Genomic DNA, 68730 nt, shown 5'->3' on the forward strand with positions numbered 1-68730 from the left:
ACTAAAAAGCGAATAACATGGAGAAAAACAACAAAGAAAATAAAAAAAACACGGCAGCATCGCGAGCACCGCACACGGTTCTAAGTTGGGCCGCTCAAGGGCCGCGCGAAGGAAAACCGACCGGTGCCGCTTCCGGTGTACACTTTGGGGCTTCCGAGATGTTTCGGGGAATTTGAATATGGACGCCGGGGATATTTTGAGCACAGGGCACCGGGACAGAAGCATTTTACGTGTAAGGTAGCGGCCGGTCGTTCGAAGGCCGAAGTGGCAAATCTCGGCATCAATTTTTCCGCTTCGATTCTGGCAATCGCTTTGGGCCCTTGCCGTTGGCTAAATAGGTTCCGGCATCGTTCGGCGGGCAGTAGTTGGGTTGGGTGGACCAGCTTGTTTGTAAGTTAATGTCCTCCGTCGCCTGTGGAAAACCCGTGTCCATCCAGTGAGGCTTCGCAGTGCATTGTAAAACGTTACCTTTTTGTGATCCATTCCCAGATTAAACTCTTCTGAGAGTGAAACAACCTGTCTTCAATAACCATTAGTTGATCGACCTGCGAAAAATCTAGACATTAGTTCCATAATAATGGCAAATTGGAAATCTCTTGCATCTTGTGTGTGTTACGGTTCCAGTGATCGTACCTCGAATTCCATGGATCCTTTCAAAAGCGAAGATGTCAACATTCCACAAATTCTTTTTATTCCAACTGATCAGCCGTTTTAAATGACGATACTGCTACTTCCTACTCGACTCTACTGGGCTAGTGCTTAGAGTTGTGCCGTTCAACTCTTCCCTTAGGATGTCACAACCGTGGGAATGCATTTGGAATTCAAATCATGTGCAGATACATCAAGATTTTCCGGCCGAGCAAGACTTGCAGATTCGGATCGTGTTATTAATGCAGCACCGGAAAAATCAGAATGACTTCTCGAAACTTTTTAATTTAAATCATATTTTGTACCACGGAACGGCCAAACTGTGCCAGTCCCGGAGTGTGTGGAGCGAACGAGGGCCGAATTTCCTCGCCCGAATTACCCGATTCCCCGAGAGTCATGTCGACACCAGTACGCGCGGGAAAGGTCACGTTAGGCGAAGGGCTTTCAAAAAAATTGAATAAAATAAGAAACACGACGTTCGGGCGCGGAAAGCGGGCAAAACTTTCCCCACACGTATCCGGCCCGGCCCGGCCCGACCCGGCGGAGGCGGAAGACATCAGAAAGTGAACGAACGGGTCACGGAGATCGTGAGCCGTCGGCAGTCGTCGGCAGCCGGTACAAGAAATAAGTTCAAGTTACGTAAAAGTAGGTCAGCGCCGCGCCACCAGCGTCAGCGCGGAGCGGAAGGAACGAATCGTCAACCAACGCTGTTGACTCGGTTCTTTCTCGGTTCCCCGAAGCCGACTCTCACCACTTCCGGGGCGAGTTTTTCACGTCGCACCCGGCAGCCATCGGCGCAGCACGGGGAGCGATTTTGCTGCATCTCTCGTGTTTTGGAATCGATAACGAATATGTTAGCCATTGTTCCACGCCGCTGCTGGTGCTGACTTTTCCGCTTTCGGGAGGAACGCCGGTGCCAAGGATTTCGGTGGCACCGCGAACCGAAGACCAACTCTAACCAATTGATCGATGAACATTGTACCGCGGAGGCAAACTTATAAACACACACACGGTGGAAGAGCGCAAAATTACTCTTTTTCGGCCGGGGACTCCGGCTGAGCTTAAGTTTGCTTTACTAATCAAGGCTGTTTGGCTTGGAGCCTGCAGAACAAATAAGCAGCGTCCTGTGTGCTTGGAACTTGTGTGTGTGTGTGTGTGTCTTGGGGATGGTGTTTTATTGTGGGGCTTTTCTAAGACCAACAAATTCCCGGAAACTATGCTCAGTTCCAGTTCGCCGCCAAACACCTAACGAATGTTGAGTGCAGTGGGAAAGGATTTTTGGGAATTTGCTAAAGTCCTGAGTGATGGTGACGCCGTGGCGAGAGTAATGCTCCGCGTCACAACGATTTAAATTGCTTACAACAAAACAAAACCTCCGAAGTGGTGGAAAATCGCTGCTGATTGCATTATTGTAAGACATTTTCGGGCGAAGTCAAACGACGGCGCCCAATATGGCCGTCTGCGAACGACTGCGTTCTACAAACCGACGGTGACAACTTCTTGGAAAATCCCAACACAAACACAGCATTTGATGTCTAGTGCAGGCACAAAGTGGGCCACCATAAGCACGCCAAGCGAGAGCCTGATTCCTTGAGGCGGCGTGTTTTTATCGGCCGTATTTAATACTCAGAATTTTTTTAAATATCGCAATGCCATTTAGTTGAAGATTTCAGCAAAACAAAAAGTCCCGTCCTGATCGTTCTTCATCAACAACTTTTCTAACACGATTCCATTGCTCAGCGGGGAAATGGCACGCTTTCTCATCCGTTATCAGACTGATGTATCGGGCCGAAGTTATTGAACTTTCTTTTTATTGAAATACTGATGTCAATGCAATGTCGATACATCATTTTAAAGGAGTCTCACCCAACACTGACAATATTATTCATCAGAGTGGAAACTTTCAGCAGCTTCAACCTCAAACCACCCACCCAAAATGTGGTGGAAAATTTGCCAAAAATTTAATAAAAACGAAATTTACGACACATTTCATCGGTATTCAACAGGGTGGGCGGTAGAAATCGGCCACCTTTTGCACGGAAAGGTTAACCCCAAAACGCGAAAAAACATATTTGACCCGGCCCGGTGCTTTCTTATGGAGATGTGCCCAACCCATTGTGCGGGTTACGGTTGTGGCACAACAATCAGCCACAACACACAAACATACTTTTCCGCCTTTTCCCGACCCGCACACGTGTAGCGGGGGGCCGTCCGCTCGTGGCGTCCAAATAGCGCGCGCGGCGTGCGTGATCGGTTGGTATAAATAGGGCCGATGACGGGAAAAACTGGTATAAAGAGCCTGCCTGGTAGCGCGGCAGAGCGGCGTGGTTGCGGCATCACCCGAAGAATACTTCGTTAGAGAAGGTCCTCAGCGCCACCACACACACGCACACGAATAGAAGCGTAGATTTGGGGATCAAAAAATAAACCACGCCATTGAACACCGGCTCCACAACCATGAACGCAAAACATTGACAACCGTCTCTCACGCTCTCTCTCTCTCTTTCTCTTTCTTTCTCTCTCTCTGAAGAACGCACCTAGCACACCCAGAAAGATCGCCTTGCTGCTGGGGTATTTGGGACTATATTTATCCACCATCACCATCGCCATCACCAACAGCAGCGGCTAGCCTGGCTGTGGCCAGAATACGCACCCTGTCGGTGGTAGCCCCCGGGGCGCGGCCCTAGTGTCCGCTGACACCAATTTTCACGTTTTACGGTCCCAATGCACCGAGCGAGCGGCGTCCAGCAAATGGGCCGAGACACGTTTTCGTGATCGTGCCCGTTCGTGTATGAAGTGAATGAACAACGGGCACGGACCGGCCGTCCACACTCCACGTCTAATTTTCCGAGAACTCCGGCGACGATGGGCGCGACACACCCGGGAATTAGTAGTAACGGCTGTGGCGGTGCCGGTGGCGGTGCCGGTGGCGGCGACGGCGTCGGACATTCCTCAACAACATCATCATCAACATCGTCGTCGTAGTCGCCGGCGCCGTCGTCTTCGTGAGACCGCCCGTTGCCGGGTGCGAGCGCAAACGAGACGGAGCTTGGGGAATTTGAAAAATAGCACACGCGGCGCTCACGGTCAACGCGATTCGTGTGTATATGTTTTGGTGTGGCTACGTCAAACGCTGCAACGCGGCCCACGGTCGCAGCCGCAGCAAGCCTTGGCTTCCCTGACCTTTTTAGACTTCGTTCCGCTCGGTGCACAATGCCCCGTCTCTCCCTCTCTCTCGCTATCCGTATCCCAACTTGAGCGGATCGGCCACGGTGTGCAACGTTGTCCCTGTGACGGACCAGCCCGCCAAGGACTGCCATTGCCAGCGAAAGGTGTGATCCTTGCACCGACGCCGTGCGGATCGATTGCAAAGGTCACTCGGGCGCGCTGACGGTGGCGGTGCAGTGCGCGACGGCTATGACGGCGGCAGACATTTGCCATTCGGTGGCCTCGCGTCTCAGGTTTAGCTTCGAGGAACGGGGTAGCGAAGCGAGCCACAGTTTCCTGTTTGATGATGATCACCTCGATCGTTACCGACCGTGAACCGGTGCGCTCTACTTCGCTATGCTGCCACCAACACAACCGCGCACTTTCCCAGCCCACTCACACACAGAAGCACGGGGGTACAATTTCTCTAAATTATTATTATCCATTTCGCGCTCAATTTGCCACCATTTTGTTATCGAGTTTTCCCTCGAGGGACGACCTAAGAACCGGGAAGGTTGCTGCTGCTGTCGGGCGGCTTTTATTAGCCAGCGTATGTTTTTGCTCCTTTTTCCTTTCCGTGGTTCATATTTTTATTTCGGCATTTATATTACCGCGCGGAAGGTAGCAGGAATCTCGGTCCAAATGTCTGTCCGGCACGGTTATCGGGTCCGGATCGGAGCGACACAGTGACACAGAGAGAGAGAGAGAGAGTGAGCGAGACCAAAGGCGAATAAAACATAAAAATAAAAATAATCCTAAAACCGGCGGCGAGAGTAACGGCAGCACGCCATCAAGGAGCAAAAAAAAACGGAAGATGAACGAAGGTACGGTGTAATGGGTGGGTCAATAAGTAGTTAAGATGGCTCGTAACTGGGGCTCTTCCCTCTTTTTATGGGTTTTGTATGTCTGCATATCGTCACGCTGTGGTGTTAGTTTAAATAGTTTTATTTTAGGAGAAAAGTCTACTCCTCAAAGGACGCAACTGGACTACAAAATCCGGTCTAATAGCGGTCTTCTAACACTAACACAAACAGATTAGTTTATTCGGCTTTTGGTAACTTCTAAACTTGAGGGAACTCAGAAGTTCGCGCTTTGATGGAACTACAAAATACTAGCGACCTGCCTGACTCTTTTCAAACTAGGGCTAGTTGCACGGCTCATTGACCCACCTGTTACAGTTCACACAAAGATTAAACATCCCCGTCATGGTAGTCGGCCATCGTGCCGTATGGCAATAGGACAAACCTACCCACCCTGGCACTCCGACACCCCTTGCCGATTGCCGGGGCGTAGTAAAATTAGTATTCAGCCGAATTATTAGCCGTGTGATTGTGGCCTTAACGGTAACGGTGGCCCACTACCAGAAGCCGAGCCAAGATGACGCGATGCTGGCCACCATCTCCAACTACCGGCGCACCAGACGACGGCGCGACAATTCACATTGTCAAACATGTTAACATTTTGTCTGACACTTGAGCTGGTGCGACGTCCCACGACTGCGTCCCCTACTTGCACCGATTTCGCTTCCCCACCCCCCCAGGACCTGCGCCCGAGCTGCGGGCGAAGGAACAATGGTTGCTTGCAGAAGGATAATCCACGCCGGGGATTCGGGATCAATATTAATCATCGTCCACATCGTCCGCGACCGGGGAGACCCGAGGAGCAGGAGCAGCTTTTGGACCTCGGTGATGGACTTGGCCCGGGCCCGGACTCAGCGGTACAGTGCGGGGCAAACAAAACGAGTGACAAATCTATTTGCCCAAGTCAAACAGTGCCACTGCCACCGAACCGCTGGCCGTCGAGAGAGTGTAGAGAAGCTGCAGTTCCAGAACGGCGCCGTACTCCGCCATCATCGCCGGTAATCGATTGCTTCGGCCATCGGAGCGGAATAATCGATCACGTTTAAGTATGTCCCGGCACAGGGGGGGGCGCCTAGACCGTCGGGCTGACATCCGTGTGGCTACAGTCTTGGCCAATAAATCAGTCCGATTTGTGGAATAATTTCCAACGAATGGGTTCAAATGGCGTAACCGCGACTTGGTGGATCGTTCGCTTTCCGCAGTCAGTCAGTCCACGCCAATTGGTTCGGGGACGAAACCTGTGCGCGAAGAGTGGCCGTTTGTGTGGCGTGGGAAAATTGAAGATTGGTTAACATTCGAGTGCTTCGAGCTGGTCAATTGTCAAAAGAATTCCACCTTTCGACTGTAGGAACGTGCACCAGTGCTTAGCAAATATAGAGACGGATTTATAAATTGGAACGCCACTAACAGTGAGATGAAACAAGAATGACGAAGAGATTGGTTGATAAAAAAATGGATCAAACAGGGGTGTGAAGTCCACAAGAATTTCTGAAAAGAAAGCGAATTATGTTTGCTCAACAGATACTCCTTCGGAAGCCCTGGGTTCACTCTTTCATGCACGTTTAGACCATTGTTCAAGTTAATGAGCTGATGAAAATGAAAACAACAAGTGGAATACTTATCAGAAAATGTCAGCAACTCAACTGGTTGAACTGGTTGAAAAAGCACAAAGAATATATAAATCCGTAAATTACCCAAGCACAGGTAGTTGTTGGGACAGTAAGAAACATCCATTGAAACTTTGGTAATTTGGTTCTAGAATTTACCAACGAAAAGGCCAAAGAATGCGTAAACGAAGCGTAACATTTTGTTTTCCTATTTTACCACTGGTCCAACCCAAAAAGGAACTCAATGGAGAAAAGGGGTTCCATGGCAAAAGTAAAGAAACACAGAAAACCCTTCCTAATCTTCTTAAAAAAAGCGTGGCGAAACCAAATTGGTAGCAGAATGGCTGCTAAGTACGGCGCGCGCTGAAGGGATTGCGTTGGTGGCCCTTTTGTCTATGGAGCAGGCTTTTGATACTTTTCCCCGTCACGTCAACGGCCTTTCGTCTACCTGTCGCCCGAAAGGACACGCCGATCATGCCACCCGCTGGCACGGTGGCTGGCCTAAGCAACAGTTGAAAAGAGCAAAAATGACGACGGCGATGAGTGCCAAAAATCGACAAAGAAAAAACGCAAAAAATGCTCAGCGCCATACTTTGATCCGACGGAAGCCTCTTGCCGGCCGGGGATGGGCAAGGGGGGGCTGACCGTGACCACGGGCGCTGGCGGGGGCGAGGGGGGGCGGTCTTCAACCCATCCATCTGGTGGGCGCTTAGAGCGCCTTCCCCCCCCCGGATCCATCCCGTCCAAAAAGAGGTGCGCTAATGAGCATATTACGCGCGACCGCAAATAACCGAAGCAGGTGGAAGCCACACCACACGCTGTGAAGAAATTATTTTTGTTTCCCGATCGCGCCACGCCACGAGTGACGGTGGGTGGGTGGCCAACATAGCCCCGCAGGCCACCTTCGTTCACGCGTGCCGAGCCACAGGCCACATGCTCAATATTTTGCTGCTCCACACGCAACGGTGCGTGCGTTTTGAGGTTTCACCGAACCGAAGCAGCTCGGCCAAGGAGCGGCCTTTTCTAGCCGTGCGAGTTAGGATAGGCCGCGTCCCCGGGACACACCTATCTCGATGCTAGACACACACACACAGAAACACACTCTCTCCTATTCGTTGCGTTCGATATTTGCAAGCTAATGCTACGCGAGGAAGCCTCTGCTCCGTGGTGGTTGCGTTCAACCGTCGGTCGGTCGGCTTGGCCGGCCGGCCGGCCAATTGGTCACGGTTTGCTTACTGACTGACTGGCGGTTCACCCCGCAAAGTCCACCCAGGAAGGCCTGTTGAGCGATGGAATTAGCGCAACAGCCCCGTACTCGGGGCCCAATCATCAAGACGAAGCACGTCAGCCGGTCAACCGTCGGCCAACCGTCATGGCTATGAGTTCACAGTGAGATTAAGCAGGCTCACAGGCCGGCCGTACTGCTTCGTCTTCGACGTTCGCTTTGCCCGTCCCAATCATCAATCTACTTTCGAACCATCATCTGGGCCCAGCTGGTGGCCGGCGAATGAATCCGGTGATCGGTCGGCCGGAATTTGTACTCCGAGTCCGTCTCCCACGATACCTATTAAACCCCAAACTCCTCTCCAAAGTGCCATTTGCGGGGGCCGGCGGCTAGGCCCGAACCGTAGCCGAGACCTTCGATAGGAAACCTGAACCGGTTGGCGTGCGATGGAAAAAATAAAGCTAAATTTTGAACAACTCCCATTCGGCCGCCCGCGTTGTACATCACCTGCTGCCCGATCACGGTGGCCAGTCTCAGGCCGGGCCCCCGCAGAAAGGCGTGAGGCGATGTGTGATGTGCGGCCAGCAGCATAAAGTTTAATAATAGATGGCCATAATGCGGATGATGAAAGGATATTTATTAACTTTTATTACAGCTGTTACGGCGTCGGCGACAACGACGACGATGAGGCCCACTTCATGAGGGTTTCAGGGCCCGAACTGGCGTGTGCGAGCGCTCACTCCAACGCGCGCCCGTGTGTGTGTGTGTGTGTGTAGATGGGCTTGAATGCAATGAAATTATCCCTTCAAATTTCCGGTTCCCCATCGACCCAATTCCAGCAAACGGCTCGCCCCGTCTGCGCCGTTCTGTGGACATCATCGCCGGCCTGGCGTTGATGGCTTTCCCGGCGGCTTCAGGATTCGTTTTTCGAACCCCACAGCCCTCGTTTCCGGGAGACCCGAGGTGGCCCGGAAACGGAGTGGGATAACCTTTTGCTACGCTCCGGATGATTGCGCCGGAAGCGCACACACACACACACTCGCAGCGAGGGAGCGAATGAAGGATCTGGAAGGGGCCAGCTTAACGACAAACAGCGCCTTTATATGATAATTCTGAACAACCCGGGGGGGACTTGGGCCAGTTCCGAGGGGGAGAGCACGAACAGCATCCGCGGGAAGGAACAGCTGGCCGGGGTCAGCCGGTGAAATGTGGAAAATTATTGCTTCCGTGCGGCAGTGGAGGCCGACGCGATGCGTCCCTCTTATGGTTCCAGCGAGGTAAATTAATTAAGATGTAAAGCCACCGCACCGGAATGGGTGAAGTGGTGATTATGCGAGCGAGATAAAACGGTTGACGAATGCTCCAAACTGCAAACTGACAATCGAATCATCGCCCACCGGCTGGCGGTTAAAGTGGATGTTCCGTTTGCCAGTTCACCGCCGCCACCAGATAAGAGTGAACGATGCGTGCGAAGCGCCAATGGCGACGCTGATGATGATAATGATGATGATGATGATGACGGTGGTGGTGGTGATGCAAGTGCACTTCCGCCCCGGCTATCTGGCCCGGTGGCCCGCGTTCCGGGATGCCCTTCACTTTCATTAGCCGGATTGCCTTTGTCGAGACCGGGGAGCCCAGCATAATGAATCATAGCAGGCGATGGGTGAGGCGATGGGCTTAGGGAGGGGGCCGCGGTGAAGTGAACATCTGTCAGGATAATAGCCAGAGACCGCTAGAGGTTCGCTCGCTAGCTGGGGCTTCCCCCCGGACACTCCAGTCCGGATCACGGTGGCCCGGGGGGGCCAGCACACCGAGCCGAAAGGGGTTAAGAACGTGTGTGGAGTGTGGATGATGCTAATGTTTCAGTGCCGCTGCCGGCATGTGCACGTTATAATTCATCCATTTCACGAGCAACATTCCGACCGGGTCCGCGGAGGGCTGATCCGTGACACGGACCAGGGGATAGAGCGAGCGGTTTTTTTTTCGCTCTCGCCGCCTGGTGGTTGGCGTCACGTGAACCACCAGGCGGCTCCATCGGTTAATTGAGGAACATTTTTGCGCTCCCTGGGTACGCCGCGCGTTCGCCGTACTCTCGACCCGGCGCTCTTCTTCGGCTTTCCCATGATTTATTAGCATAATTTATGGCCCCTGGCGGACACGCTTTCCTCAATTCGGCGGGTGAATGTGCCATTGGCTTCCAGTTGTGTTTTTTATGCAGCAAATTGAATCACAGGCGGGTCAACGGGGGGAAAGTTGGGGTAGCCAACAACGGTGGGATCATTGAGTTTTGCGAAAGTGCTTTTTTAATTGTTGTTGATAAATAAAATGCAACTCGTGTTCGTGAATCCCCGGCCGAGCGCGGTGGGAGTTTACGTTTGGCATCGACAGCAACGAGCGGACGAATACTTTTCCAGCGAATCTATTCACGGCCCGCTCTCGAGGTCTTAATTATTCGAAACCAGCGAAACCAACTAAAACCCAATGGTTCAACAGCGCGTAGGGCCTGTTTCAAACACATCAACTTCAACGCTCGTTCGGGGAAGGGTTTTTGACTCACAATCGCAATGGTTTTTCTGCTCGTCTCTTCACTCGTTTACGGCGCTAAATTTAGTAGGTCATTTTGCAAGGATAAAGTGCCGCAAAAGTTAGTGGAAAAATAATGACTGACTTGACGCAACCCTCTTGCTAATCTGGAATACCCAATGGAGCGTATTCTGGGCGCCGCAGTAATGTGGTAATGTTGCATCATGAATGCACTGTGGAGTAACTGAGTCGTGGTCGAGGACGATGATGCCCTAAAACGCTTGCGGTGGCCCAAATATTGATCATAACCATTTTAATTGTTCATTTAAAATTTATTAGGAACACACTTTTGCATAGATCGACGAACAAGAGTCAATTGCAATAACTGCCGATCAATCGTGAGTAATGAACAGTCTATTTACTCCTCATTAGGTCTCCAATGACCTGTACCAAAGGCACAAACACAAAGTTGGATTTTTATATGTGTTTGACGGGGACGGGTCCACTCACTGAACCAGAGGTTCCCGTGCATTCACCGATTTCTAAACAACACGCATCTGCGAGTCGCGCGCTCCGTGACGGTTTTCTTTGATCACCCGGAAACGATATGCTAACAAACACGGACCATGGAACCCGGGCAAACGGTAGAAGCTTAGCTGGGCTGATAAATAAATGCGGTGCATGATCCGTTCCCTTCCGGTTGCACGTGCAAAAAACGCCCGAAAGCGAAACTAAAGCCATTCTTTCGCTGCAACAATCGTCGCACACAAAAACGAGGTGAACTGTTATGTAAAATTGTGCGATTCAGAAAATGTAACATTGAAAAATGGGTATTGCCTTCTGCAGCGCCTCGGGGAAACGGTTGCTGGCAAAAACCGCTCGCTCGCTAAATAATACCCGGCAACCCGCTTACTTCCCGCGCGAGTGTTTTCTCATCCTTCAGCGCTCGAGAGTCGGCGAGTGGAGTTTAAGTCTGAAGGGCCACTTAAGGGTAGCGAGTTTTCTGAGCGAGCACTAGAGCTACGTACATCACTGTGTGTGTGTGTCTCTCTTTCGCTCTCGCTCTCTCTCTCGGGGTCTCTTTTCTGTTTTTCTCCATCTCCATCTGCAGCCAGCCCGGTTCGCTATTGTTTCGTCGCTAGTACCACCACCACGGCCAGCAGCCCAGCAGCCCAGCAGCCATTGTTCCACGGCAACGACTGCCAGTGGCTGGCTGTTGCCCCCGGAGCCAGAAGCCATAATGCACGGGCACGTAACTCCGTCGGGAACGGTCTTGCAAGTGCACTAAAGCGTTGCAAATGCACAGCAATCGACGCCATTCTTTGCGAAAATCTGAACCATTTTTTCCCGTCTTCGTCGCTCGTTGTTGTCGAATCGTCCCGAAACCTTCACCCCGAACCGGTTTCCCCTCTCCGGCCGGAGCAGCTAAAGCGATTATTGCACCCCGATCCCGTACAATACCGTACCACGGTACGGTTCATTAATTTTAAATCCCTTCTCTGTCTCTCTCTCTCTCTCACACTCGGAGACAGAGAGAGGCTGAGCGGTGCGGTGGTGGCGGCGGTGTTATGCTGCTTGAGCAGCCACTAAGAAACAGTAGTCACCGTGCTCGGTGTCACCACGCGTCGTGTCTTCGACGGCGAGGCATTATGCTATCAGATTAATTGAAAATAAACAGCTCCTTTCGAGTTCCCCGGCACTTAACCACATCCTGCGATCAGTGGTTCACATTTCCGGGCACACCCCAGGCCCCCGGCCAAATTTATAGTGCCGTGAGGTGGCGGGACACTACTTACGGCGCAGCGGTGACGGCTGAACGGCGCCCCCGCAATTAGAAGCGTTGATGAATTGAAGTCAAGCGGCTGATGTCAGCAGCGTCACTTGTGCCCCGACACCGACTTTGTTCTTGGAACCGATTTTCCAGTTATTGCTGCTACTGCTGCGGCGGCGACCACGCTTCCTGGGACCACTTTATTGCACCATTTACACGCACAAACACACACACACACTCTAATGTGACCGTCGCGGAGAGCGACTGTCGTGACTTTTCACCGGAAACTGGAAGCCGACTATACAACTCGAGGACTGCTTCGCAATTACATTTTCCGCAAAACAGGCAGAACGTGCCCACACACACACACACGCACACAGGGGGCGAAAATCGTAATTATTATTCTATTTCATGTGAACTTGATTGAATTTCCACTTTCGAAGGGGTAACGAACGTTGTTAACGACTTTCCATCGACGACGCCGGGTGGGGGGCCCCCTAATGGGCTGGCCCCGAATGGAGTGTGTTGTAAAATGTGTACGCACACTTTCTCAGACCGTGATTGTCGCCGTGGGCGCGTTGGGACGACCCAGAACTTCACGGCAACTTGGTGGGTTTTCTTCCCGAGCGAACGTCACACGCACACACACGCGCGCACTTGCCACGTCACTGAAATTATAAATTAGATTTTTTCACAAATTTCATTCCGTTGTTAACTGTGGAACGAAATTGTGTTGGCGGCCCAATCGCACCGTCGCGACGCGTTGCGAGCTAAAGGGCCCCCGGGCCGAGTCGGCCAACGCGGAGTCTGTGGACGATGATGGTCGGACGATGACGGATACGTACATTAGTTACATAATAATAATCCAAACATTTCAGGGACCTCTCGCACTCGCATGTTCTGGCACGTTGTGGTGGTGAGTCGAAACTATTTTAGAAATCGCACGCCGCCGCACGTCGAGCCGATGGCGGCCGACGCCAGCGTTTGGCGCGCTCGAGGACGAGATCATTTGTCAACTGTTGTTACCTGCCCTGCGCCGCGTCGCGCCACGCCGCGCGACTATCTTCCGTCGTCGGCGGCGGCGGCCGGTGGTCTCCAAAACAGATTCCGATCCGGCGAGACCGCGCCGACGTCGATGTCGATGTTTGTTTTATTTTCTAAATTGCCTCTAGCGGCCGCCTGCATCGCGGCCGTGGTCCTCGCGAGACCGGGGGAGCTTAGTTAGTTAGTTAGCTAGTTACCCGTCCGTCGTCCATCGTTTTATTTTTGTTACCCCTCTCGAGCATAGCGGGAACCGTCCGCTCCGCGCCGTACCTTCCGCTCCGGTGACCAACACAGCCATGTTTTTGTCGAGCATGAAAAATGAACTTTCTGTGGAAGTGGTCGCCATTTGCTTTGATTTTAGACGTTTCTACCCCAACATCAGTCATCTACGAGCAATAAGGCCCATGTTCCGTTGGGCCACTGTGTTTGTGTTTCTTCATTTCGTTGGGCAGTAGGAAAAGTATATTGACCGCCTGTCCGGCGAGGGGTTACTAATAACGGTCACCTTCGCCATCATCGGCAACGTTCCATCGAACCTGAGACGATCGGCAAAGAGAGAAAGCAAAAAGCACAAGGGCCGGCTGCCGCCTGTCAGCGGCCTCGACTTCAGCTGTCTCGCAGCGTTGCCCTGACCTCGCTCGGCCCGGTCGTGTGCGGGATTGTTTCATCCGGGTCCACTCACTCGGAACGGGTAAACTTCCGCTTGTCACCTTCGGTACACACTCCGGCAAACGCCTTCAAGGGCGACCCACCAAAGCGGAGAGGTGCCATCTGACGCGTTCCGTTTACTTTAAATCATGACAAGTTCATCACGTCGGACCACCGAGGCTCGGGTTGGAAAGCGAAGGGTCGATGGAAGGGTTTAAGATGCGGACGGCCAGGCAGCAGAAGGCCAAGTTCCAAGAAGTGAAGCGCGAAACCCCAAAAGGCTGCGGGCGAAATAATGAGAAACGGTCACTTCTTGGAGCCAGAAGGCCGTGGAAGCACACAAAGCCAAAACGGGCAAAGAGAAGAAGTGAAAACTATCACTTAAGGCGATTGTTTGCCAGCCGGCACCGCGGTCCCGGGGAAAAAAAAATCCCGCTGTAAAAAGTGAAAATGAAGTATGAAGTCCGGGTGCGCCAGGGAACCCAGGGAACCGGGAGAAGCCGGGCAAGTTATTTCGTGTGCTTTCTGGGGTTATGCTTGCCAACTTTTAATCTTGCCGCGCTGTGCAAAGTTCTTCCGCCCCGAACACCACCGGAAGGGTGGCCGCGGTTTCGACATGGAACGTAGTATTTTATCTTTTCCGCGTGCCGAGGCTCCCGCTCTGTCCCGGCGAGGGGCGAAAGCCGCGATACCGCAGCCGTTGTGCCGATGCAATTCCCCGAAACTGTAGCCCCCGTGAGGGTTTCCCGGCGCCCAGCGCGTCCGCACCGAGACCGAACGCAACAACAAAACGGGGAACCCCCCCCTCGGTCGGTGCGCTTTGTTGGTGGAATATTTGGAAGTGGAATTAAGAACAAAAACAAACGAAAAAAACAGATGAACCATCGAGCTGAAAACGGAGCAGCATCGACAGTGGTGCTGGCGAAAACCAGGCCGCTACATAGAGTCATTCATCCGCACTCTATGCTCGAAAATTAACGAACAGAATATCCGATTATGTTGGCCCCACCGCACCGCATCGCACCACGAGCCCACACCCCAAAAAAAGGGTCTGTTCCTGGTCGTGCTGAATTTTTCCGGTCTCACTGTGTTTGTGTTTTCAAAAACATTCTTTTCCGGGCGAAAACAGATCGACAGCCGCCGAGATGTGGTGCGATAAAAAAAGGGCCCAGTCAAAGCGGGGAGAGAAATGGAAAGAAAAGTCAGAACACCCCCGAGTCGGTGGAGGTGGCGGAAAATCACCATTATCATTAGGATTAAAGCCGGGCTCTCTTGTTGGGGCGGGTGGACCCCGATCGGACCAACCTAGGAACTGGCTGCCGCCTGGGCCATTCATTCGCTGTACCGGTCGCCCGTTATGTGGTGCGAAAAGTCGTTGGCTTTTGGCATGTTTTTCTGTTTTGTTTTTCCTTTAGCCATTCATTTCCACGGCCACCGTGCGCGCTCCCGTTCCAGTGCAGTCCACCGTTGGGCCGTTCACCCGCGGCGGGGGGTTTGATTTGAATAAACGGTCGATGTGTTTTGCTTTCGGGCTCCACCGTGGAGTATGCGTTCCCTGGTCCTGGTCATCATCAACAACAAACCGCACGTCCGACGCGAATCGTGCCGAATACCCCATTTTCTCCGCACCGGTCACTCGCACTCGCGCGCGCTCGTCTCACTCTCGCTTGCTTCATCGCCTTTTCTCACGCTGTGAGCAGCGGGCAGCATCCGAATTCCCCTCTTCACTTGCGCTTGATTGGGCCAAGGAATTTTCACTCCGTCGCTTTCCCGGACGCACAATCACGGCGACGGTGCGATGGTGCTCGGGGTGGCTGCTCTCGCCGCTGCTCGGTAATGTCCGATTTGTATTCCTCGCCGTCGGGAATCTCGACGGGACGTATATCATAATTTTTCATTCGTCCCAAACCTTCTGTAGGGCCACAGTTCGAGAGAATGGCCGAAGGAAATAATGATGGCATTCGCAGTGACGATGAGGTGTCGGGAATGTTTGGGACGTCGTCGGCCCCGAAACGGCCACCAGCGAACCAAAAAAAGCAACCCAACTATGAACGAACGGTTCAGAGTGACACTCATTTTCACACTCTCATTAATCTCATCACGCGCGCCTCTCCGAGCTTCGTTCTCGCTCGTGCACGGCTCGCTTACAAGGGGTTTAGAAAAAAGAACGCACAGAAATGGGGATACGTTTGCACGCACGAAAGCGATTTTGACACACATTCATCAGCCGCACCGTGACTGTGAGATAGAGGGAACCCTTTTTCGGTCGTTCGTCCGCGCCAGTTACTAGTGCCGTGTGCGTGTGCGGGACAGGAAAAAGGGTCCGATTTTCACTTCCTCCGTTTGAGCTCTCCCCACAAACGATTCCCCCACCAACAACACTAAGATCCAACATTACCCGAAACGGGCTAGCTTTGTCATCGCCCGAACACCTGCTCCACCGTTACCAACCAACCATGTGGTTAGAAGGGCACAATCCACGCCGAAACCGGAATTAACATTCGGTCACTAAGGTTCACCTTGCACACAGCGCGAAACGACCACGACGAGGATCGACGGATCCGACGACGACGGGACCGATCCGATAATGATGATATTGTCGCCGGCGACAGCACCGTCCGCCGTTGCCGATAGCTCGTTGAATTCTGGCGCTGGTCTTTCCACGGACGGTGGGGCTGCTAACCCGCTAATGCTAGAAAGGATGCTGCGAGAGAGTGGGCTCCACCGTGGAAATGAGCGAATCGAGAGAAACCCAAACAAAAAAAGCACCACATTTTTCATTCTTTCAACCGCAGATCTCAACCGTGAGACGCCTGATCTCACTATGACCGATATACTATACGTTATAAGCAAAATAACGCAAAATTACACTGGCAGTTTCTTAAAATACAATTTCTTAACGTAAGTATTCTGGTGCGTTAGTTCCTACGTGAGATTTTTATCTCATATTATATAGTGGAAAGAAGCGAATCAAAAGAGATTTATCTCATCCAACCGCCACTGAGAAGGTCCCAATCATTATTTATATGTGTTGTAGAGACTACGGTAAATACTTTTCTCACAGTTACCACATTTGCAATACGGAAAACAGTTTAAAATCCCCTTTTTTGAAACAGTGATCTCACTTGCCTTCTCGCTGCTCACCGATCTCATCTCACAGACGCTTGAACCGTGCACTATAAACGCCCGCGGTCTCATCGGTTTGTTTTCGTTCGAGACCGGCACGCCAGCTGTCAAACAGGAATTTTCGTGTTTTCTGTGTTGCAAATTCGGTGAAGCGCGCGAATGCTCCTCCGGGAGATCTTAAAAACGGTTTTGCGATGGGAGTTTTAGGATTGTGGAAGCTGATTGAGCAATCCGGTAAACCGGTTCCATTGGAAACGCTCGAGAACAAAGTGCTGGCCGTGGGTAAGTAAGACAGCGTGCCAGTTCCGCTTCATTCGTTCACTCGACTCTGGTCTTTGGTTTTCGTCTCCAGATGTGTCGATATGGTTGCATCAGGTGATAAAAGGATTCCAGGACTCGAAGGGCAGCGCTTTGCCGAATGCGCACGTTTTGGGCTTATTCCATCGGTTGTGCAAACTGATGTACTATCGCATTAGGCCGATATTCGTGTTCGACGGTGGCGTTCCGGTGTTGAAGAAACAAACGATTGTAGGTGTCAAACGAGCGATTATAAGGTCCCACCTTTGCTGACATGTTGTTCCATATTTCCTCCTGCAGGCAAAGCGTAATCAGAGCCGAAATAACTACCAGAATGAAGCGGATCGTATACAGCAGTTGCTGCTGGAAACGCTCGCCAAAGAGAAGGTTGTTCAGCAGGCGCTCGGATCGGCCACGAACATCCTTATCACACCGGGCAAAAAATCCGTACCAGCAAGTGGTGGTAGCGCCAGTAAACAACAGCCAATCGAGGAGCGGGATGAAATGTTTAAACTGCCCCCCATGAAGGCACCCGAAGAGCCAATCGATCTGAACAAAAGCGACAGTTCGATGGACGAAAAATCGTCACGCAACTATTACCACCTGAATCTGAACGCTATCGACGTGACGAGTGTGTACTTTAAGAATCTTCCGGCCGACGTGAGGCACGAAATTCTGAACGATATTAAGGAAACGCGCAAACAGTCGTCCTGGGGCCGTCTGCACGAACTGCCCGTCCAGAGCGATTCCTTTTCATCGTTTCAGATGAAGCGGCTTCTCAAGCGCCGCCAGGTGCAGGTAGAGCTGGAAGAGGCCGAAAAGGAAATGGGTGGAAAGTGTCTGTCGCTGGCCGAGCTGGAATCGCTACTCAACGAGGAAGGTGTCGAAACATCGTCCAGTCGAGCCGCCCAACAGATTGCATCGGATGAAAACACACGATTTCTGCTCGTCCGTGACGTACAGAAAGCGATCGAGAAAGCGAAGGCACGCGAGGAAGAAGAAAAGCTAGCGCCAAAGGTACCCAAACTTCCGAAACTGGTGCGCCAGACAAGCGGTTCGATGGACGATGACAAAGAAATGGATGAAGAGCTACAGATGGCGATAAAAATGTCTCTCATGGAAGGCGAAACCCCGAACGCGGTGATCGAACTGGATGAAGACGATGTCCGGATGTCGCGGCAGCAGAAGCAAGTATTGGGAACTGCTGCTCGAACCTTAGCCCGTGGCTTTATGCTGGAGTACGGAGGGCTTACGAATGAGGAGTTTAATGAGTTGTTGCACCAAACGCAGGATGTCGATTGTGGAGACGTAAACGATTCGATGGCACAAATGTTCATCCTTAATGGTGCCTCGATCTTGGAGCCAACAAACGACCGGGTCAATGAGCATCCAAAGGTACCAGAGCCTGAAGAAGAAAGCCCAATCGAGGTGAAAAATAGTAGCGAGTCGGAAACTGAATCCGATTCTGATTTCATCGATGTTCCGACGGACAACTTGAGTGATTCAGTGTCCGGGTCCGGCGTGTCGCTGCCCCTCAACCAAAGCAACCATCTCAAGCCGCACTACAATCCGATTGTGGACTTTACGATCGACGATCTTAAGCAACTCGGTGGAAAGCAAAACAAGAATCTGAAGAAAGGCGTAGAAATTTTCATCAAACAGGAGGAGATGGGAGTTTGCGATCAGGATGACATTTTTGCGGATGTTTTCAAGAAGGGCAACATCGACGATGAACAGAGTAAAGCAGAGACACCACTTGCGATGTGCAGTATACCGGTGGAAGCAATGAAAAACAGCATAGGCGAGCGCGGAACCTCCAAAGAAAATGCACCGTCCGCTGAGGCTGCTGTACTGCAACCGGTTGTAGGTTTAAAGATTAAAAAGGTTGATGATATCAATGCACAGCTGAAAGAGCAACTTGAGCAGCTCCGAAAAGGCCTCCCGAACATGGAGCTCGATGGCATCGGCGCTCTCGGGCAACCTGCTTTGGAAGGTATTTTGCCATTGGGAAAGATAGTGAAGCCCGTGGAGGACTTGAAGAGCATAAATGACACACTCAAAAAACAACTGGAGGACTTGAAGACGAGTTCCATCGCATTAGATTTGAATGACATAAGTGCGAATGATGTGGAGCAAGAAAAGGCCGCAGCTGAAGAGGAGGTTGATAGTGATGCCACAATCATCAACGATGCTGAATCCTTGTGCACTTCGTTGATATCTCCCTTGAAGCTAAGCATTTCTGAGTCGATAGTAAAGCAGCCGGACATCGCGAACGAGTCGCAGAATGATGTTGGCATCGTTGAGCAGACGGCGCCAGTGATCGAAATTCTCGGTAGCCCCTCGAGGAAGGGTACACTGGAACACCTGGTCGTTGCCCGCACACCGGGAAAAGACTCCAAAAAGCAAGACCAACCAGAAGAACGGTTACCGTACGTACCGAAACCTTTCTTTGTCAACAAAACACCTCCCTCGGCTTCGCCATCGCCATCGAAGAGCGGGAACGCGCCCAAGCATGCTTCACCCAGTGTTGTGAAGCAACTGTTTCCGAAGATTGTGGAACCGGAGCCACAGCCATCGACTAGCAAGCAGTCAGCACCCGCACAACCACCGGTTAGTGCCGATACGCTAATTTCTGAGATGGCTACCACCCTTAAAGATACCAGAACTCCAGGCGAACTCAAGCAGATGGCGCTCGATTTGGCCCAGAACGAGCGTGAGCTCGAACGGGAAAAGAACAAACAGAATCGGCTTGGAGTTTCAATTACCGATCAAATGCGCAACGATTGCATGGAGCTATTGCAACTCTTCGGTGTACCGTACATCGTGGCACCGATGGAAGCCGAGGCACAGTGTGCATTTCTGAACCAGATCGAACAGACCGACGGCACAATCACGGACGATAGCGACATCTGGCTGTTTGGTGGTCAGCGGGTGTATAAGAACTTTTTCAACCAGCAAAAGCTGGTGCTTGAGTTTACCATCGACGGTATCGAGCAAACGTTCCAGATGGACCGTAAGAAGCTAATTCAGCTAGCGTTGCTAGTGGGAAGCGACTACACGACAGGTATACACGGTATCGGGGCCGTAACTGCGCTCGAGATACTGGCTTCGTTCCCAGCGACTCCGGAACAGGCGGGGGAAACATCGGAAATGATGTCGCTGCTGTCGGGATTGCGAAAGTTCCGGGACTGGTGGCAACACAGTCGTGCCGGAACCGCCACAAGTGGGACGCGCATTGCACTAAAATCGAAGCTTAAGAACATCGACATCGGAGAGAGTTTCCCCAGTTCGGGTGTTGTCGAAGCGTACCTGCAGCCAACGGTGGATTGTAGTGATGAAGAGTTTACCTGGGGCTATCCGGATGCGGACCGATTACGGGATTACGCCCGACAAAAGTTTGGCTGGACGCGTTCGAAGACGGACGACATATTGATACCGGTGTTGAAGCGACTCGATGAGCGAAAATCGCAAACATCCATTAAGAACTACTTCAAGGTCCAAAGCGCTGTAGCTCAAAACCGGTTAAAGGTTAGTAAACGCGTGCAGCATGCGGTTGATACGATGGCAGGTAAGATTGAAACCAAAGCCGACGAAGCCGGGTCGGCTAAAAAGAAAAGCCCTGGGAAGAAAGGAGGTCGTAAAAAAAAGCCTGCGGCTGGAGAGGCGGTAGAATCGATTACAAGGGTCGATTTGGAGTCGAATGATGGGAATATTGGAAAGGAAGCACCCAACGCGCCCCCCATTGATGGTGGACATGATTCTGCTGAAAAAACTACCAAAAGATCGGCTGCACGCAAAAAAGTTGCTAACAGTGGTGCATTGGGAGCTTCGGATAAACCGAAACGTGGGCGCAAGAAGGCCACAACGGTAGATGCACCTGAAGGCGATACGAATCAGGCCACGCAATCTTCGCCCGCCAACCCAGCTCAATCGGGTCACTCGTTAGCGAACATAGGGGGGATCATTGCAAATATCAATCAACAGTCGGCAGGAAGTTTGGCGACGGACAAGGAGAGTGCCGTTGGACGGAAGAAACGAGCGGCCAATAAAATCCCCGACTTCAATCCAGTCATTCCGCAGCGTGTGAAAGATCAGGAGGAGATGGCCAACCGGAAGCAGAAGGCAGCGGAACTGTTCAAGAAGCTTCGAGCGGAGGGAACGATAAAGAGTAAGAAAGCAAGAGACCAATGAATAAGAGTAAAGAAAAACGCCGTTTTGTCAAATCTGAATTTAAATTGAAAATCTCGATATAATCGTGTTTTGAAAGTTGGATTTTAATACGCCCTAATAACAGAATGCAATTGAAATTGTACTTCATTATAATTTTGTATTATTTTTTTTAAATGTATTGTTCTATTAGTTTTCAGTGGTACGTTAAATGTATTTCTAAAACATCCGAACCAGGGTACAATGGTACAACATCACAAATTCAATAAAGGCTCCCTTCTGGTTATATCCAAAATGCCTTTTAATATGTTTTTGTCATATGAAACGATGGAAACTTAAGAATGGGAAAGAAAAGTCTCTTGTTGAATTTATTGTTACAATGCAAGATCAACCACAAACAAAGGTGTGCACTGCGGTCCCGGACCATGCTGTTCCTTTATCGAGCACCAAGCGTCTCCATGTGCGAAAGTAGGGGAAAGGAAGGGATCAATTTGTCTTAAACGGACAAGAAAAGGAGCCTCCACTGTTCCCACCGTGCAAATTGGTATGACTTTAAGTGGCCGCGCAACCCTTCACATCACGGTGACATTATGGTCCCCACGGATCGCCGCTTCATCGACCGAGCGACGATTTGAATTGTAGATTGCAGAAAATGAGCAACATCCCGAGGTCCGATCGAGCACAACGATGGCGCGATGATGACTTTATTTCGTGGGACTATTTCATGACCGGCGGTGAGCGATGAACGATGTGTCGAAAGCCGTAAGTCCGCCTCCAGAGCGGACGTATGCTAATCGTTCGTTGTACTCTGCGGCGTCCGGGAGGAAAATGGCAATTAAGTCATTTAGAGTCGGCAGAAAACTGCTGGTGTCTTCCATGTTTTAAACGCTGTCGGCCTGGAGTATGCTGCTCCGGTGATTAGGGCACTGCCTGTCGGACAGGTGGGCCAGCGAGAGAGATTCATTTCCTCTGACTTGTTTATTAGTCATCCGGTGGATAATGGAGATTAATGCTTTTCTGTTATGTAGCGCTTTGGAAACATTGCTCTCAGTGCCATTTCGTTCACCTTCGGAGCGGTTTAGGAACATGCTTCGAACGATGATTGTATCTAGTCTTTAACACAAGGCAGCAGATTCAATTGAAGATAATTTGTTCTTTAAGGGCACGGAACGCAACGAAAACATCAAACATGAATCGAAAACGTGATTATATGAGTCATTAATTACTAATATCGCCATGAAGGTGATAGTGAGGTTCTAATTACTGGTCACTTTTTAAATCAATAGAAACGTTGTCCGAAGAAATGTGCTATGATAACCCCTGGGTCAGAGTGTGCGTGTAGGTCAGATAAGGGGATAATGTACAAAATTTATATTGTGTTCATGGAAATTATAAATTGATTTATACTTACTTCCTATACTGATCACATTACAATAAAGCTATGGTTAATCTATCAGTGCTGGAATGCATATGTGTAAATTATATTAATTTCAGTAAGTGCGTCGTGCTTTGGTAAAAAACGGATTTCTGTTTTGCCATCGTCCGGAGTGTGAAATTTGATGTTCAGCAGTTCCAACAACTCCGGTCCGAGAAAGAACTCAGAAACAATGAAAACATCAGAATAAGAGAGAGAGAGAGAGAGAGAGAGAGAGAGAGAGAAGTGCGAGATCTGGTGAGAGTGTGATCTCCTGGTCCGCGAACCTGCGCATGGTTAGCGATGCGCTAGTGGCGGTTAGTCGCTAGTAGCTGCTAGTAGCGATAGCACGAATCAGCCAGCGGATCGCGCTGGCTTAGCGACTCTCCATCTCCCTTTACATTTTCCCATTCTCTTCCGTTCTCTCTCGTGATCGTTTCGTGTAATATGTGAAATCGCGTCCGTGTGCGCAGAATGCTGATCGTTCCGGTAACTTACGCTTAATCCAGTTTACCAAGAAACTGGATTTCTTTCTCACTAGATGCGGGGAAACCTAGAGCTTCGGTGAATTTTAGGCAGTATCTGTTTTGTTCGCACATTTCGTGCGGCTATCGGTTCGTTTCGGTCCGCCAATGCTCACGGAAGCGCTACGCTTTCAGTCTTGAGTCTTCGCTAGTACTGATAAGAGAATCTCCAGTCAAAACAGATACGGTCGTTTGACGGACGTGCGGTTGCGTCTGAGGTACACACCTGGGTATAGGTGACCATGGCTAAGGCTGGAGGCCATCTTCGACTTGCGGTATTGGTTCGAGGTTGATTACCACCATCCTTGGGTAGCCCAGCACGGAGAAGTGTGTGTGTGACGCGACTGTGCGATAAGGAATATGTGACCGACTAAGACGGTGTACGATTAGATAGGCGTGTTTTGCAGTCGCTTTGGAGTCTTCCGTTTCGCGTAGTTCGCCGGGTTCAGTCGCAGTCTTGTTGGAGGACAACGAAATCCCGGTTATTGATTTCACCAGTGCGCCACGCCGTTTCCGTGGGGAGTGTGAATAGTCGATCATGCACGCACAGGATCACCAGCGTGTGAGTATGATCGTACAGCAACAGGTAGCCCGAGGATCAGCAACCCCGGCGTGGTCCCGTGGGTTTTTTTTTAAATCCGTCAAATAACATCAACTCAACTTTCATTGTGTGGCGTGCGTTGCGTGCGATAGTGTCACGTTTGGGCCACGCCGGAGGGTTTGTCTGTTTTTGTGAATGCGTTGGACGAGACCACAGTAATTGTAGGTGAAGACACAACGAGTTTTACGGCTGACCGGTTGACGGTGTCTGCCCCCGTGGCTGTGTGGCGTGAGTGGCTGCTCACACCCATCACAGTCGGTCAGTAGACTGTCGTAATGGACAGCGGGTCGTGATGCGATCATAACAGTGGTGTCATCCGGGCAACCGGCTCGTGAGTGAGATCTAGAGTGACCCCCGACGACCTGACGATATCCGGGCCCGGCAGACGAGCTCAGCGGGTCGAGACGATTTTTATTTTGTCGAATCGTTTCGTGAAAATGAGTGGGAATTTAAATACCACCCAAAGAGAGTGAAAATGTCGCGTAAAAATAGTAAACCGAAAGTGTTGATGAAAAAGCAGATCGCAGACCAAGGGGTGAGAATTATGTTGGCGACAATACTCGCCAAGAGTGATACTAAATCTACAAATCGGAATCGAAAAGATTCGCTGTTTAAAATGTGCTGCTCCAAACCGCACCGTTTGAAGTTGAAATTCGAAAACAGAGTGTGAGGCTACTGTGTGCGAGGTCCGGGTTAAACCACCGCAGGCTGTGAACCGTGTTGCGATCTGTAAATTAATGCCAATTACGGCATTAGAATGACCGGCAAACAGTGCGTCGTCGGTAGTGCTGCAAAACCGCGGTTAGCAAGCCGCACGCCCTACGCCACGCTGAACCTTGTTAATCGATCGTGCGCGAATTAATGTTGGACTTCACCGTTGCGCGATGGAGATGTCTCATTGGACAAGATTCCCCGTCCATCCCCGCAGCAAGTCATCGGAAGCGCCGATATGCTAGTGTACGATGCGGCGTGGCCTACTAGTAGTGTGACAGTTACAGTGTAGGTAAACAGCATTGTCATGTCGTTGCTGTCGAAGCTCTAATTAACTATCTTCAATGGAGAGATTCGTCTTGTATCATGTCGTCGTGTGCGCTTGTTCGTACCTGTGTGCAAGAGTGCGATTATTGGCCAATGTCCGACAAGTTTCCGCCTATGAAATGATCAGAAGATACCGATCCAAGCTTCGTTTTGGTGTGTGACGTGCGTGACTAGTTAAAAGTGAGATTCGGGCATACTCATCGGATCTGTGATTGATAGAGAGGTCACCCTTACACGCGTTTTCGATTAGGATGATTTATGGCCTTCAAGTCTGCAGTCTGGAATCTCTGACACATCCTTCACAATATTCGAATGATTTGTTCATCCGATTGCCATCGATAACGGCCGGATTAATAACAGGAGGTTGGAGACACCACCCGGAGCAGGCATAAGCCTTGAACCAGTTATGGATACCAACCGGCCAGCTGACTTAAGTTCCCCTTTAGTCCAAGGTGGCAGATACGCTCCGCTTATCGGCTAGCAAGAAGGCTCAAACACACCCAGCACGAGAGCTGCGCTGTGACTTGCGGCAAACCTCGCAGGGTGGGTCAATATCACGGGCAAGTCGCGTAAAGTGTGAAACCCCGCCCCGAACCCGTTCGGGAAGCGAAAAACAGAGACCGTCGCTGCGTCCTAGGATTGACAGGATGAATTGTTTAGTCTGGTACGGTGGCGTAGTATTCTTACTCGGTTGACCGTGAGGGTCTTGTATTTCACTCGGGTTTTTGTTTCAAGTTGGGGATACGCGCCGTTTCGGGGTTTTTTGTTTTGCTCAAGACATTCTAAATTTAGACCCAATCTTCGGCTGCCCAGTGGTGCGTTTGCTGTTCGGCGTATCGGACTTGACACCGATCCCTGATGGATCTGACTGGCGAACGGTTCTAGAACCGAGTGAGCTTGGCCAGGGTCGCACCTTCCCTTTCCGGAAGGGTTACGTTTTCTTTGGTTTGGCACGGAAGTGAACAGTTTTGGAAACTCTTATCAGTTACGACTTAACATCACACGTGTGATAACTACGATCGGCAGACGTTCTGTCCCGATCACAATTTTACGCCACTACAATATTCCCCGTAGCGAATTCGCAAATTCTATGAATCATTTTGTTTTAACTCGTGACAAAGATAAGACTTATCAGCAGGTTTTTCAGTCGAACTTTGAATCTGGCTTTTTGTGCTTTGGCGGGAGGCACATGACGCTTGATTTGAATCATCATAGGATGACGTAATTTAGCTAAGTATCAATGCAAGGAATGCATTGTCTCAGCGCTTGATTCTTCTCTCTTTAGATGACCGTAGTCTTAATTGTTTAATGGAACCCCGGTTGACAGGGGAGTGTAATAAACAGTACTGTTTTATGACCAGTTGCACCTTAGCAAGTGTGAATAACGGACAGGCTTAGTAGAGATAGTGCATAACCTAAACAAATGATCACAAGCCGCCAAGGGTGATAAGCGGCCTACACTAGAGCCTTCCCGCTGACCATGCCCGGTTCGTAGTAGTGGGCCAACCGTCTTGGAAAAGTCGAAAAGTGGGCCAACCGTCTTGGAACTATTAAGTACGCTCGTTAAAGTTACAGCTGTCCATCAAACGACTTGACACCGCTCGCTAAACCATTACGCTGGAATGTATGATAGGGCCGCCCCGCATTCACGTGCAGAGTATTGGCCTGTCTTATCAGCGCTTCTACGACAGCGGCAGGAATCGATCAGCTTGGGTGCGAAAACCTTGCTGATGATCAAAAAACAAAAGCAGTGTGATAAGGGCAAAGAATCAGGTCCGATGCTGTAAAACAACCCATTCCGTGGTGGCTGGGGACGTAGTGTGTTGGGCGTATGTAAATATTGAACTGCGAAACACGCGACACGAGATGTCACTTCCGAGCGGAGTTCCCGGACGGGCGCGATTTGTTTGGTTTGTTGGTTCTTGATTTGTTTTCACAAACACTTCGCCGTCGTTGAGCCATCATGTTTGGCGTTTGTTCAACAGGCAACATCCAACGTCCACTTCCACCAAGTGCGTGATCAAGGAGCGACCAGTTTAACGCGCCAGATGGTGCTCAATGATCGTTAGAGTTACTCCGAATTTCCTTTATTTTCCGACCATATTGTACCTCGGCCCATTTGGTTAGGTGGACAGACACTGTGTTCGTGGACATCTGAAATATATTGGTCAATGTGTTGAGCAAAAATGTGTCTACTACAAAACCGATCTAAGAGAGAGAGAGAGAGAGGCGGTAGGGACAAAGGCATACGTATATCGTTGCAAAACACAACGTAGTGGTGCGATCTTCGACTGTGGAACGAGCGAAGTGCGAACTCGACGATCGCACGTCTGCGATCGTAAAAACGATGACATTTTATAGTCCTGTGTCACCTCCTACGCACCGACGGATCGCGTGACAATCTGTTTACATGTGGCACCCCTGGTGACCAAGAATTTGTAGAAGAGGACGATGACAAAACATGATGTGGTGAGCTCTGGAGAGAGTTTCTGTAGGCCATGGGTTAGACCGAGCTGTTAGAAAGATCACCCAGATCAATGGTTTGCGGCGCGAGAAATGCGTTAAATACGAGAAGCGATGAACACGTGATCATCGTACGATCCCTTAACTTGTTACTCCAACGCTAATTGTTGGGAAATGGGTGTCATTAACGGTGGATCTTCGGCTTATAGTAACATAGTCGGTATAGCATCACAGCGTTTTCGTGATCAACCTGGCCACCGACACCGGCGTTTCGACGCGATCTTTATCGGTTGATACAGGGGATTTGCACGCTGATTTACGATCACCACAGCGGTCGGAATTTTATGTACTAGAAAAAGTGCGTTAGCGCCAACGGGATGAACACACCCACCCGGCGACGTATGGTGTGTAGCATATGCAGACGGCTCCTTCTTTTCTTTTCGGTTTTAAAGTACAGAAAAAGGGTACCATGACGATTTATGTTGTGTTATTTTTAACACTGACGCGTACCGTGACAATAAAATTTCCGAGAACTTATTGCTTCGAACGCAAGTTAAAAATATTTGCGCTACCATCTTCCCAAATTCGTCCCTGTGAGTTGCGGTTATACTTTATTAAGGTGGCTCTCATTCATTGTTGCAAAAAGTCACCATTGTTAAGAATGTCTTGTTTACAGATTACAAGTTCTAGACGCATAAAACATAATGAATAACTTCGTTCAAACGATTCGGATCGGTCGAAAACAGGAAATAAAGACATCCGTGCGTGGTGTGAAGAAAGTACTTGAATTGTGTAAGTGAGCTTTGGTGGGTACCAGTGAGCGGTGCGTTGGTGCCGGAACCGTGGTTCCGTGTCCGGTTTACAGAAGCAACGCTTGGGAAATCGATTCCCGAGCCGAAGGCAATGTCATGGATGTACAGGAGCAAAATCAGCTGGAAATCCAATCGGTAAACCCGATCCCGAACAGGCGTCCGATAAACGATCTTCACTTCACCGCGATCAACACCAACTACCGGCAGCAGAACAAACTGAGCGGCAACAGCAATGCCAGCACATCGTCCGCTTCCGGAGGCGAGGAAACGAGAGCACTTCTGCCTATGACGGGACCGAGTGGCCGTAAATTTGTGATCATACCTTGTCAGACCAACGTAGCGATCGGTGATACCGGTGGAACACCGTCTGGAAATGGTGGTGTTGCGGCAATTGGAGCAAATCCTGGTACGAGTGGAACCTCCGCTGGAAAGGTAGAACCAGGTGAAGGTTCCACATCTAGCGGGGTCCCAAGTCCCATTACGGTACCAACGGCACCAGTGGGATCTTACATTAAGCCGAAATATTTCAACAGTCTGCGATCGGTACGATCAGGTTAGTTCAGGTCCGAAAGCGTCAATAGAAGGCGCTAGTATTGCTGGTTTAAGTTTGGTTCCTTCTTTCCACGTTCTTCAGCAAATGATCCGCACGCGTTGACGATCGCACAGCAGCACCAGGCGACGATCGCTCGAAGCGGTTCGTACATCTTCAGTGACGTTGGTGGATCACCTCGGCTGTTCTCCGATGCCACCTCCATTCGGTCGCTGGCATCCATCGGTATGGGTTCGACCGACGGTCGAAGGATGGTCATCCGGCGGGTACCGAACTCCCCGAACGAGCTGCTGACCATGATCAACCCTCCGACGTAAGTTGGCTCCATGCTACGACGTAAAATCATTCCCTTTGCAGCATAGATCTTATCGCACATGGCGTATATTATTCAATTGAAATCGTCTCGTGAATTTCGGGTAATGTCCACGGCTGCTAGGTCTTTGAGGTCGAAAAGATTCAAATGGCACCGATTAAAGGCCGGACACGCGATCGCGTGGCTACATGTACAGCCATAATGTATACATTGATCCGATTCAGAGTATGACGTGTGTCATAATAGGAAATAAACTGGATACCATTTGGCCTAGAAGGCCAGCCACATTTACTGTGTAATTAGCTTATGCAAGCGTTTCCGATAAAGAGAACTAATTGAGCTGATCAGACCACATAATGGTAACGACAGCATCCTCTTCGACTCAACTTTGAGCGGAGTTATAATCACATGGCGAGAGTAATGTGAGACTCAGAACTGGGCATGTTCGCGTCACATCCGACATGAGCTCTGTTCTCGGATTACATTTACTGCGAACGATCGCTACAATAACTCCGTTTTCGGGCCGTGAAGCCTCCAACGCGATCAACGGTTGGTTGCGGTTTTCACCGCCATTATGCGCCGTGTGCATGCCGGCAATGCCGGCTGCACTGCAATTATCGGCCACGATACCGCCGTTGGTGGTTCACCGCAAGTCCATTTACGTAAACGTTGATGAAGTGTCCAATCTGCCGACAGATGCACCTTCCGTGCGTCCGTAATCGATAGTGCAGTTGGGAACCCCTTCCACGCACTGGGCCGTGTGGCCGTTCGACCTGATTCCGAGGGTACAACATGATCTGCTTGACAGCGTCACGAACCACTGTCTCTGGAGTCTCTGCTTTGAATGCTTAAATTCACGTCAGCCCACATTTGAGCGGAGCTGACCGCCGAAGTCACTGACCAGTGCGGATTGAGGTCAGCTGTACGGGAATTAAATTGGCACAAAAGTGCGGTCCGCCAATCGGCGCTCTTCGGATGTACAGATTTAGCTATTTCTACATTCTAATAGCGCTACACGCCAGGGAACGTTTCGACAGCGGGCGGACGTGACCCCACTGAACATGATGTTCCATTCACTTGATGAGCCTTTGTTGTCCCCTGTCGTTCCAGACCGCTCGGTAACGATAATTCTCAATTGAGGAAGTTGTTATCAATGTGGACGTCAGCTGTAGGAGCAGACATAGAATTACGTTCGATTAGCTTCCGCGGATAGTAGTGCTGTCCTTTCGGTTGCGCTTTGCATAACCTCAAATTACATGAGTTGAAAAGTGCATAATTTAATTGACGAATACCCGACCCAAAATCGCATTCCTCATTAGGGCGATACGAACCGGTACCATTTCGTATCTTGAGCTGATCTTCAGTGCTAGTAAACAAAGATTTCGTTGTGTAATGTTTCGCACTTTCAGTTTCGGCAATGGATTATATCTTATCTTTATGGCCGGAAAGAATGCGAATTCGTTCCATTCGGACAGACGGTATAAATCAATTTAACATAGTCAGATTACTGTTACTGGGAGTTTGTGAAGTTTAATCCATCCCAGCCAATTTTCATTTCTTCGCTCGGTTATTTGGCGAGTTCTCGGTCAACAAATCACGGCCATTAGCCTGCAATAAACGAAACATGCGCTTCCCGATAATGCGACTTTTATTGCCGTTATAAAATGTAAATTTGTATTATAAAAAGTATATTGAAGCCCAGTTCGCCCCACACTAATTACGAAAGGGTCTATAAAGCGAAATTGGGCCTCCATTCGGTGCATAAAACACTAAACTCCCTATCACGACATCCATTGACGTCGAGCGGCGAGGCCGGTGGAATTCTGATGGCCAACCGGTGTTTAATGTTCTATAAATTGTCAGAAATAAGAACAGCATTCAACTGGTACGGTCTCCCTGGGACTAGGTCGTGAATTGGTTGGTCAAATATTTACTAGATGGCCATAAACTCACCGTGCTGTTTAGCGCGTATCTTGAGGAGGGTAGCCGTACAATGCTCCTCCGGTGGCCGGTGGCCTCTCGGCGCCGGTGTTAAAAGCGGCCGTTACGTCGCTTACGATTAAAGTGTCTGGATGCGATGATAAATATCGGATACGAAGATGCGGTAGTGAGCCACTGCGAGGCGACAAGAGCTCGGTTAGGAGATGCGGGGTTTTACCGGACTGTCTGCTTATTAGAATGGAGAGAAATAAATGTGTGATCGTATTGTTAACAAAATAAATATAATCTGACAACTTTACGTAGATTTGGCTGCTCTTTCTTGAGTGTAAAAGTTTTGAAAAATATCAAAACTCAAACCCATATGGACCCTCTTTTCCAGGCGGGACTTCCTTCCCGGCGGGCCTTGGCCTCCGGAGCACGAAATGTTGCCTCAGACCATTATCACCTCCGAGGATGTGACGTAGAGTTGACGGACAGGTTACTGCAGCGTTGAGAAGAGCCTGCGTGGGCGGATGTTGCCACGGGCTATCAGAGCAAACTTTAGTACGATCGGGAACGTGAAACGGAACAAACCTTCGCTGTGGTTGATCCACTTTAAGATCAACGATATCAGTTGAATTCCTCGTACCTGTTCGCGCCAGTCAAAGGCTCACACTCCGCCACTGAACGACAGTTTCGAGTTTAAATTGACCGTTGACCAGTCAGTTCGGTGTCATAGTGGATATGCTCCCGGACCAGTAAGGAGCCGTCTGGAAGTGTTTTGTGTTCAAAGTGACACCAAAGCCATGAGTGTAACGAACCAGAAGCACGAACCTGTTCCCACCGGTGATGACCCTGCGGATCATCGGCCGAAACGCTTGCAAGCGAACGGCACGTTGCCGGCTTCCACGGACCGGACTCCACTCATGACGACGATGCCGAGCTACCCGAACAGCCCGGTTCTGATGAGACGTTTCGGAGGAGAGTAAGTGTTTTGGCGAATTTTGAGTTGCATAACGAGCCCTCTCACGTGGCCACAGTGCGGTCGTGATTGGACGGAACATTGGATTACAACTTTATAGCGTAGCGAAGTGCTACAATATCATTGGCAGACTGATTCTACGTTGTGTGATGTAATGTTCAGGCCGAGTGCAAGCTGAATCTAGTCACGCCATGGCGTAATTAGTTTGATACGTTACTAATGATGTAGGGCACCACTGGTAGCAGTGGTTGTGGTCCTAAGTCGTGACGGTAGATTACTAAGTGAACAGTGCTATCATTCCGCATAAGTGTAAACAAAAGATTGGACGCGTATCTGTTGGAAAATGAAAAGAAAGATCCAACATATCTGCGCAATTTAACTAGATCTTCTTTAGAGTATCTGCTGCTTATTAAATCATATTAGAGATTTTATATACTTAAAAAAATATCATGATATACGAGAAGGTGGAATGATTACTATTCTCGCTCTCATCCGATCCAATGGCGTAGCGCGGACATTCGTCACGTGCTCATAATAGTTTGCATGCTGTCGTGAAATCTGGGGTTCGAAGCGATCCACGATCCACAGTCGGCAACATTACTTCCGGTGATTCGAACCCGAAACCGACCGAGAAAGCCTTGGACGGAAGTGCTAATGGAGAATGATCTTTCAACAACTTCACTAGGCTCGAGAACTAAATAAACAACACAAAAAATATCCCTCGAGTCTAAAGGGACTATGCTTTGCTGAAAAGGGCATAAAAGTACTTCAGCAAACATGACTTGAACGTGCTACAAATTGAACTATTATCACTACCTGGTGGGTTTATTTGTTTATCACCGAATGGCGCAGTTGTAAGGCCAAAATAATAAAAAAGCTCGATTAGGACTGAAGAATGGTGATAATTATGTTGCTAACAGTAGTGTACCACAGATTCCTGGCTTGAGTGGACTGAAACTCTGAATATTTGTTTGATTAACATTTAGCATGTGATACCGTAAAGGAATCAAAACGTCTACTTCGTGAGACAAACTTAATTTGGTATGATTTTATCAGCTTTTTATATGTTTGTGTGGTATCTTATGTAGCGCTAGAGAACGGTTTAGAAAATCGCTCAAATGCAGCGATATGAAGTGAAAGAAGAATATTTAGGACTGCTTCGCTAACTCCCAGTCAGGGTGGACCCATTTTGGAAAGATGCAAGGAAATGGAACCTCTGCCGAAATAAAGCACTTTGCCGCCCAATTGGCACATTGTGAATATCTGTTGCTAGTGTCCAAACTCACAATCCACTGACTTTTGCCACCATCACGGCGACTTTGAAGTAGCGGCTCATCTCAGCCAGACTTTAGATTAACCTCGCTAGCTCTGACCATTTAGTAACTAAACAGTGCGGAAAAGAAGTGATTGAGTCTCAATTAACGCCCCATCCTTCCTTTGCAGACCACCGGCAGAAGAGACGTACGACAATGAGAGTTACGGGGGCCTGTCGGATGACTCCGATCTCGATAATCTCAAACCGCGCAAGCAACACTGGGCCAACAAGATGCAGTTCGTGCTCGCTTGCATCGGCTACTCGGTGGGGCTCGGCAACGTGTGGCGATTTCCGTATCTGTGTTACAAAAGTGGTGGAGGTAACCTTGCCGACTTACACACCAGAGGGCGCCTTGGAAAAAGTGTACTAAATCCGATTTCTCCCGTTTTCTAACCATCATCCACAGGAGTGTTTTTGGTGCCTTACTTCATCATTCTGCTGATCTGTGGAATTCCAATGCTGTTCATGGAACTGGCCGTCGGTCAGTACACGGGCCGGGGTCCGATCGGTGCCCTTGGGCAGCTGTGTCCATTGTTTAAAGGTACGTGAACTTGAAACGCAATCTGTCGCCGCCAAAGAGAGCAGTTCGTCGCTTACGGTTCACACCAAATCGTTCGTTGGGCGGGAGCGAATGAAATTTCCCCGAAAATGTATTCATGCGCCTTCTAATTGGGCCTTCCAATTAGAGAGACGAAAGGTTTGCCCGTCCGCTTCGGCGGGACAAAAAATCAGACAAATCTGGCATGAATGAAGCTCGCTCATGGCAAGAGTGATCGTGTCGAGATCTGATCATGAATGGAGCACTTGGACACTCGGGCGCTCGGGATTTCGACGGTGCAAGCCACTAACAGAACGACCGAGGTCAGAAGGGCCATAAATCTCTGCCTCTGCTCTCTGTATTTCGATTCGCTGACGGTGGGCTAATGCGAACGTGCCATACGTGGTATGCAAGATAGTTCGCAGCTTCCCGCTTCGTGGAGTCAGCGTTGGCAGACATGTTAATGGATTATAATTAGATATCAGTGAGATGAGAATCACACGTCGGAATGTTGTTTCACTATGTACTGCTATTACTCCATTTAATTCTTCAATGGTTTTTGACAAGTCTGAGTCTGGCTACTGAGCAAACATTGTCAACACATGCCATATTGATTGACGATTCGCTAATGGAGCTCAACAAATTAACGTCGATAACATCAACTGTGTTCTTAAAGCTTGCAGTTGCATTCCCTTAAAAGCACCAGTAGCTAGCCCTCAGCCGATCGCGTTTGCGTATGCTAATGAGGAACCGGCGTGTTGATGGGTGCGCAAACAGCAAGCACTCCGCTCCGGCTACCGCTCCTCGTTTTTCGCAACTAATGAAGTGTCAATCATCAATCATCGTCCCATTCATGGCACAGGCTGTGTGGTTCGCTGAGGCATTTTAACATAATTGTCGCTTAATCAACCCGACCATTAAGGAGGGGTCTTAATCGGTGGGTAGTCAGAGTAGACAACGTGGCACCCCGGGCACACCGGTACTGCTTACTCTAAGGAACCGGTCGTCAAATCCTGCATTCTATTTCTCCTGACACACAGGAGCACACGACTTGGACCGCCCTATTTTTCTGTTTCCTTTTTTTCCTAAATGCTTGCCTTGCAAAATGGCGATCAACGGCTGATGAATAAATAATACCAGGCGACAATACCTAACCGATCGTGTGCCGCGGTTTTGATAAATAATGCATAACATAAAACGGTAAAGGAACGGCGCGCAGTACGCGTTCTGGACTCCATTCATTGTGTGGGCTGAATGCATATTTGCATTGTTTCGCACAGGGTACGACTTAACGGGGAAAACTGTCACTATAAATCATGAAAATTTAAATATCACTAAGGTCATAACAGTCGCGACACGTGCCCGGCGTTCGGTGGAGGCACGATACTTGGCTTCGAAGATAAGCAACAGAGACTAACTTTTTCACGGAATGTGCAGCCCAATATGAGCCGTAGGTTCGAATAAAATGCCGCATTTGGTGTGTGGCATTTTTGCTGTTTTCTAACAAAAAAATAAACAAGACAAAGAAACAAGAAACTTTTAACAATAAGGCAACAAGTAATTACAATCCTTAAGGAACCCTCCATCTTCATTTCAATTTTACTGTAAAATATTGTTTTCAGTGCAAAAAAGCTTACGAACGACTGCTCAATGCTGTTTATACAATGATCTGAACAAGAGTTTATTTTAATTAATACATTTTGGGAACTTAACTAATCGGATTACTATTCACCTTCTAAAACGGTTTTTTGCCGCAGGTACCGGTTTGGCGAGTGTGGTCGTTTCATTCCTGATGTCAACTTACTATTCTGTTATCATTGCGTATGCAATCTACTACTTCTTCACCTCCTTTCGGCCGGACCTACCGTGGACGGACTGTTCGCACCGTTGGAACACCCCGGACTGCTGGGTGCCGGAGGGTATGAAGCACAACTTGACGCGACCAGAAATGTCCCGCACTCCGACAGAGGAATTCTTTGAGTATGTTACCGACCGCCAGCCGTGCTGATTCGATTAATCCCCATAAACGTACTCTCCTGATCATCCTCAAGAAACAAGGTATTGCAGATAAGTCACGGTATCGAGTATCCGGGGGCAATGCGCTGGGAGTTGGTTGCGTGTCTAGTGTGCGCCTGGATTCTGGTGTACTTTGCCATCTGGAAGTCGATCAAATCGTCCGCCAAAGTACGCTACCTGACCGCTACGCTCCCGTTCGTACTGATCGTAGTATTTCTGGGTCGGTCGCTGACGCTGGAGGGAGCCGACAAGGGCCTGCACTACTTCTTCCGGCCCAACTGGCAAGAGTTGGGTAGAGCGAATGTAGGTTGGAGATAATTTATGCACAGGGCGCAGCAACAGTTTGTGACAATGCTATGTTTCCATTTCCAGGTGTGGATCAATGCCGCAGCCCAGAATTTCAACTCGATCGGTATCGCGTTCGGGTCGATGATTTCGTTCGCTAGCTACAATAAGTACAACAATAACATCCTTCACGACACGCTGGCAGTGTCGTTCGTCAATGCAATCACTAGCCTGCTGGTCGGCATCTTTGCGTTCGCCACCATCGGTAACATAGCGCTCGAGCAGAGCACGACGGTCGAGGATGTGCTCAGCGGTGGACCGGGCTTAATATTCGTGGTGTACCCTCAGGCACTGGCAAAAATGCCTGCCGCTCAGCTTTGGGCCGTACTGTTTTTCTTCATGCTACTCTGCTTGGGTCTGAACAGTCAGGTACAATACCGACGACGATAGCGATCATTCTTTACACAGCTCACCAGCCCCATAATGCTCTCCTTTTAGTTCGCGATCGTTGAGGTGGTCGTTACTTCTATCCAAGATGGGTTCCCCCGTTGGATCAAACGGAAGTTAGTCTACCACGAGTTGTTGGTGTTGATCGTTTGCGTCGTGTCGTTCTTCGCCGGCTTGCCCAATCTGATCCAGGGAGGGATCTACTTCTTTCAGCTGATCGATCATTATGCGGCATCTGTTTCGATCATGTTTCTGGCGTTCTTCGAGACGATCGCAATCGCCTGGTTTTACGGCATCAATCGGTTATCGAAGAATGTGAAGCAAATGACGGGACGGTACCCATCGCTCTATTTACGGTTCTGCTTGCTGGTGGCCGTACCGTTATTGTTGATCGTAAGTTGTTGAATTTGAAGCAAAGGTACAACTTATTACATACCCGTAATTTATTTTTTTTCGGCCTGCAGTCATTGTGGATATTCAGTTTGATCAATTACGAAGCTCCAACGTATCATAATGGTAAATACAGCTATCCCGGCTGGGCCCACGGTCTCGGATGGGCTATTACGTCAGCTTCCCTGGTCTGCATTCCATCGTACGGCGTATATCAGATCGTTCGGGCAGAAGGAAATACATTCGGCGAGGTAGGTGGACACTGTTTTGCGAGATAATTGAAGGAAAATCTGTCGATTCTCTATAGTAATCCCTAACACCGTTTACAGAAACTTCTGAACACGTTAAAGCCCAACATATACGAGTGCAAAATATGTGGCGAGCATCATTGCGATCATGACTTCCCCGAGGACGAGATGGGACCAGAGATGGCCATCATCGAGTCAACATCGGGTGTCCCGCTGATCCTGCAACAACCTCCCATCGGTCACATGCACCACCTCCCGGTACAAACGCAGGAAGAGGCGACAGCGCGCGATGCAGCAAATAGTGGTCCGGCGAATAGTTCAACTGCACAAAACTCCGGAAACAATGGAGAAGCCCGGTGAATTACGCAAACATCGTTTAAACATATGTTACGTGTGGCCGAGGTGGTGCAATAATAATTCAAGCAAGCGAGCTGGCGATAGCGGGCATTACGAGCAATACTTTTGCAACGAACCCTACAAGTGAACAGCGTAAAAGACAACTCAATAATTTTAAACAAAGACTCACACCTTTTAGTTACCATTCGAACGTGATAGGCGGAACGGAGCGAAGGTGGCGTCGCTCGGTTCGCCGCGTTGAACGTTAGACCGTTACGGAGAGCACGGGCGGATTTGTGTTCAATTTCTTGGCAGCGATCGTCCAAGAGCAATAAATTTTATCGGACCATGTTTGCTTAGACGTTAAAGAGTATGGTTTTCACGACTTCCAGTGTCGAAAAAAGCAAACCGTCGATTGTGTATAGATTTCACGTGCGTTCGATTGAAAAATTAGATGAATTCAATCCGATTCCGAAGATGTACGATATTTGTAAATCCATTCTCGATTCGTTTCCATAACAATAAACTATTCATAACTGATGGCGATTGGTTTCGAATTCATTTCCTTCCAGTAGCTTGATAAAAATGCCCGTTATTTTTTCAATTAATTGTTTTCAAATCTGCCTTTTCTTTCTGCTGGCATAAGAGCACCCTGGCGGAGGCTACCGAAACCAAGAGACGTCAAAGTTTGACGTCTCTCAAGAGGTCGCAAAACTGACAGCTTCTTCGGTGAGATCTTATTGTTTACACACATTTTCACCGCAGTTCATAGTCGCGTCCGAAGCATTGAGCTTATTTTTGGTCAGTTTTCTTTTGTTTCGGAGCAGACCGGGAACCCCCACGAATCAGGAACAACTGAGAAAAGGCCCTCCGTCCTCGCCACACCAAGATTGGCGTAGCGATGGCTGCCGGCTGTAGCAAAGCATTCGCCTCGAAGTACGAGGAGGAGCTCTACTACGACGTGGAGTTTGAGGAGTTTTGCAAGAATTTCGAGTTTTCGGTAAGTTCTATGTGGCTCTCTCGGGCGGGGAAAAAAAATGCTTACGGTAATCACCCCATCGTGTTGTTTGCGTAATCGTTGTGTGATTTCCTTTTTTGGTTTTATGGCGTGCATCTTCCGGTTTACGAAAGAACTCATCGACCTGTTGGATATGCAATGGATATTATGGTCCCAGCTATGGTGAGCCGCTGTGCGGAACGTGCCATTCGTTCATCTTCCCGAACCGTCCAAATGGTGAAGAGGAAGGTCTGGTAACGCAGGTGTCCGACGACGAAGACTCCGGCAACGACGAGCCGCCCGAAAATGGGTCCGAAGCGAAGGACCGCTCAGACGATGAATCCGACGATCTGGAACGACCGCGCCCTTCGGCACCGCGCAATTTGGGCCAGTACCTGGACATGCTTTCCCAGCCACGCGAATCGGATGAATCGCAACAGCAAATTTGTGTGCTGCCAGTCGAGGTGCTGCTCTCGATCTTCTCCTATTTGGACGATCTATCACTGTGGAACGCGAGCGAGGTATGCAAACAGTGGAAGCGCATACTGGAGGTGCACGTGCCACAGCAGATGTGGAAAAAGTACACCAAGGAACGGTGGCCACTGTTCCAACAGATCTCTACCATTCCCAACTGGTTACACGTAAGCAAGAGTCGATGGGGCCGCTACAGATCCGCTAACTAACGACTAATTATTCCTTCCTTACTCGCTACCGGATCAGATGTACGGTGCGCTGATGAATTCCTGCTTCTGCCGCACGTGTCTGCTGCAGATGGCACTGAAAACACCGATGCGTGGCCATGAGAATCTTATTCGCGCTAATCGACTGCGAGGCGACATCCGGTCGCTGGATCGTGACGCTACCGAGGGTATCGATGCGGTGGCGCTCGACAATCAACTGTTTCACTGGCAGGCGTCCATCCTCGGCCCGACGGGTAGTCCGTACGAGGGTGGTAAGTTTTTCCTCTACATCGTCATACCCCTCTCGTACCCGATGCTGCCGCCACAGGTGCGCTTTCTCACGAAAATCGTACATCCGAACGTTTCGCGTCACGGCGACGTTGGGATCGACATTATCCAGCACAATTGGTCCCTTGCGTTGACCATCTCGAAGTTGTTGTTGTCGGTGCAGAGTCTGCTGACCGACCCGTACACTCAGGTATGAGCGGTAAAGTTACTGTTTTCGGCGTAGATATGTGTCGTTAAAGACGATCCGCTTTTATCCACAGATCTGCATGGAACCAGAACTCGGACGAATGTACGAGAATGATAGACCAAAGTTTGAAGCACTCGCCCGGCGCTGGACGTGGAAGTACGCTATGTACGAAGTGTTACCGCCACTGGAAGGCCTCTCATAGAACGGTAACTGAGCGGTAAACAAGGAATTGTTCCGTTTCATGCAAAGAGTTCACATGAATTGTGTGAGAATACTGTGTACAGAGCAGAGAAGCGTGTGAATAGCTTCAGCGCATAGTTCTTCATGTATATTTTCTGATAACATCGTGTCCTGTGTGGTGTTAAGTATGGGAAGAATGTAAGGTCCAGAGCGGGACAAATATTCATCGAGAAATGGTGCGACGCTATGGCCACATTGTAACAAGTTTCTAAACTGCCGGCATGTCAGACAAGGGATATACATACTACTATTTTAAGAAACTCAAGGTCCCCACCCATGACAGCAAATGCTAGACCCATTCCTTCCCTCGTTTCCCACGACAGTCACCAAGGAGTTCTCCCCATAGAATCTTCTTAAGCCAGGATAACTTCTAGCTTTTAAGCAATTCTTCGTTGAACGAAGCCATGTAGTGTGTGCGTTGTGGCAGCCAATGGTACGCAGGAGCACTTGTAGCCCTTAACATTAGTGTAGTACTATGACCAGAATTAAGGTACCTATTTATTTCACACCGACAAAGCAGATGGTGCGAAAGCAGAACTAATTGGCAGAGACAAAATAAATATTAAAAAAATCCAATTTGTTACGATATTCACCTTCCTTCAGGTGCAGTTTCGCAACGGCATACCGGTAAGTAAATGACTATTTGCACGAAACGCCACGGATGTACATTGATGACTTTTTTTATTTGTTTTTTGTTTCGTTACTTTTAAAGGTATCATTTTGTCACATTATCTAACAGCTTCCTCCTACAACGACCAGGCATTTTTACGTCTTCCTTTGGCGTTAGGCCCTTGGACACACGGGATCGGTAGAAAACGATACGGTTTCTCCGCGGGAATGAACGTCCCTCTCAGTCAACGGCCCTCGGGTGCAGGACACGCTTTCGTTAATAAGTTATGTTAGGCGAAGTAAACAGAAAAGAGTAGGGGTCAAAGAGTACGATCAAAGATACACCTATAGGATTGATCAAGATTTGTTTAGTTTGTTTTTGGTAGCAGTTGGTTGGAGGCTGCGGACACATCCGCTTCCGGATGCCTTCCGCAGTCCGAGTGATGTGTGTTTGATCTTTAGACTATCGTTTCGGCAGAACCGAACACGGAAAAGATGAGCCACCCGAAGGTGTTGATGGCAGCAGCCGTGCTGAAAACGGCCGACCACGATTGTGTGAGTTCGAGTATGTGGCCAGCCAGATATACACCCAGAAAGCCCGGTATCGCACCGACTGTGTTCATCAGACCGAACACACTGCCGGAGTGGCTCGGGGCAAGATCTTGAGGGTTTACCGTGACCGCATTGTTGTGTAGCCCCGATAGACCTGCAGCAATGAAGGAAGCAACAAGCATTTAATGCATAATTAAATCTAGGATCGGAATACCCTCTACACTTACCGATGATAATTGACATGCAGGTAAGGGCCATGTTGAAATCGTGCGTGCGACACATCACAAACAGGGCACAGTTCTGGCCAAGAAAGCAAATGCTTTGGACGAGTTTGCGGATACGTGTTAAGCTCCACTGTTTGGCCAACAGGTGCTCTGTAAGTAACTTTCCGGCGAACGTGACCGGAGGGAGTGCCAGCCAGGGAATCATATTAACCACCCAGCCCTGTGGAAGAGAAAACCAAAAGCGAGTACAATAAAACAACGTTTCGAAATACATGGCCATTCAGATCACCGACCTTGGCATGTGGAAAGTTTTCATGAAAGTAAGTCGGCAACCAGGAGAGCAGCACGAAGAAGCAGTTCATTTCACAGGCGTGCGCCAACACGCAGGCCCAGAAAGAACTGCGCTCAAACAGACGCAACCAGGGTACGGTTTCGGATGTCCCCAGCTTCGAATACATCCGGCTCGGGAGCGAAATGTTGATGATTCGACTCCGATCGGACGCCATTGTGTAGTAGCGCAAGAAGAGTGTCCAGGAAAGGCCGAGAAAGCCAATGACCCGGAAGGCGGTTGGCCACCCAAAGTAGTCGAGAATGAACGAACCGACGATGCCGGTTAGCAGCGTTCCGAGGGCCGATCCGGATGTGAGTATGCTGAAGAAACTGGCTCGCTCGGTGGAGCTCAGATTTTGACTAGTGATGCTGATCATGCTCGGAAAGTGGACACCCTGGCACGCACCGTTTACTATCCTAATGGTAACGATGAAGGGAATGGAGTGGGATGCAAACAACGATGACGAAGTGATGATGTTCGGCATCCAGAAAGTGATCAACGACCAACCAATCGCGGCCAGCAGGATCACCTTCTGGCCTCCGAATTTATCGCTCAGATACCCTCCGAGCACCTGAGTTAGTGTGTAGCCCCAGAAAAACGAGCTTAGCACCGTGCCGGAATCGGTTTTGCTCCACTTTCGCTCGGCTGCGACGGCCGGAACGAGCAGTGGCATGGTGGTACGTGTGGAGTACAGCATACAGGTGCCGGTGAGCAGCGTCAGGAACCAGGTTCGCTTCTCGTTTCTGAAAGGTAGGAAAGGTTTAAATCACTGACCAAGTGCAGGGTTCCCCAGAAGTCATTACCTGGTCCATATGCTTTGCCCGTCGTTAAGGTCGCGAAGAAAAGAATATTTTAGCTTTTCCTCCATCATTGGGCCTTCCCTGAGAGTCTGGTGTTGGCGAGCTGCTGGGCTGACGTGGTGGTATCAAGTGGCCTTGGCGTCTCGGGGGACGCAAAGCGTAGTACAAAAGAGACTACAACTATGTACCCTTGCCAGGCGCCAGGCACAGGGAAGCTTCCACGGAGCAGCACCACTTTCTCGGAAGATATCGAGCACTTTTATCGGCAACAGTGTAGCAGCATGTTTATGTTTTGTTCTTATCACTTCACACCTCGTGCCTGCACGCCACCCGCCGGAATTGCTGATTTTCGGCAGCGCTTCACGCAACAGAAAAATAGTTCGGAGCAAAGGAATTTGTGGTGTAAATAAACGTTTCCAGCATCAGATAGCAATTGTTTTGACACCGCCAATCAGCTGTCAGAGTGTAGTTAGATTTTTCATAGAATAATGACTTGATTGTGTTTAAGAAAATCAACAGCTTTATCAGGATTACAAAAACATGCTAAAATTATAAATTTTTGTTATATAGTTTAGTGAGATAAAAATCGCTCTTGTTTCGTTTTCCACCAAAAACCAAGTTTGTCCACCTTTTTTTGCGCACAGTGTACTCTGACGTTTTCCGTCAAACGCTTGATGTTTTGATTGCCGCACATTGCAAAATCGTGTTCGGTTCTGTGTGTAATTATTTTCTGCAATTTCGTCGTAGCTCGTTGAAATATGACGAAAAAGAAACCGCTTGGTAAGTCGAAAGAACGTTATTCGTTTAGATTGCAGTGATTTTAGTGTGTCATTTGTTGTGTAGGAATCGGACTGAGCCGGGATGAGCGTATGCTGATCGTGGTAGGCGAGATTATCCAGGAGCTGTTGAAGGCGCACCGCGAAGGAAAGGATGTCAACCTGAACCGACTAAAAACGCGCATCTCTTCGAATTACGGACTCGAATCTGCCCCGAGACTAGTCGACATCATAGCGGCCGTTCCGCATGATGCCAAATCGATTCTGTTACCGAAGCTCAGAGCAAAACCAATCCGAACGGCTAGTGGTGTAAGCTTGGGTTAATTTCAATTTGTTTGCTTATTAGAAGCTGTTTGAATGTTTTTCTCACGATTCGTTTGACACAGATTGCCGTGGTCGCTGTGATGTGTAAACCGCACCGCTGCCCGCACATCAACATGACGGGAAATATCTGCGTGTACTGTCCAGGAGGACCAGACAGTGACTTTGAGTACTCCACCCAGAGCTACACTGGCTATGAACCGACTTCCATGAGGGCGATTCGTGCTCGGTACCATCCGTTCCTGCAGACACGCCACCGGGTCGAACAACTAAAGCAACTGGGCCACTCAGTGGACAAGGTAGAATTCATTGTGATGGGAGGAACGTTTATGTGTCTGCCGGAGGATTATCGGGATTTTTTCATCCGCAACCTGCACGATGCTCTGTCTGGACATACGAGCGCCAGCGTGGCGGAAGCGGTAAAATATTCTGAACGTTCACACACCAAGTGTATCGGCATCACGATCGAAACGCGCCCGGATTATTGTCTCAAGCGACACCTATCCGATCTGCTGTCGTATGGATGTACCCGGCTTGAGATTGGCGTCCAGTCAGTGTACGAGGATGTGGCACGCGATACGAACCGTGGCCACACGGTGAAGGCGACGTGCGAAAGTTTCCAGATGTCGAAAGATGCTGGATTTAAGGTGGTATCACACATGATGCCCGATTTGCCCAACGTTGACATTGAGCGGGACGTGGAGCAATTTATAGAGTTCTTCGAAAACCCGGACTTCCGGGCCGATGGATTGAAGATTTATCCGACGCTCGTGATCCGCGGAACAGGGCTGTACGAGCTTTGGAAGACGGGCCGCTATAAGAGCTATCCGCCGTCGACGTTGGTGGACTTGGTGGCGAAAATTCTTGCCCTCGTCCCTCCCTGGACACGTGTTTATCGTGTGCAGCGAGACATCCCGATGCCCCTCGTAACGTCTGGTGTTGAGCACGGAAATTTACGCGAACTGGCACTGGCACGCATGAAGGATCTGGGAACCGACTGTCGGGATGTGCGGACGCGCGAGGTCGGCATTCAGGAGATTCACAACAAGGTGCGACCGTACGAGATCGAGCTCATTCGGCGGGATTACGTGGCGAATGAGGGCTGGGAAACGTTTCTTTCGTACGAAGACCCAAAGCAGGACATACTGGTAGGGTTACTGCGGTTGCGTAAGTGCTCGCCAGACACCTTCCGGCCAGAGTTGCTGGACGGATGCTCGATTGTGCGTGAGCTACACGTTTACGGATCGGTCGTACCAGTGAACGCGCGCGATCCCACCAAATTTCAACACCAAGGGTTCGGAATGCTGCTGATGGAGGAAGCGGAGCGTATTGCTCGGGATGAACACGGCAATCGGAAGCTAGCCGTGATATCGGGCGTGGGCACGAGAAATTATTATCGCAAGATGGGCTACGAGCTCGACGGACCATACATGTCGAAGATGTTGATTTAATAAAATGGCAAGAATAAATGCGTTCCCGAAAGTGTTTATTTCGCGTTTCAACTAACACACAACCGAAATGTGTTGTAATGGTGTTGTGCGATCTACAAAGTCCAATAAATATGTTTTTTAATGTAACGAGTACCTTTAGAGCAGGGCATTTGGTATTGCGAGTTGCTCCACGAAATTATCGAATGCGCGATACGAGTTCGTTAGCTCACCGGTTCCATCTGCGGCTTGTAATTGTCCAAGAAACCATAGCAACTCCTTACAAACGGGCAACAAATTCGCTACCGCACACTCGTTGAACAATGTGGAAAACTTTAAAAACTTTCTTTGAAGCAGGTAGTCAAAGATGACACGTGCATAGGATCCGTTCGTGGCTACGTAGTGGGCAAGAATGCGAATACAGAGCAGAATCGATGCGGTTTGCGATTGAAAACATGTACCAACAACGCTCGCCATGTAATCGAGACATCCGTGACAGATACCGATAGAACATTCGTCCGGCAACGGCTGTTCCGAGGACGTTAAGCACTTGTGCAGCAAACGAAGGGTGCTGGGATGGAAGGGTTTTCCTCTAAAGCTCTGCACAATCTGAGCAAGCGTGTTGTCGGTTCTAGCAACGATAAGAAAAGGAAACTTGTTAGGAACTCGTTTGTGGACCAATTTTGCACAGAACCGCTTACTCCTTGCCGTAGTTAAGCGAAAGCTCGAGAGTGAGATTAATTTCATCAGCCGCTTCCTGATCAGTGACGGTGGTGAGCAGTCGAACCAACGCCACGACCAAGCCTTGCGAGAAGAGCACCTGAGAACCTTTCGGGCTCGATCCGACGATGTTCTGCAGAATCCACATACACGTTTGCTGAAGTGGACGGCAATTTGAGTTTTCAACCAGTGTGATCAGATACGTGCCGGAAAATGTTGCGATCTTTTCGCAGCACACATCATCGCCAAGCGACAAATTGCAGATACATTCAGCGGCCAGTAACTGCAGGTTGTAATCGTGACCCGTTAGCTCCTTTACGATTACGTTGATGGCACCGGTGATGCGCAGAAAATGGGAAATATTTTCGCGGCTCTGCTGGAAGCCGTAACTGAGCTGCACCAGATCCATTGGTTCGCACCGTTTTCGGCGCTTTATGCGGCCCGCTAAGCCTTTGATATCCGCTTCCGTGACGTTCTCAATCATACTGGTCGCATGGTGCAACTCACCAAGTCCCGCTCTGTGGCGATCTAGCTCTTGCTTGCGTTGAGTCTTTTGGTCCCATTTCAGTTCGTTTCGCCGCAGGTTACGATTCACTTCAACAAATAGGCGGTTATTATCCATTACTTTTTGTGTACTTCGCGCGTACCTAGCTTCTGTTTGGAGCCGGCGTTCACAAAATGACAGCTCGAACCGCGCTATTGACGAATGGTTAAGATCACTCCAATAAGGTTAAAACAAAACCCAGCTGGCTTGGTTCATTAAAAAACCATTAACCAATTCCAAGAAGTAACACTACTGCATGGTAGTGGCAACTCTATTTAAAAATATGAAGCGCATGCGCTGCCGCAAAATGACAGCACGAGTACTACACGCAGTTATGTTGGTGAGGACGAGAAAGGATCTTGAAATTTCGCCAACGTTCTTGTCCCAAGCCAACCGGCTCTTGGAGTAACCTGTATAGTAGGGTAATCTTGCGACTGGTCAACGGAGATCCGGCTCCGAAATAAAGATTCTCTAAATCACTGTAGTGAGAAACTAGGGAGGAATTATAATATTATTTTCATTCAGTTCCTGGTCACGCTTGTCCCTATACTGTGAGTGTAATCAGTTACAATTTAAAACATCGAACGTGAGCCCAACATCGAAGTAGTGCTCGAAATACTGGCAGCACTGGTCATTCGTGCAATTATTCGTTATGAATAAACGTTGGTTACTTTTGAATTTAACACATTGAGTTCTCATTCGCAACAAAATAAAGGCATATGGCCCTGAAACAATAAATAAAACAACCTTTTTTCGTCATTGGGTTTTGATTTATTTTTCACATATCAATTTGTAACACATGCTGTACCTTAGCCGGCCGCTGATTTCTGTTTGTCAGTTGGTTTATTTGCGACAAACTCTCGAAATCATTCAGCGGCCCTTTTATCGACGGCTCTAATACAGTGCAAAACTCAAATCGGTAGTGGAATTGTGTGTTTCATTTAGTTTTCTCTCTTTTATACAATTTATACAGCACTAATAATAATGTTTAAACAATTCGGGTTTCTTATACGACATTTGCTTTTTATTCTCATTAGTGTTGCCATTACGATGCATCCCCTTTTTCGATTCGCTTTCATTGTGTGCTATATTGATTATGCCTTACTTGCCTTGCTTTGAATTGTTTTTGTTTTTTTTTTACTTTCAGTATTCTACAAACCTATAGTTACTTACTGGTGATATCTCGCCCCGCCACATGAATTACTTGCACTACTTAATAATAGCTTAAATAGGGTTTGTCAAGTCTTGTCGCAAACGTTCGCAACCGAGCCACGTGCACAATCAATTCTGTGAAAGCTTATCTCGCTCTTCTCCGATTCAACTAATTACAGCTAAAAGTAGCATAATAACAGCTAAGATAACGTGTGTAGCTCAAGAAAAGTTTTGCATGGCGTAACTTTTGTCCGTCGAAAAATGTTTAGCGCAAATTAGGCAGCGTTTCCACCATTCGGAAGCCAACAGGAAACAAACCATTCGGCTTGCCATTTTGCTTTGCGCCCGGTAACAGTTACAGACTGGAGATTTCAATGGATGGTTTTGGGTTTGCATATTGTTTTGCCGGTCACAGGGGAAGGTTAGAACAACTTCTGGGCACTCTAGTCACGGCGATGCAAATGTACCGATGGAACGCTATCAGTTTCCACGAATTACACACAGACTTCTGCACGGGCGCATCCTTACAGGCGGTTTTCATTTAATGGGCAACAATAACGGGCAATGGAATCGACTACGACTCCACTCCATGCTCTACTTTTTTGTTTCAGAACAATAGTGAATATCTGCTTTATTGATCAACAGTCAGCGGCTATAGTGTTTCATTTCGTTCTAAATGTTTGTTTGCTATGCTATCAATTTGTTTTCAATTTCGAATTCTACCACCGTTCATGCGTGTGTAATCAAACGAGGGTTCCTAATAATATCGGCAAACAAAAAATGGCGGCATTTTATTCGCAAGCTTCCATTTCTGTGGGAGAAATTGGTTGTGTTTTGAAACAATCACAACTCACGTAGCCTCTTCTTTCTGTTTCGCTGGGTAGATCATTCCGATTCGTTTTCGATCGACTGTAAGCTCAGTGTATGTTGGTGTTAAATCAGTGTTTCTAAATCATACATGCTTATGATAGCGAAGCAATAACAAAGGTCGTGTTCGCAGCTCCTACGGAGTCTCGGCAAAATCAGTTTCCTTGAATGGATCCAAGATATTTGGGACTCAAAGGGGGGAACTATTTAAAATGTCTTAGAGTTCAACAATGTTACTTAGTTTCAGCTTTGTGTGTGTCTTCTTTTTGATTCGTTTGACTATTCATTATATTGCGAGATTATGTATTTGTTTGAGCTATTTGTTCTATTGTTATCTCTTTCGATTCTCGTCGAAACAACTCATTCGGAACTGTTTGTCATGTAGTAATGACTTACTCTTCCATTATTATAACGAGCGTATAACAATTCATATCGTTTACCACCGATGCTATGGTTTACAAATGCGTTTGCAGCCTATTGTGCCGCATCTATTAAACTATGTGCCAACTCGTCGTAACTTTTAAGATATGTTCGATACCACCCAGTGACTATATATCGAATGCAAGCCGGAGTTGCCACTGTGCCTATGTTTCTCTTAACAAGGGGTTGATCTTTTGCTTCCGGTTCTATGAGAGTAAGTAGTTGGTTAGCTCCATGTTTCCAAGTGGTTTTGGCTTATGGCCTGTTCCAGACAACCTGTATCGTAATTCAGTTCTACCATTTTAAAATGTGTGCGAAAGAGGTTTCCTGTTTGCACTACGGTAATTGATTGTTTCCAGCGTTCTAGACACAGTGAAAGAGAAGGTGTATCAGACGACCTAAATAGCTGCAGAGGTATATTGTCAGTAGTTTGACACTCGATTAGTCCCATTATCAGTAAACGATTCGGAGCACTCGCGACCCGTAACGGAGCCATCCCTCAATTCCATTTCATAGCTCAATCGCCGCCCCTCTTCAGGAAGCTCCGAAACTGCGTTGCGTTGTCCCAATTTTGTTCTGATTGTTGTGAAGCACATGGCATGAAATGTCTCTAAAGCCTATTTAAAGCTACTTCATGAAATTTGCTTACATATTTTCGGTCTACTATCTCTGGCCTGTTTGTGGGTATCTAGCGTTAATGTAGGGTTTTGATTGATTTGATTCGGTTGTCTCTCTATTCGAGCCTAAGGTTACACTCTCCAGCACTGGCTTACATTTTAATTTCGTTCGGTCGGCGCACCAGATATTGAATATTCGGCTTTTGCTGGTTTTTTCGTGCTTTCGTTTCACATGCACTATACATCATTGTTGTTTTGGTTCTGACCTGTGTTTTATTTGCTTTCCTCCTTCCGTATCTCACGTTCCTTCCTTTGTTATCAATTTCTAGCTAAATATCAATCGCATCACTTGAAGCACTTAACAATTTTGAAAACGCTGCTACCACCACAGCTCCGGCGCGGCGAGCTCGACCTGTCCAACAAATGCCACGTGCGTGTGTTTTAATACTGTAACGTAAAACAATCTACTCACCAGTGTGAGTGGAATATTCGATTCCCACTCCGTCATTTTTTGCCATTTTGTGTAGTAGTGTGGAAATAATCTTGAAGCACACTCCGTGCACCGACGGAATTTTGAGACCATGATTTATTAATGCTCATCTTAGTGTGATTTGATGATGATTTCTGTTCGATGCTATGTATGTAACCATCAGCTTATCAGCGACACCTACGGATTCGCCCTACGGACTAACGAGCTGCAAGCCATGCTTGCCATGCACCGGAACACTCAGTGACGCTTCGCCGTAGTACTACCACAGAATAGAAACCAGTATTATGCACAGTTGAGCTCGCGAACCAGTATCGCGCGTAGCAGCACCTAAATGATCGCTTCGATTGCGACCACGATCGAAATCGAACCCCCAGGATGCTCGATAGTCAGCCTCGGCCAGTCAGTAAAGGTAGAGCAGTATCTTGAATTTGCAATAAACAGTAGCTAACGGTAGTATATAGTTTCTACATTATCCTACGACTTGTTCCGCCAACCCTCTTCAATTCCTTACCGTACGAAAGGTAGAAAACAAGACAAGACAAGTGTTTGTATTTTCTTCTGCTTTGTTCCGAAATTGACATTCTGATTATCGACCGTTGCGTATGTACTAATTTCTTATTCCAGCACCAGCTTGTTAGTGTTTCGTTTTAGATTCGCCCCGCCCGAGGATCGGCTTCCGCGTTAGTATTATCATTATTATTTCACTTTTGCATCCCCATCCCCGGGTACGTTAATTCCTTAATTCCATTAAAACGGGTTTTGGTCGTTCACAGTTCAACTCCGAAGGCAACATAGGATGTGTGTTTGTGTGTGTATAGTACACTGAATCATTCGTTTCAAACGCATACCTTACGATCGCCCACTGGCCCCAGACTGCTGGCACTGCTGGCCGGCGCACCAGAAGGAGCCTGTGCTAAAATCGTTACTTTAATCATTGTCTTCATTAGCTGAGTGATTGATTGTGGGTATTACTAGAGTTTTTCAACGTCATCTAATTGTTTTGTTTTCACTTTACCCTCGTACCGTGTTTAGTTTAGTGATCATCGCCATCACGACAGGGTTAACTTTTGATCTGATAGTTTCGGTTTTAATTTATCGCTTTTTCAACTCACCAACAGCAACTGAAGGACTGGATCGCTCGTTTACTAATGGATCCGGGGTTTTGGGTCTAGGCATCTTTATCAATTCTTCCATGCTTGTGGTTCAGTTTCGTTCAACTTCTTTTTCGCTGCCGTTAAGGATCAAGAAAATGCCACACAATAGTAGAGACCAATTCCATGATTTGAGATCAACTAACAAACAATGTATTCGGCTCACGCACAAAGCCACATTAAAGAACATGAGCGTCTGGGAGCACCGCAGCCCAGAATGGAGCCCGTAGTAACCCGAAGGTGAATGAATTCAACAGTCTGTGCCACCACAAGTGGTTGTGACTGGAAAATGGGCGAGAGCGCGCGCTCTCAAACAATTTATTTTTCAATTACCAGCGCTTCACGGAAATGTTTATCCACGAAAACCACGGCGTCAACAGTTCTACGGAAATGGTGATTAACTTTGCGTGGCTGCAGCACCAGCGAACCCGTGCAAACAGAGCACAGCGTTCCTCACTAGGTAAGGAAAATTCCTCGGAAAATGCATACCGTGGTTGTTTTATTACGCCTGGCGCTGCGCTGCACCGGGCCAAGGAAGTGTTACAGAATCATCCTTTTTCAGTGCGCCCGGACCGCCGTCGTCTAGGTGCCTTTTTTTCGATTTCGTTTCCAATTTACTCGTTTGCCGTTTCTTCCAGGCCACTTTCCTTAGCTCCGGACGTGTCTTCGTTTGGCGCACTTCGCCATCCAAATTCGGTCCACTTCTGGTGAAAGGGGAAATCAGATTCGCCGAAAAACACAAGTTTCTGGTGCGGAGCTCGTTGGCCCGTTCTCATGAATATTTAAATCATCCTCCAGCGCGGTTCACTTTCTGCCTTTTGCTTTCAAATTATTTTCCCCCCTCCCGGGTGGCCTTCGTGCGCGATCGGGTACAGTTTCCGGGCTGCCCGTGTCAACGCTTAACAGCTCCTTCCGTCCGGGAGGCAAACCGCGCCCGGGTTTCACTTTGCAGTTTTTCTGTGGCTTAATACTTTCTCCGCACAAACTTTACACCAACGGAGGTTATAAGATTTTAGTGCGTTAGTTGGAAAAAGGGATACTTTCAGATTCTGGGGACAATCCACCGGCAAGTAATAATGTCCCAGCGGTGCGTAGAAATTGCTTTTTTGATAGACACAAAAAGGTATTTGAATGAGCGGTAAAAGAAGGGCTTACGGATGGAAATGGCCTCTTGATAGGGCGGGTTTATTATGATTTGAAGCACCTTTTCCATTTCACTTCGATTGGTCTTGATTTAATCCGGCAGACGACACTCAACATGCAGCAGATCGTTAGTAGCATTATTCGGCCAACTTAATTGGGTGCGAATTGCGTGATGAGATTCCGGACTTTAGCACGACTTTACACACGGATCGAGCTTCGAACTGTGACGATGTCGCGCGCTAACGTTCCTCCCGGCGGCACTATTAGCGATAGTAAACATTTCAGTGATTGAAGTTGTTGCGGCGGTTCGTTAAATCTATTTAGTGGCGTCTGTTTACACTCTCGTTAGTACATGTTGTGGAGCGCGTGGTGTGTGCTTACAGTACCGTAATAGTAATTCGCCCAACGAACCTTCGACCATCGTATTTTTTACGTTCTCCGGCAGGCACATATTTGCTACTTATACATACTTACGCCCAGACCCGTACGTTTTACGCGCTCTATCTTTTTTTTCGGTTTTGCTGTTGTGCTATCGGTTTTTTTTTAAATTTCTGTTTAACTGATAGTTGCGTTTTGCGCGATCGCTTTGATTTGCTTTGATTCTCCGTTGTTGGCGATCCTCGCATCCATGCTCGCAAAGTTTGACTTTCGTTTTCAAGGATTTCCACCAACAAACATCTGATTGGATGGAGTTTTGTCAACCTTTTTTTCTCTGATGGTTTCCAGATTGAAACTTGTGGAACTGATTGTGTTCGTAAAGTGAAAATTTACACTGGCCAATAGCTGAACGCGAGTTCGACAGGAAAAGCCTATGATTTAGGGAATCGCCCTTTCAATCGTCCGTCCGCGGGCATGGGTATTGTCATGGGTGCCTTCTAATCCCCTTTACAAATGTCCTTTCGCTTGGTCCTTCAGAGTGAGATAGAAGTGAGTGAAACGGGGCATAGATTGTGGATCGTAAGATGGTTCGTATAATGTACAGTGTTGGCTCGTAGCTCGCAGCGCGCTACATATATCTTAAACTCTCCGAAAGCTCTCCGGGCGGCCTGTTCGCCTGTTCGTTCGTTGTTTTCCCTAAACACATTGGACCCACGGATCGGCGCGCGCTGATCGTAAAACGCAAACTAGAGATCGTTCGTTCCTAAATGCACTTCTGTAACAGTAACAACGGCCTTCCGCTGCAGCTCGCTCGGCCCTCGGGTTGGCCAACGAAGTCCCCTTGCTGGTCTGCTGGGCGTGGAGTCAGAGGACGACCTGGATGTTCCAGACGGCTGCCGCGGCTTCCAGAGTTGGACACATGTTTGTTAGTCTGTTCTGGACGGATCGATGGAGTGGCTGGAGCGGCAGGACAGCGAAAAAGAGAGGGAAAAGGATGACGAACCACAGAACAGCGGAGCGGCGGGCAAGGAACGGGGAAGCGGGACTGTGCTGTGCGTCCATTGACTAGAACAGGGTCTCCTTGGACCACTTCCGGGACGGGCCCGGTATGCAGGGATCGTTGGCCGGTGTGGCGCCCGACGATGGGTCGTCCTCGTCGTCGATCGCCAGTATCGGTAGCTCGAGAATCACAGAGGGACTTTTGGGGGCGCCACTGCCACCGCCACCACCGCTGCCACTTCCACTCCCCTTCACGATCACGTTCACCTCCACGTTCCGCTGGCGAGCGGTGGACGCGGAGCTCGAATCCGTCACCCGTTCGCTGCTCGATTTCTGCTCCAGCTCGGCCCGAACCGAGCCAATGCTGTTACGCGTCCGCCCGGCACTACTCGAGGCGCCTGTCCGGGGGTCGGCTTCAGGCGGGGCGTGAACGGCCACGATCGGAGGCCCTCGGCGGGCCGCCGTCGCCGGGGACGACGTTTTGGGAATGGCACCGAGCGGTGATTGTCGCTGCTGCTGGCTGCTGTCATTTGGATGCTGTCTTTCGATGATTGCTTTCGTTTCGATTCGGTTCCCCACGCTGTCGGAGCGATTGCTAATTGAAAGACTACTTAAATAGCTAGTGTCAGTGGTTGGCTGTCGCTGCGGTGGCGGTGGCCGCCGCCGTCGCTCGTCCTGTTCGACTTCGTACGTCGCGGACGGCGCGTCACGGCCCGTCGGTACCATCGCCACCGTCGTACCGATGGCGTATTCCTCGTCGTCGTCGTCTTCGCACTGCGCCAGTGTGGACTGTCGCCGGTAGAGGGCCAAACTTCGCCCCCTGGCGTCCTCCGCGTAGCCCTCCTCTTCCTCGTACGGCATCGTGAGGCTCAGCTCGTCGCTGTCGGTGCTGAACTGCTGCAGGTCCTCGTCGGTGTCGGCCCCACTGTCCTCGCCGAACACCGAGTCCGAGCCGCAGCTTTTCGGTTCCGTGTCCTGGCAGTCGGCCGACGACATCCGGAACGAGCTGAGCGACGCCAGGGGTGCCCGGCGCACGACGACGACGGCGCTGCTGCAGCTGCCCGGCTGAACGGTGGTGGTGGTGTTGGTGCTAATGCTACTGATAAGCGCACTATTGCTAGGGTCCCCGGGCGCACCGGTGGGCCACATTTGGCGCCCCGCCGTGCCCGCTATGCTCGGGTCAACGAGCCGCCCGGGATGTAACGTAACGCAGGCCGGTTGCGCCGGCCACTGGCCGAAGCCGGCCCCGACCGGGTACTCCGAGATGCAGTCGATGGAGCTGTCATCGTACGACAGGGCGCCGGACGTCGTCCGGAGCCCGCCGGAAGTCGACGGCAGTGGCTCCGTCCGGCTGCGACCTGCCCGCGAGGTCGACGGCCGTTCGAAGTCAAGCGCCGCGCCACGGTGGGTAATCCGTTCGCTCGGACAAGGCGACGATTTGGGCGTCGGCTCGATAATGTTGATCCCCGGGTAGAACGGTTCCCAGTCGGCAGTGTCGTCGCGGCTCTGCTGCCTCGACGGGGACCGCGAGATCGGTGGTAACGAAGAAAGGCCCAGCGTTATGGCCGAGCACCGCCGCTCGAGGAACGAACTCTCGGTGCTGCAGCACGTCATGGCGCTGCTGCGCCGAGACTCGTTGCACTGTGGCGGAGAGGAACAGAGAGAGAGAGAGAGACGGAGTTACTGGCAATTGGGGAGTCCAGCAGTCAGGGACCTGCAGTACCTTGCTCGGCACGGACAGGTAGTTGCTCGGGTAGCCGATCTCGGCCGTCGTGGTGAACTGGTCGAACTCGTCGTCCGCCTCCTCGCCGTCCGACTCGAGCACGTAGTCGTCCTGCCCGAAACTGCCACCCATGTTGTAGGCACTGAGGACGCGCGACGACACCGACACGCTGTTCCGGTGGCCGCGCGTGCTGCTGTACGAGAAGCGGCGCGACGGGTTGAGCAGACTGCTGTAGCCGCCGCTGATCGAGGACATGCGCCGGCCGCGGCTCAGCATCGGCGGCGCACTCACGTTCCCGAGCGACATCAGCCGATCGCGCTGCAGCCCCGGGTAGTTGATGTTCAGCTCCTCCTGGAGCAACGAGAACGCCGTCGCCTCGATCGCCTCCTGCAGCTCGCGCTCCTCTTCCTCCTCTATTACCGCCGCGGCGACGGCCGCTATCGTGGGGTCCTGCAGAGAAACCGAGGGTCAGAGGTCAGTCAGCAATGGGGGGGAGGGAGGAGGCAGCCGTGTAAATAAAGTGGCCCAATTTGTGGTCCCACACGGAGTGTCACGGAGAAGTTCCGGGAAGTTGTCCCTCCACGCCCTGTGGGCGTTGTGCTTGGGCTCCGTTATTTGTGTCGTTCAAAAATTCATCAACGCATGTCGCACCGTAGTAGGCTGCGTAGGCTGTGGGACTCGAGAAAATTACATTCGCCCTACCGACTGGCGGAACACGGTGAACGCACAGGGAAACCTTTGCATCATTGAGACACACTTCATTGTGGTGTTTTGATGCGTAGACACGAGCCAATCTCTCCGGCAACGAGTTTACCTAGGAAGTCCCGATCTGCGGACGGGTAAAATTGTTGTAACCCTCAGGCACGAGGCCACAGACACACCGGGAGCGGGATCCAGAAGAATCAACATGGCAAGGAAATAATATGCTAATTGAGGTTGCGGCACGGTACCGTGTACCGGGTTTCCAGGCTCTCGGGTGGGCGGAAACCCGACGTTCCGGAATGTGGATTAAGTTTCCATCGTTCTTTTCAAAGCCCACGGAGGCTTCGGTTGCGGATTTCGCGACGGAGCAAATCTTGTTAGCTTGGCGTTCAAATCGAACGGATAGATTTCCTGCGTCTTGATGAATAATGAATCCGAGTCCGAGGGCCTTACCTTCAGTGCTTTGGCCGTCGACCGTGTGCGGCTCTTGTAGATGACGAGGAACACCATTAGGCCGAAGAAACCGCCGAGCGTGGCCGCTATCCGGACGCCGGTCATCACGTCGTACGTGGCGTAGAACTCCATCCTGAGCCGCTCGCGTTCCCGCTCGACCTGCGTTTGGTTGCTGGAGAGACGAAACGACGGTAACAGGGTGGCTTCAGGGGCCAAGGAGGGCCCAGTGACGGCCGGGGCTTCACTGGCCTCACTAGGCGTGTGTGTGTGTGCCCAACGCAAGATTCAAAGAAGCCATCGATGGACGAGCCCAAGAAGGAGGCTCGTTTCGAAGGAGTTGAGGTTATTGCGGCGGAGGACACAATGGGTTCGACACATTGACAGTAAGTAGTAGACAGTACAACACACACACACACACACACACATTAAACAGGACAGGATAGACAGGATCGTAATAGAATGAGAGAGAAAGAGAATAAGAGAGAAAGAGAGAGAGAGAGAGAGTGAAGAAGAACGAGAAAAATAGAAGTAATGACAGATCGACAGAATGCTGAACGGTGGCGATGTTGGCGAATGTTAGTTGACGTTCCGTTTCGTCGCCACCTAAGGTCCCGGCGGAAGCTAGTGTCAGGCTGGCTTTAAGCGTGTGGGGCTGCGTGGGGCAAGCAGCGCATTACAAGCGGTGCGATGAAGAAGCAGCGAGCGGCTCGGTTTGGCCAGGAGCCACTTTAATTCCCATTTTTTCCCATCTTGTCGGTACAGCACCGACCAGATTAGCATTGTCATTTACGGTGCAAGGGGCTACAGAAGTGGTGCGGGCTAAGAAGGGGATGCACGGCCGGTCCTTTCCCGTCCCGTCGGATGGCGGATGGGCGTGAAATTTTTGGCTCCCGGAAAGCCGAAGACGGACTGCTATTTGCTGAACCGAAGAGCAGAGCGCAGGTGAGAGGGAGAGGCAATCCGACCGTGGGGTCGGAATTCTGGCCTGTGGGTGGGATTAGTAGCGGGAAGATTTATGGGTCAGCAAACAGCAGGTGAAGTGCTGATATCCGGGATGGGGGCCTGGTTTGGGTCTGGGACGGTTCGGGCCGCGCGGTCCGTTCGTCGTAACGAGAGGAACGGTGTGTAAACCAACAGAACGGGCGAAAATGGCGTCCCTCTTATTATGGAGAGAGTTTCGTTTTCCTTTTTTTTGGGTGGGCTGCCTTCCGGTTATGGGCCAAGTGGGTGAATTTAATTCGAAGGACGGTTTATTATTAAAACATAAAATTATGACTGTAATATCCAATTTATTGATGCCCGTGTTTTATGTGACCATCGTCTCGCGGCCGCCACGGACCGCGGTACGTGGTGTACGGCCCGAAGCCCTTCCGGAAGGGCAGTAAATTTTGGCAAGTGAGAAGGAGCAAAAGCGATAAACTTGTGGCGCGATGGTCGAGTTAGATAATTATCTAGAGCAGGAGAGTGCGCAGTAAAAAGAATTGCTTCCTGGGCTTCCGACCGCTGGGAAATGTTGCCGTCGAGTAATTGGAGGCCCTCGGCGGGGGCCAGTATATTAAAATGTGAAGATCTTTTGGAGGTCTACTGATAGGGGAGTAGAAGGGCTTTTGAAGGCGATCTCCGGATCGATGAGATAAGGCATATTTGTATGGGGCACCCGGCGTCTCCATCTGGCCTGTTTTTGAAGCCAATTAAAATTTTTAGGTTTCGTGCATTGTGTCTCGACTAGCGTTAGCTGAGCTTTATTTACGGTTGTGGTGAGTCTACATAGTTTTCTGTGTCTTACAAAATATGTATTGATTTTATGGCATCGAGCCCATCAGCCATAGCGGATACTTTCGAACCCAATGAAAATAGATTTCTTGCCAAAATACATGCAGTGCAATGAGATAAAATCAGTTTGAAAAGCTTCAGACTATCAACAACTATAAAGGGAGCGAAAGATTTTGTTTTTTTTCATCCAAAAACATGAAGTTTCCGTGTGGCAAGGTTAGCCACCAGCATCAGTAAGCGTTACTTAGCTATCGTCCATACCCAATTCCCGTTGCTTTGCGTCAGAAAAGCAATACATGTGGCCTTTTGGCTTCTTCAATTTACAAGCCACCAGGCGTCTCCACTTTAGAGTCTCTCTCGGGAAACCAGGCGCCGCCATCGCACTCAAATGTGCGATGCGGCAGAAACTACCTGCATGAAGGTTTGTGTTAAAACGGCTCTCTCTCTCTCTCTCTCTTTCGAATCCCAATGAACACTGCACACTGGCGATCCGGCTGTTCCATCCAAACGACGATGCATCCTGCGCGTAATGTAGCGGAATGATCCAATTGGAATGCGGAATTCGCCGGTGTCATTGGCGACCGTGCAAAGGCAACCTGGCCAGTGTGTGGCCGAGGGAAGATGTGCACTAATGAGACCGCACGCATCGCTCCCGACGTACGCCGCGTTTGGTTCGGCCCGGGAACATGATAATCCGCACCGCAGCTGGCTCGGCTCTGGAGTGAAATGTGAATTAGATTACTAAACCGTTCGTCCACCGCACGGGCAGACGCGGCTTGTTAATTTGTTGACGACCACCGACCGAGCCGGCTGATCGAACGGGCAAGCAATAACGAACACAACATGCAACATGCGGTTGAAAATGAGCTCCCGTCCCGTCGTTCGTCGACTCCGAGGGAGCAATCATCGGATCGGCGGATCGGGAGGGTGGTGTAGCGTGAAAGTTTGTGGTCGTGTCGATGCCGTGCCCCAGATATTGATCCATCTGGTCGATTTGAGGTTAAGGGCGAGGTTTAACGTTTCACCGGACGGCCATCGGTCATCGGATGGGTGGTCAGGTTTTTCGTCATCGGGTGAGCTAGCGGTCAGAAGGCTACGATAGGTGGTCATGCTGAAGTGGATGCGGGGGGAAGCAGAGAGTGTAAAGCGAATCTACTGAAGCAGGAACCCGGGAGAACTTCGGGCGCGTTGGGTGACCCTTCGTTACTTGCGCACCGGCGCTACCGTGTTACCTGAACTCCGGTGTGAAGTTGTTGTTGTTGGTGGTTGGTGTGGCCGCGGTGGAAGAGTGGATGCGGAACAGTTCGCTCGCACCCGAACCGGCCTCCGGGGCGTCCCGGTGACTGCTAGCGGGGGCTAGCGAGGAGGCCGCAGGAGCCGACTGGAGTGTTGCGGTTCGTGGCGCCTGTAGCTGGGGCCCTGTGACTGCGGGAGTGAAGGACGATGCGAAGGCTGCGGTCACCGAGTCGCGACCAGGATCGGCGCTCGACGACGACGACGACGCCGAGAAGGTCTCCTCCGGCGTAGACGCAAAGGGCGACCAGGCTGGCGACGAGTAGGGCAGGGAGGGCGACGGATGATAGTAGGGCACTTGCCGGTGATGGACAAGTGGCTCTGACTGCTGCTGTGGCTGCTGTTGATGGTGAGGTTGCTGATAGAGTAAGGTCGGCGACGACGGATCTGACGCAACTGACCGTCGCGCGGCTTTTCCCATTGCTATGGAAACATTCTCTGGAAAGAAGCAGAAGCGGCACAGGCGTAAGTAAACCGAACGATGAAACAGAATTGTTAACAAACTACACCGCGGTTGGCCTCGCAGCTTTGGGCCCTCGACGCGGTTTTATGAGAATGGTGTCAAAAGTGAGGCTATGTTATGATTAAAAGGCGCTACCAGCCAACGGCAGGCCTAGAGCGGCACGACGGCGCCGAAGGTCGGTGCCATAACAGTTTACGAAACTGTTGGCGAAACCCCCGAAAGTTCCCCAAAACTCCGATCAGGTTCGAATTTTGCAACCTTACCCTATTTGTGTTTCTGGGATTTTTGTGAGTTCGGTTTCAACGTTTTTTGGCCGCGTGGTTCAGCTTGGTGGCCGTCTTCCATCACCCACCCCGTGCATCATTTTCTATTTGGTTCATCATCAATCTGTTTGGACAGTTGCAGGATGTTGCTGTTCGGTTCGTGTTCGGGGATTTTTCTTCTTCTTGCGCTGAATCAAAGGCAAAGGCGAACGAAGCGCAAATGGAACGCAGGATATGGGCGCCAACGGCTTCAGCTGCGGCGTAAACAGCGGGGAGTTTTTGTTTACTTCGGGCAACTATTTCTATTATCTGTTCGGGATCGGTTCTTCGGTGAAGTGACTCAGCCCTCAGACTTCTGACTCAGCGTGCTGCCTTTGATTTGGTTTGTGGAGTTTAGAAATAGCTTAGAGTAGATAGGTTGTAGATTGGACGATTGGATAGAAATAAATAAATTATGTATCTCTTGTGTACTGTCAGGGTTTGAACTGACGTCTTTCGCTTGAAACCCGACAGAGCATAGGTCATATGTAGTTCATAGGCTACAGTTTTGCCAATTGTAAAAGAGAATGAATGAATAAACAGCTATCGAATACAAAAAGTATGGATAATGGTTGATTTAATTGTTAGAAATCATAAATATTTAATTTTCTGATTCAAGATTTCAATCGCCACCGGTGAATAGATTATGCTCTCTCGGCACAAAAACTAACTTCCGCCCCGAGGGAGATCGAGGCGAGTAAATGATGCACAAAAGCGATACCAATTAAGACTGCAAACAGTGACCGCACTCGAACCATTAGCGCAATTAGCTCGGAGCCAAGAAGGCTAGACTTGTGCTGCTTCACCCGGCCAAGCCAATCGAAGCAGAAAGAGTGGCCACTCCGCTCTAATGAGTGGCTCCTCTCTCCGGACGAAGACTCAGTCGTTATTGGGTGATTTTGCAGTCCCGAACCGAAATCTCGTAAGCGTAGCGTCGGAAAGGTGCTGTCGTGCCGGTGTGTCTAAATTCGAGCTGCCTTTGTGTTTGTCCGACACACCGACAAACTCCGACCGGGACAGTCCGTATGACAGTCCAGGTTGGCTAACAAAATGCACACAGGACTCATAAATCACCGGGCGAACTGGTGGGCGAACTGTTGGGCGAGCGATCTCTGGTCCGTGTCTCTCGCTTTCTGAGCCGAGCGCCCGGTCGTTACTGTACGTGCGTTAGAACATGCGACGGACAAGACCAGGGTCGGGTCCTGGTAGCTACCTTAACGTATCCAGATTTGTCCAGAGTGTTTAACAGTCAGTCTCCAGTGACCATGGTTGCCGTGTCACATCAGAAGCCAAATGAATTATGGAGCTTCCCTACGTTCCACGCGATCCCGGGCACTTTGGACGATGAAACCGGGGACAGCTCGTCGCCCAGTTTAGTGGCTGTTGATGTTTGATAGTGCCATGGTGTACAAATTACTGCACCAGACAGGAGCCAGGCAGATACTTTTGGCACCTCTCCCGTCGTCGCCGGGTGAGGGTTTATTGATTTATATGAATATTCATCGCTCTCCCTGCAGTTTCAAGCAGCCAGGGCAGCGTGTGTGCAGGCGGTGCTACAAGAATGGCGACAAACACGGTTCGTGTATGTGTTCCTGTACGTGTGCCCGTGTGTGTGTGTGTGCGGCACTCCGGTGGTTCCGGTGGTTGTTGGTGGGTTAAAATATTATGCTAGACGGTTATTAATTCAATTATGTTCGCCAACGTTCGCGGTGTTCTACGGGGCCATGCTCGCCAGCCGTGACCGTGGCTGCGGTAATGGCCAATGATCAGGACAAATTAAAGGTTATCGTTGATCACGAAAGAAGTCAATTAGCGTTAGCTTGCGTTGCGCTGCGGGTGCCGGGCAAGCCGTGGCAGTGGGCAAACAGGCGGAAACATGGTGGCAAATTTGATAATAGCGATAAATAAACATCGATAAATGGCAGCCGCACTGAATAATTCATTAGCAGCGCAACACTCGCGCGGACGCTGAGCGTGGAAACTGACACGATAATGTACGCTCGCGAATTAAGGGATTCGGAGCAAATTTACGAGAAGTAATTGTAATGCATTGCGACTGCAGAAAAACTCCACCACCACACACACGGTTCGGGTTCGAGTCGCTTCTGCAGCTGATGCCAATCAGATGCCAGGGCAGGAGTGACGCCATCAAACTGTACCACACCAACGGAACGGAATGATTGGCAATAAATCACATCGCTCTTTGGTTGGTGAAAGAAAAATTGCGACCAAGCACAAGATGAAGTAGAGAAAATTGCGTCAGCACCGTTAGAGTCGTTGTAACCGCAACCTCGTTATGGGATTCGAGACGGGACTCTGAATCGTATAATGGCTCGATGGAAACGAAAAGGGAAGCAAAACTCTACCTATCGTGCCATCGTTTTTCATGGCGAGCTTCCCAGGTACTGAGTGCCGAGTATTATTAGCTTATGCGGAAGCGAAATTGCAGAAAGATTTGAAGGATAAAATGGATTCAAATTTGGATTGATTGGAAAAATCCTGTGCAAAAATCAATAACCTGCAGACGCCGTGATTTTCGACCTTTGCCAACGGGCCAGATTATGGGGCGAAAAGGGCTAACCAACGGGATGGCAAAGAAGAATCGTTCCGTTTCGTGAAAAGCACTGTGGGCAAACTACTGTGGGGTAAATAAAACAAGTTCCCGATTACGATAGTTATTGGTTTTCCATTCGTTTTCGAAACAAATTAAACAAAAAGAACTCTTGCTACATAATGCGCTGGCAAAATAAGCGACACCAACTGTACGGGGTAAAACATGAAAGTCAAATTAAATAAAAACGGATTTTAAAAGGATTGATCGGGCAAAGCGCAAATGAAAACCAAAATTGCTCCGATTACCGGGTGCCGGTGCGTGGATCAAACAGGGTTACAGATAAATTGATTGATGTTTCACTTTTGTCACTCGCTGTCGGCTATCCCTCTCGCATGTGCTGTGCCGGTCAGTTCTTTCATTTATTTAAATCGACAGGCATTGATGGGTGATTGTTGCTCAACACGGACTCACCAGACCATCGGCTGCAAGCTGACAAACGAAAGTGGGCATTAAACTCGGATACTATCGATCTCGTTTCGCGGGAACCTCCGCTGGCTAATGGAAAATGCGTGTACATCCTCCACTTTGTCTTATGCGTCAAACGAATGGCATGCAGCGCTTTAAATCCAACACAAACAGTGTGTCCGCGTTGACTTATTCCCGTTCGAAGGACATTTCACCCTGCGAGTAAAGCCGACACCAAAGCGTGGCTGGGTGGATGCTCTGCCCTAGAAACTGGGTCAGGCCTCCAAGCAAAATGTGCCTCGCAATGAATTTTACCCTCCATTCATTAATCATACCGCGGATCAGGAGTTGGGCGAAGTTTTGCGAAGTGATGCCCTTTGTCTCAACGCATGTCTGCCACTGACGATGACGACGAGTCTGACGACCGGCAAGGAATCCCATTCTGCGGTGAAATTGTCAGGTGCACGTCGGGTAAGACAAATATCTCCTTATCTTTAGCTTCCGTGTGTGTGTGTGCGTCTTGAGGGAGAAAGATGACTTCTACAGGAGAGTTTAATTTTTTTTACTGCCAACATTTGTTTTCTTCTTTGGTGCGGCGTTAATGCGGGTGCTCCTTTTGTTTGCCGCGACACCAACGTCGGCGCCAGCTAACGTGCACACCATTTACTCCGAGAACTTTCCGAGACAAGGTTCGTCAGACGTCTGCGAAGCGATCAGTCTGTCAATTCGGCTACAATTGTCGGGTTTGGCGAAAGGGCAGAAAAGCTGTCCTTCAATGGAAGCGCGTCAAGCGTGGCAGGTGCTTGAGAGGGTCGATCCGAAACAGGTATAAATGGAGCGCTGAAGACTCCGCTGCAGGGGTGATGCGATAAAGTGGATTGATTTAAGTGCTACATGGTTGGAAAAGCTACGAAACGCATCAAACACATTTTTACAGTCGGACAATAATTCAGTTCAGTATTATTTGCGGTATCCAATCGTTCAGCGTTCAATAACATTGGCATTCATTTCTTGAATGGAGTCAAATTGAAATCTTCGACGTAGCCCAAGAACTTATTTTGACGCTTTGCTCCAGGTTTGCAATTGGCTTCGGGCTAAGTAATGGATCCTTCAGCATCGTCCGCTAATAGAAAGCGATGATGATGAGTGACGGTAAAAGTGTCCTCTCGTAATCGTCACCAATTGATTGAAATCAAACACCTGGCGGCTACCAGCCCGTCAGACCATGCCAGGTGACACGTCAGATGGCTTCCCCAAGAGAATCCTCCACCTTCCATGCTGCCCACGGTTTCCCCGCTCGAATATCTCCGCCGTTCTACGGGCCGCGAATCGAATCGCGACTGCGGGTCAGATTAGAGTAAATCGAATCGAATGCGTAAATGGCCCCGCATCCGCGTCGTCTAACCGAACCGGAGGACGGAAGACATCGGACGCCAAGTGCGTAGCATCGTTACTGTTTCGCTTTTATTGTTTTGCTGCCGCTTCGTCGCTGATGTAAATAAGCCAGCAGTCACCAGCAGCAGGTCGACGCGGAGGACCCAGTGCCGAATGTTCGCGCTCGGTACCGTACCCAGTTCATTCGTTCCCAATCACCATTTTGGGCCGATGTAATCAATAAATATGGCAAAACGGTGTTCCATCCGTCGGCGTACCACGTTGGCGGAAGTTGGCTGCTGCTCGTTTTCGTCGAGCGGAGCCAAGAAGCCGAGGGTTGAAAATTGAGATCGATTTCGGTGGGATTTCGGTTTTCGGTCGGTGATTCCGAAAACCTGGACCGCACCGGGGCAGCAATGATAACAGATCGGGCGGTGTTTTTCCTGTTCTGATGTTGCCTTTTCGAGTGGAATTGGAAGCGTAAATACCACACTTTCTTCTGCGGCTCGTTAGTGAAGCATCGTAGCATCATTTTCACGGCTTTCCAGGTGACTCGAGTTCGGAGGAAAAATGAGCTTAGAAGAGGTGTAAAGGCAGGGTGCAAGCTGTCTACAGGCGGCCCATGAGGTTTTTTTCAGCCACGAATCAGCCATCGGCACAGCTTTGAAAGGCAAGAGACAGGCAAAACAACGACAGCATCACAGGCGAAGCATCAAAATTCGATACACGAAAAAAACGGAACATCCTCTTCCGTTCATCACACATACGGTACGAATTGTCCGTTTGCGAATGAGAATATTGGGAAATAGCTGCCCTCTCGATGTGGGGAAAAGTTTTTCCATTTACGCCCTGTGTGGATGATCGATATCGGCCACCAGATTGAGAAGCGCAATGAATATTTTTGGATTAACCTTTTCGTTTCGGCGTTTTGTCTTTTGCCATATCCAATCCAAACTCCATTTCAAAGTATGAGTCATTGTAAATATCGACAAGGGCTCGATTTCATCTCAATTTTTATCCAAAAGCGACGCTTTGGGCACAGCTTTAAATCGGACGTCCCCAATAAACGTCCTATTAAGATGTAACGCGTGACAGATGATCCGGGCTCGGCCTCCAACACAGAGGCCCAGCAGAGGCCGTTCGATATAAATATGTGAACGTGCCCGGTAGGTGACAGTTGATTTATAAATCATTCGCGGAGACGCCAGAGACCGAGAGATATTGTTTGGCGACCATCGACCATTAATCACGTTTTCTAAAGGAAGCGCCACACAATATGTCGCCGAATGAGTCGCAGGCGAATACTGCGTTGTAAAGCGAACGAGAGTAGAAAACAACCCCGAACCGACCCTCGGATAAAATCAATTCAATCGAAATTTATAGCACATGGCCCTTTTTGGGGTGGCGAGGCCCCACGGGCTGTTGAATAAAAATGTGGCCCACGGGCGGTGATTTGGAATCGTGGCGCGACGTGGCGATTCACATTCCTTCGGTAACGAAACCAATCTAATTCCGGCGGTCCGTTTTGACGACTGCCGCGACGGTCCTTTGGGACCCGAAGAGCGAGACAGTCAACGTGAGTGTGTTTGAGAGAGAGGGAGACAAATCTGGAGTAGAAAATCTGAGCAGAATACGCGGACGCGACACAGACGGGCGGAAAATAAATGGCGAAAATCTGACAAATGATACCGATCCGTGGAGTCCGTCCCCGTGGTGGGATCTCAGAAACGCCGCGAGGCGGTTTTGTTGAGAGGCGAAAAAAATCAAATTACGAGTGTTATGAAAACTTGACCCACTTCGTTTGGGGGCATCATTAGGGACGACGGTTGGATACTTCATCAGCACAACGGCGTTTGCGATACGGCGAGAAGAACCCTCCAACTAGCATCACCCAGAACTAGTTCCTTGAGAGCCGCGTACGGGAGTCGTTGCCCTGGGGGGAGTTTGCGACCCAGGAACATGAAGACCTTGCCCGTAGCTCTGCGGTGTTCCTGGAGACAGCGATGACTTGGTGGCTCCCGACTCAATCCACGCGTGCTCTTATGTGGCGTTAATGTCTTTACGAGCTTGTCGCTTGAAACGTTATTTCGCAAGTTTAATAGTCATCGAGGCTGGAGAAAAGGACGAAGCGGTACCTCGCCGTGTACCTGGCGGGCATCGTTGCGTTGATCATCGGTTCGATGATAACAGCAATTTTCGTCTTGGTGATTCTGGTCGACACCCAGCGCTGTGGTGAGTACAAATTGGCATCCCTGTTGGAATGCTAAGAGTGGAACTTCGAACATAACTCTATTCCAGGCACCAACCTTTTTCCTCACGTCATCTGGTGGGCCTTTCCAGGAATGTCTGGTTTTCGGCCGGACAAAGTTTCCGGTTTTTCGGAGCCGACAAAATCTCGAGTTTGAACTGAAACTGTAACTCTGACCAACACCACCCTACCTCAACCGTCGGTCGGTTGCTGAATCATTTATCATCGGTTCCGGAAAAGCTGCTCGAAGCTCGAAGCGTTACCGGCGTTTTGTGTCGTGCCGGGAAAGATGGTGGACTGATGGCGGTGTAGTTGTGAAACATTAATTTAGATGCACCGCAAGATAGAGGAGCTTGCTGCGATAGGAACAAGTGGTGCTGCACTTTGCAGTGTACCCCGTCGGCTATTAGGGTCAGTTTCGAAGTGCCATTAAAGTTCAGCCCGTGGTCACCGCGAGGGGCATGATTGGAAGCGTGAGTGTGCATTTTCGGAGCACGGCTAATTCAATTAGTCCTTGCCGTCGGGCGTAAGTGTGTCCGACAATTAGCCGCCGATTAGTGGCGGCTCGAGTTGATGGACCGTTTGATGTCGTGAGTCATGCAACGTCAACCGTTTATGTGTTGCACTCAAGGAAGCTTTTAACCCACCGTCGGTACTTACGGCCAAAGTCAACACTTTGGGCTGTGGTTGTCGTCGTAAAAAAGATGCTTTTAAAAATGGCATCCTTGGCACCGGAAAGGAGTAGTGCCGGAAAGGTTTGTCGCCGGAACACGTGCCACACATCCGTTCGAGATCCGTCGGCGAGATACATACATGTGCCGCACCGCAGCTTTAACCACCTTGTGCGATCTTGAAATGGTGTGGTTGTCGAAATTTCATCTTCCAGAAAGCGCTCGCGTTGTGCTTTTTTGCTGCCATCATTAGCATGACACCACCACCGAAAAGGGCAATTTGACACAATCCGCCAGCAGCAAAAGCTGACCGAGGGAAACCGCAATGGAAAACAAAGAAAAAAACCGGAAAATGGCGCACACTGTACACTGCAACATAAAATGCGCCACGACGGCTGCCAGTTCAGCCGACCGTAGTGTCGTTAAAATTACATACATTCTCCTGGGTGAGTGGTGAATTTTTTATGATCTTATCGCTTTCACACACACACACTTTCATCAGCGTGATGTAATGGAAAATTATGCTTCACTTTTTATTCCCTATCCTTCACGGGCCAGGGCGCTTTTGTGCGGCCAGCGTTCTGGAAGGGAAAAGAAAAATACACCTCAGGTGAGGCATTTCCGGTTTTCTTTTCTCTCCCTCTTTCTCCCCCTCTCTCACTTTTTCTCTGTCGGTGTGCGGAAAGTTATTTCAACGTCTGTGTGTCGAATGCCACCATTCCGCGTTGAAGACCCTTTTCATCGCCGCAGTCAGTCCAGGTCCGGGGCCAGTCGCACTTCACAGTATCACTCTCCCGGGGGGGACTTCCGGTCCGGGCCAGCAGGCGCACAAAGTGGCCCGCAAGCGCTAAAGCGAATAAGATTATTTTCTTGTGTTGGCAGCGCAAAACTTTCATTGTCGTTTCAGTGTCGTTTCAGTGCCGTTTCTTCTATTTTTTGTTACACTCCCAAATCGGCCATTTCATTACTCTATTTCCGCAACTGTCGCTGCACCGTGCCAGCTTTTATCGTTCAGCGACACCCAACAAAAAAAGATGGTTTTTATTAAGTTCGGCTCCGGGGACTTCGTGGTGGACTGCCCGCGATGGCCGAATGGGTCGATTATTATGCGGCATTGTTTTGTACAAAAATTAAATCGTTGAAACACCCAATCTGAGTGCCAAACTTTTCAAATTGATTGCGGATGGTTTCGGCAACTGTTGTTCACTTTACTGAACTTCCATTCAATTGTTCAACACGATGGCCTAAAGTAAAAGAATAGTTCAACAAACCAAAAAGAAGTCACATGCGGCAAGGCATGATTTAAAACGGGGCAATGTGCATAACATGACTAATGCTGTGACGCATTAGACCACCGCACAGTGCAATAGACACCAAACCGATGACACCAAAGTCCTTCAGCGGTACTTCGATGTGCTTAAACCCTGTTTACTGGCACGACTGTGCTGGTTGATGAGCAATACGAGCTTGAGCCTGAGTCC

General features: G+C 49.6%; 7 protein-coding genes across 9 annotated transcripts; 4 read left to right on the top strand and 3 right to left on the bottom strand.

The window, feature by feature from the left end:
• Positions 1–16853: 16853 nt before the first annotated feature.
• On the top strand, positions 16854–21197 carry LOC128272454 (DNA excision repair protein ERCC-5). The gene is made up of 3 exons (XM_053010268.1): positions 16854–16941; positions 17012–17187; positions 17257–21197. Exons 1-3 carry the CDS (start codon positions 16854–16856, stop codon positions 21145–21147), a joined length of 4155 nt encoding a protein of 1384 aa, XP_052866228.1. The 3' UTR covers positions 21148–21197.
• Positions 21198–22877: 1680 nt separating this feature from the next.
• On the top strand, positions 22878–37676 carry LOC128274744 (sodium- and chloride-dependent GABA transporter ine). Of its 3 annotated transcripts, none has more exons than XM_053013043.1 (11): positions 22878–23026; positions 27840–28528; positions 28610–28838; positions 33184–33374; positions 33462–33596; positions 35351–35573; positions 35645–35912; positions 35982–36323; positions 36393–36734; positions 36806–36982; positions 37061–37676. In XM_053013043.1, the coding sequence occupies exons 2-11, from the start codon at positions 28072–28074 to the stop codon at positions 37337–37339; spliced, it is 2643 nt and encodes an 880-aa protein (XP_052869003.1). In that variant the 5' UTR covers positions 22878–23026; positions 27840–28071; the 3' UTR covers positions 37340–37676. The 3 variants fall into 3 exon arrangements, with proteins under 3 accessions (XP_052869003.1, XP_052869005.1, XP_052869004.1); XM_053013045.1 differs by having other exon boundaries at positions 27910–28528; XM_053013044.1 differs by lacking the exon at positions 22878–23026 and adding an exon at positions 27685–27756.
• A 403-nt stretch (positions 37677–38079) lies between these two features.
• Positions 38080–40253, top strand: LOC128272507 (uncharacterized). The gene is made up of 4 exons (XM_053010330.1): positions 38080–38315; positions 38447–38953; positions 39033–39470; positions 39541–40253. The coding sequence occupies exons 1-4, from the start codon at positions 38217–38219 to the stop codon at positions 39667–39669; spliced, it is 1173 nt and encodes a 390-aa protein (XP_052866290.1). The 5' UTR covers positions 38080–38216; the 3' UTR covers positions 39670–40253.
• A 184-nt stretch (positions 40254–40437) lies between these two features.
• On the bottom strand, positions 40438–42366 carry LOC128272969 (solute carrier family 17 member 9). The gene is made up of 4 exons (XM_053010862.1): positions 42227–42366; positions 41386–42166; positions 41096–41312; positions 40438–41022 (listed from the first exon to the last, which is right to left on the bottom strand). The coding sequence occupies exons 1-4, from the start codon at positions 42292–42294 to the stop codon at positions 40775–40777; spliced, it is 1314 nt and encodes a 437-aa protein (XP_052866822.1). The 5' UTR covers positions 42295–42366; the 3' UTR covers positions 40438–40774.
• Positions 42367–42915: 549 nt separating this feature from the next.
• LOC128272270 (elongator complex protein 3) lies at positions 42916–44818 on the top strand. The gene is made up of 3 exons (XM_053010045.1): positions 42916–43003; positions 43067–43308; positions 43386–44818. The coding sequence occupies exons 1-3, from the start codon at positions 42982–42984 to the stop codon at positions 44769–44771; spliced, it is 1650 nt and encodes a 549-aa protein (XP_052866005.1). The 5' UTR covers positions 42916–42981; the 3' UTR covers positions 44772–44818.
• On the bottom strand, positions 44798–46089 carry LOC128270854 (uncharacterized). Its single transcript, XM_053008281.1, has 2 exons — positions 45449–46089; positions 44798–45378 (listed from the first exon to the last, which is right to left on the bottom strand). The coding sequence occupies exons 1-2, from the start codon at positions 46087–46089 to the stop codon at positions 44907–44909; spliced, it is 1113 nt and encodes a 370-aa protein (XP_052864241.1). The 3' UTR covers positions 44798–44906.
• Positions 46090–53294: 7205 nt separating this feature from the next.
• LOC128270855 (uncharacterized) lies at positions 53295–59593 on the bottom strand. Its single transcript, XM_053008282.1, has 4 exons — positions 59112–59593; positions 56107–56359; positions 54952–55401; positions 53295–54869 (listed from the first exon to the last, which is right to left on the bottom strand). Exons 1-4 carry the CDS (start codon positions 59591–59593, stop codon positions 53295–53297), a joined length of 2760 nt encoding a protein of 919 aa, XP_052864242.1.
• Between the last annotated feature and the right edge of the window lie 9137 nt (positions 59594–68730).

The sequence above is a fragment of the Anopheles cruzii genome, chromosome 3 (genome assembly GCF_943734635.1).
Source record: "Anopheles cruzii chromosome 3, idAnoCruzAS_RS32_06, whole genome shotgun sequence".
Taxonomy (NCBI): Eukaryota; Metazoa; Arthropoda; class Insecta; order Diptera; family Culicidae; genus Anopheles; species Anopheles cruzii.

What these genes read in the sequence shown, in the direction of transcription:
- LOC128272454 (XM_053010268.1), top strand. Translation starts at nt 16,854, where the DNA reads ATGGGAGTTTTAGGATTGTGGAAGCTGATTGAGCAATCCGGTAAACCG. An exon ending in GAACAAAGTGCTGGCCGTGG is followed by an intron (nt 16,942 to 17,011) that starts GTAAGTAAGACA and finishes TTTCGTCTCCAG; the next exon opens with ATGTGTCGATATGGTTGCAT. An exon ending in TGTTGAAGAAACAAACGATT is followed by an intron (nt 17,188 to 17,256) that starts GTAGGTGTCAAA and finishes TTCCTCCTGCAG; the next exon opens with GCAAAGCGTAATCAGAGCCG.
- LOC128274744 (XM_053013043.1), top strand. Translation starts at nt 28,072, where the DNA reads ATGGATGTACAGGAGCAAAATCAGCTGGAAATCCAATCGGTAAACCCG. An exon ending in GTGTTACAAAAGTGGTGGAG is followed by an intron (nt 33,375 to 33,461) that starts GTAACCTTGCCG and finishes CATCATCCACAG; the next exon opens with GAGTGTTTTTGGTGCCTTAC. An exon ending in CCGTACCGTTATTGTTGATC is followed by an intron (nt 36,735 to 36,805) that starts GTAAGTTGTTGA and finishes TTCGGCCTGCAG; the next exon opens with TCATTGTGGATATTCAGTTT.
- LOC128272507 (XM_053010330.1), top strand. Translation starts at nt 38,217, where the DNA reads ATGGCTGCCGGCTGTAGCAAAGCATTCGCCTCGAAGTACGAGGAGGAG. An exon ending in CCATTCCCAACTGGTTACAC is followed by an intron (nt 38,954 to 39,032) that starts GTAAGCAAGAGT and finishes CTACCGGATCAG; the next exon opens with ATGTACGGTGCGCTGATGAA. An exon ending in TGACCGACCCGTACACTCAG is followed by an intron (nt 39,471 to 39,540) that starts GTATGAGCGGTA and finishes TTTTATCCACAG; the next exon opens with ATCTGCATGGAACCAGAACT.
- LOC128272969 (XM_053010862.1), bottom strand. Translation starts at nt 42,294, where the DNA reads ATGATGGAGGAAAAGCTAAAATATTCTTTTCTTCGCGACCTTAACGAC. An exon ending in GGGCAAAGCATATGGACCAG is followed by an intron (nt 42,167 to 42,226) that starts GTAATGACTTCT and finishes CCTACCTTTCAG; the next exon opens with AAACGAGAAGCGAACCTGGT. An exon ending in AAAACTTTCCACATGCCAAG is followed by an intron (nt 41,313 to 41,385) that starts GTCGGTGATCTG and finishes TCTCTTCCACAG; the next exon opens with GGCTGGGTGGTTAATATGAT.
- LOC128272270 (XM_053010045.1), top strand. Translation starts at nt 42,982, where the DNA reads ATGACGAAAAAGAAACCGCTTG. An exon ending in GACGAAAAAGAAACCGCTTG is followed by an intron (nt 43,004 to 43,066) that starts GTAAGTCGAAAG and finishes TTTGTTGTGTAG; the next exon opens with GAATCGGACTGAGCCGGGAT. An exon ending in CAATCCGAACGGCTAGTGGT is followed by an intron (nt 43,309 to 43,385) that starts GTAAGCTTGGGT and finishes CGTTTGACACAG; the next exon opens with ATTGCCGTGGTCGCTGTGAT.
- LOC128270854 (XM_053008281.1), bottom strand. Translation starts at nt 46,089, where the DNA reads ATGGATAATAACCGCCTATTTGTTGAAGTGAATCGTAACCTGCGGCGA. An exon ending in TCGCTTAACTACGGCAAGGA is followed by an intron (nt 45,379 to 45,448) that starts GTAAGCGGTTCT and finishes TATCGTTGCTAG; the next exon opens with AACCGACAACACGCTTGCTC.
- LOC128270855 (XM_053008282.1), bottom strand. Translation starts at nt 59,593, where the DNA reads ATGGGAAAAGCCGCGCGACGGTCAGTTGCGTCAGATCCGTCGTCGCCG. An exon ending in AACTTCACACCGGAGTTCAG is followed by an intron (nt 56,360 to 59,111) that starts GTAACACGGTAG and finishes ACACACGCCTAG; the next exon opens with TGAGGCCAGTGAAGCCCCGG. An exon ending in CGACGGCCAAAGCACTGAAG is followed by an intron (nt 55,402 to 56,106) that starts GTAAGGCCCTCG and finishes GTTTCTCTGCAG; the next exon opens with GACCCCACGATAGCGGCCGT.